This window comes from Ammospiza caudacuta, chromosome 5, assembly GCF_027887145.1.
Source record: "Ammospiza caudacuta isolate bAmmCau1 chromosome 5, bAmmCau1.pri, whole genome shotgun sequence".
Taxonomy (NCBI): domain Eukaryota; kingdom Metazoa; phylum Chordata; class Aves; order Passeriformes; family Passerellidae; genus Ammospiza; species Ammospiza caudacuta.
Window position 1 is genome coordinate 12,423,683 of NC_080597.1, and position 71,445 is coordinate 12,495,127.

The following is a 71,445-nucleotide window of genomic DNA, read 5'->3' on the forward strand; positions in this document are numbered from 1 at the left end:
ATAGCATCAAAGCTTTAAAGTACAGAACTCTGTGTACCCATTGTAATTTTCACTCTCTACCCCAAAGCCTTTAATTTTTGTTATATCTGAGTGGCTCCCAAGTTCAGGAGTTCTCACTGGATCAGTAAAGACACATTTACAGAGTACCACACACCAAACAGTTGCATCCTTTGCCAAAGTTTGGTGGTGACAGAGTTCTTCCACAATGCATTCCTGAAACAGAGGAAAGTATTCCTCATGCAAAGATTCTCCTCCTTAAGCAATATAAATATGTATAAGGAATATTTCACCTGTAATTTTAAATCCTTCCTTTCACCTCTGCCCTGAAATGTGTAGCTGACATGAAAGCTTTCAGTCTTTGCAGAGAATTACTTGGGAAGTTTAAACGCCAACTCAAGTCAGACAATCTTAGTAGTGATGCAACCAATTTTCTCCACAGGAAACACTCCAAGAAACTCTGACAGGGAGAAATGGTTGTACCACCTGAACCCAGCTATCAGAAGCCCTGTGGTAGCAGCATGTGTGGAAGATACCCAGAGAGATTTCCATTACCTTCAGACCTGACTGAAGGAATTTTCTTCCATGCCCAAAAGTGTTTCCCTAGAGTGATAGTGCTGCACAGCTGTTTTGATGTTTTCATGAACATGATGAACTTAAGTTTGCCCCAACTTCCTCTCCCTCCCCTCCCTTTCCTATTCTTGAGCATTGAAAAATACTGTCTCTAACCCATTCATTTTTCTTTGCTTGTCATGTAAAATTATATTAGTGTTTAAAATTGGATTATTTCTTTGCTCAAACATATCTTACATTCTTCCCTTTCTTTACATGAGGATGAGAAGTGAGATGGTGTTCAAAATCTCTGTGTTTATTGCCAAACAGGCTAGTTACTCTAAAAGTGTTTTTGGAGCTGACTCTTCAGCTAAGCATTCCAAGCAGATGTTAGAATTCTTTTTTTTTCCTATCATATTAGGAAGTGAAAAGCTGCAGCTGTAATGCTGTAGAAAAAATATGTGCTCATTAATATTAAAGACGAGATTTTTGAGGTGTTTCACACTATTGGCAACACTTTCCATTTTAGCTCAAGCTGGGTTTTTTCCTCCCACATAGTACACTGTAAATCTGGATAACTTAACACAGCTGATGTGGACTTTGCGAATTCTGTATAACACATTTTACCTAGCCTGAGGTTGTCCTAGGTGATACTAAAATTTCACCTTACCTTTCAGAGGGTGAGCACAGATAATGAGTGCTTGATGCAGGACTTGCATCTGGTGGCTCAGAATGCTTTGGATGCACTGGTGTCATAGCAGGGCACAGAAGATGGATGCTCCATGAAGTTACTTATGAGCAAGTTTCCCATTTAACATGGACTCTGTGAATGTCCATTTCAAATGCCTATGTGGATAGCTAAAGTTGCCAGCTAATATATACAGGCTTCCTTCCTTTCCTGGAAACAGTTTTGTTCATGTATTGATTCTTTTGAGACATATTCTGGAGCTGAAGGTTCAAGGCAAAATGGGAGGAAAGGAATATATGAGCTACTGACAGACTTGTAAAACATTTACTATGGGTTGAGAGTGTTATCCTGTGTTGAAAAATGCTGCCCTAAGGCCCTTCTGCCATTAAACAGTCAAGGGTTAAAAACCAAAATAAACAAAAAGCCAGACAGCAAAGCTACTTATTAGCTTATTGGGTGCCAGAACCAAATAAAGTTGGTGGATGCACCTCAGAGAAGTTCACTAATGTGAATGTTAATTGGTTTTACATCCCAAAACCACAGCCCACTGCCTCGTGCACCTACCTGGTGGGCATGGCAGTGACAAGTGCCAGCAGCGGTGAATGTGGAAGTGTGCCAAGAGCACCAAAACAGGAGAAACAGTCTGTTGGGGAAAGTCCTTGCCTGAGTCCACTCCAAATGCCTCTGTACCAATCTTGTGAGACACAAGCTATGCCAGAGCCTCCTGGAAATGTTTCTGAAGAAATATTGTTTGAGATGTGCAAGAGCTATTTCATTTGCCTCCTGCTATTGCTGTTCTTACTGAAGAGCATTGCTGGGCACCCTGTTTGATTTGTGAGTAATCCCAGGTCTCCCTAAGGCTGGCTGGAATGCCAGCTGCTGGTCTCTCACAAATGAGAATATCCCATGTTTGTATCCCCTGGGAAATCTCTGGGATAGCAAGGTGTGGTGGGAGCTGAGCAGAGCTGAGAAATCAGCATTAGGAGGGCAGAGAGTGATTTGTTGCTGAGCAGCAAAGCAATTGGAAGATGCTGGTGGATGAAGCATGAAGTGAAAAGGATTAGAAGAGGAGTGCAAGTGAAAGGTGCAGAGCAGCTAAAGCCCTGGAAAGAAATCAAACCAGAAAATTTATTGGCAGGGGGAGAATGATCAAAAGTAACTTTAGGCACTGTGAACAAAGAGAGGTTCTGCTTGCTGTGTGTAGGGACAACACTGTTGGCATTGCCGACATGCCCACCCACTGTAGTGCTTGTCCTGGAGGAAGTTGCCTCCAGGTGCCAAATGTTGATGAACAGACATTGCATTTCCTCTCCTGCTCCTGGGGCTTCAGGATGGAGCTCCTGTCAGGGGAGCCCAGAGTGCCTCTGCTTTGAGAACCATTTTGGGGTCTGTGTTCAGAGCAGCCTCCTGCTGGGGAGCAGGGAGACACCCAGAGCAGGGAGGGGAGCAGGGAGACACCCAGAGCAGGGAGGGGAGCAGGGAGACACCCAGAGCAGGGAGGGGAGCAGGGAGACACCCAGAGCAAGGAGGGGAGCAGGGAAACACCCAGAGCAGGGAGGGGAGCAGGGAGACACCCAGAGCAGGGAGGGGAGCAGGGAGACACCCAGAGCAGGGAGGGGAGCAGGGAGACACCCAGAGCAGGGAGGGGAGCAGGGAGACACCCAGAGCAAGGAGGGGAGCAGGGAAACACCCAGAGCAGGGAGGGGAGCAGAAAGGATGAGGGGGCTCTGCATGGCAGAGGCTGCCCTGAGCTTTGTGTGCTGGAGTGCAGCAGAGCAGCAGGATCAGGGTGAGGGGAACACAGGAACAGGTGAGCTGGGAGAAGAGTTGGAAAAGTGAGGCCAAGGTCTTGTTTTATGCATCGGGGATGGTTTAAGTGACTGATGCACAGAAACACTTTGCTATTCAAAACGAAATTTACAGAAACTACCAGGAATAGCAATTGTTTTGCTAAAGGATGCAGCTTCCTGCTTTTGGAACCAGGGTTAAGACATGCTTTTTGTTTTTTTTCCCGTATTTCTTTCTCACTTCTGCCAGCCTATGACCTTTTATTGTACCTGTTTATTTTCAATATGAGTCTGTGGGATCCCTCTGTTTTGACAGAAGCAGTAAACCAAAACCTCCTTCTGTCTCAACCCTGCTTCTCTAAAGTTTTGGTGGGTTATGGGTGAAATATATCCAATTTGTATGCTCATGGAGCACCAGGATGTGCAGTAGTGAATAATTTATTTTATTGACATTTTATTTTTACAGAATACATTCACTTTTAGAGAGCCTAGATTAAAAATGGAAAGCATAAAAATTCATTAAAGTGTATGTGTGATTACATGAGATTCAATCATTCTAATATACAGCTTAAATGTATTGACATTAAAGAAATTATTAAAAACTGGACATAATACATGAGAAGACTTAATGAGTGTCACAGAGATCCAGTGAGGAAAGCAGGGCATTCACTTTATTGATAAGAGATAAAGAGATTGGCCTTTTGGCTTGGTGGTTATTTCCTTCATGCCACAGTTTCCTACATTTGAAGTTCCTGCTCTCTGGGCTGCTAGAGAGCAGGGTGTGTGAGATTCAAGTGAATGCACAGGAAGGGGAGATACACCAGAACCACTCCACTTCAGCCCTCTCCCTTCTTACTCATGGAGCAGCACTGAGTGCCATCAGGAGTGGGACTTGCTCAGTCAGGGGAATCATAAGTGCATAATTAAACAGCAGCTGAAGAGACAGGAGAGTGATAGGGGCTGTTGGCCTGATATGGTTTTGCTGGTCACAGCTTCCCCTGCTGAAAGAGCTCCCACTGCAGTAATGATGAAGAAGGTCTTGAACAAAACTTTCTGTTCCTGAAACTCTTCCTTCCAAAGCTGAGACTGCAAGTACTGCAATATTAGAAATTTATACTAGTGCTGTGTGGGAAAAAACCCCATATTCTCCTTCCAAGGAGATTTCTCCTTCTTCTCTGGAGGTTTCTGTTATCCCTTTGAAGCGCTGTAGCTGGTAGTAGGTAGCTGGATTTCTCTCCAGGTCATATGAATTAGGTGGAAAAATGGCTTTTGCAAAAAAGTGATAAGTCATTGCAAAAAAACAAGAATAATTTGCCTTCAAAAGAAGTAGGCTTATAAAACTCCTCTGGATTTGGGAATAAGGCTCAGCCTACATTCAGTGTAGGAGTCAATAGCAGGACTGAATGTGCTGCTGCTGAGTACAGCAGTGTCTGTGTACTTGTCTTCTGCCACTGGAGTCCTGCATACAAGTCCTATGTAACTGCTCTAAGGCATGAAAAAGCTATAGGGAAATAACTTGGAGGAGTGGATTTTTTCTGACTTATGGTGTCCCAGAGAAAGCAACAAGAGAGCAAAGCTAATCTCTCCTTTTAACTCACACTGATTTTCAGAACTGAAAAGCTGTTGCAAAAGACCTCCCAGTGGATTTTCTTCATAGTTTTACAATGGATCCTGCTTCAAGCTTCCTTCTTTCTTTCATATGTGAGATGTAGGTTCAATATTTTGTCCCAACTTGCTTTGGTCTTGCACTTTTGCTCTTTTTTTCATTGGAGATTACGTTTGACTTGTGATGTTGCTGACTGCTGCCCATTCTGGAAAGGTGTTCAGCTGGAAGAGCCTAATTCCCCACGTGTTGATGGCCACCATGACAACAGCCAAGCCAATCAGATTTACACCCAGGCCAGCTTTCACCTGCAAAAGCAAAAAGAAAAACAGAGCAACTGAATGAAAAAAAATGGTTTATTTTAACATAGGGAAAAAAAAAGGCAGTTTGTACAATTTATACTGACTCATATATAGTGTGATAATTTATGTGTAGTAATTTCTAGAGCAAAAAGAAAAAGCATAAATGAGAGCATATGTGTCAGGGTATATGTTGCAGTATTCAGGAATGAATATTCAGGTTAGATACTGATGCGTTCATTGTGAACTGCTGAGTTTGTCACTTGGACTTCTCAATCAGATAATCAGAATGGGGAGTTAAACCACACATAACAGAGTGATACACGACTTGCTGTGGAGCTATGTGATAAATCTAATTTCTTATGCTCTCTTGTGCTTGTCTTAGTAGGCCAGTGCAAAAAAGATTCCATACTCCTAAAGCTCTTTAGACCATTACATTCATAAAAAAAAATACAAATAAGAAATGTATGCATCCTACAGATCTGTGTTCTTAACCTGACAGCTCTACTGTGTAAGAGCAGTTCAGATATCACTACTTAATATTAGCAGCAATATTATTTTTATTATTATTGTTGGTCTTGGTTTTTTACTACTACTACTACTACTACTACTATTATTATTATTATTGTTGTTATTATTATTATTACTATCTGCTTGATGTGGGAGGATACAGCCAGTGGCAAGACTCACCATATCTTTGATCTGGCAGTGCCCGTAGCTGAAGACAATGGCATTTGGAGGGTTACCCACGGGCAGCATCACCGCAAATGAGATGCACATGGTGACAGGAATCAGGGTGTATAAAGGGTTGATAAGCAGGGTTTCTGACTGGAAGAACAGAGGGAGAGAAGTGTTTCACCTGATCAATAAAAGTCACAGCTGATAATGGCTATGAAAGGACCCTCTCTGCTGTGAATCACATCTGCCTAATTTCTAAACTTAAGCGTGAAAGTATTTTTTGGTTGGTTGGGTTTTTTAGAGCAATGCCATAATTTTGAGCTGGTCATGCTCCAGGGATCTCTCTTGAGACATTTCACACTGAGGGAGGGTGGAGTTTGCTACTATTAGGACACTTTTGCTCTTTCTCCCACTTGTTCTCTGTGACATTCTGTTTAACACTGACTGCAGCTTCAGTCTTCATCCACTAGAAGTCACAACAGGTTAACACAAAGAACTTGTTTCTTCTAGTTGCTGAATATGCTGAGACCATTATGTGATGTCCTCCTGAATACTGGTTAGGAGAACCAGGTGTTCATGATCTAAATTTTCATGGTGAGAAGGCAGAGATGATGGAATATATTTTACAGTGGGCCAAAGAATGAAGTTTTCAGTGGTGGTAAAATTTTCCATTTTAATTTGCATTGCTTTGGCCCAGTTTTATATGAGAGGGAAAGGGAAGGATAAACAAGGCTACAATCATTTGGGGGAGGGAAGTGTCTCCAGGTTACTTTTGCAATCTGAAAAGAGAGTCTGCCTTAAGATGGCAGTTCACACTACAAGTAGATTACTGCTCTAAATATTTTTCAGGAGAATCTCTTTCTGCAAGGAGCAGAAGCAAATTTGAACTCCTAAGCCACAGAAACACCATTACATATTGTGATTTGACCCTACTTAATATTAACTCAGAACTGTTCACATAATATGCTTTGGGACAATCCCATAAAATAGTTATAATAGGGAAAGATGATTAATGACCTCCATTCTTAGACAGAAAAGTTTCACATTATATTAAAAAGAAAAGGAAATTTTCTGTAACTGCTATTCCAATATAAAATTAATTTACTCTCTCTTTCTTCTACCTTTGTCAATAGCATCCTGATTTTTTTCTGCCCTTACAAACATCTCTGCTTTCCACAGTAGAAGACAGTATGCTTTACCAGATCAACCCCTTGAACACTTCTAAATCTGAAATAAAATTCAGCACTCCGTTCTTTTCTCACAAGTAGGGAGCAGGTGACTTCTAAGTAATGAACAACACATTTAAAATAACATTAACAAAAGCATCTTGAGTTTCATGTGAAATTCACCTAACTTGTTAATTCCATAATCACCTTTTCTTGTACCTGGCATATGAATTCCTTAGTGCACTTTGTCTGAGAAGTATTATAAATTCCATGATTCTAAAACATTCTTTTGGCTGCTCAATTATGTTTTTTTCCTAGCTTCAAGACTACAGAACAGTAGCTTGGGAACTGAGGCTGGGTTGCATGTGGACAGAGTGCCAAGACCCTGACATCCTGAAAATTCCCACAAGCCTGTAAGGAAACAACAGACTAAAAATGTCACTGTTTTGACTCACCATGCTGCATAAAATAGGCAGAAAGATGGTTATGGTTGCTGGATTACTAACAAATTCTGTTACTATGGACACCAAAATGCAAGCCAGCAGAGTTACAGCCCAGGAGGGAAGGCTGCTCAGGGAGAGCATCTGACGTCCAATCCATGTGGAGAGGCCAGAGGTCTGGGGAAAGGACAGAAGTGCAAGAATTACTAAATATTTGGTATGTTTGTCAAACAGATTCTTCTTTCTGTGGCAGTTTACATCAGAGAATCCCACCAGCAAATAAACAAAGTTCAGGTCAATGCTTTCTGCATTTCCTTTTGCTCAGTAAACTAGATTTCACTGCAGTGAAAGACATATATTGAGCGCAGGGAGTGCTGCCTACTGCATTATGTACAAACTTTAAAGTATCCACATCATAAATCCAAATTGGGAAGCATTCAAAGGAATAAAAGAGCAAGTTGATAATATGTTTAGGAAGGAGGATTTAAAAAAATCTACACCATTACCTTGCATCCAGCTGCTAATGCATAACCTCCACCAACCAACACTACAATCTCCCAGGGCATGGTCTTCTGAAAGTCCTTCCAGGTAATGATTGGCTCCAGTGGGTTAATTTCTGCTGACTTTTCACCATCTCCTATATCAAATAAAGTGTGTGACCAGTATTATACTGCCCTTTTAGCAAAGACCTTCACATTTTTCACAAGAATAGAATGACTGAAGATGCATGGGACTACCTGAGAGAGAGGCAAACAGGCAGTGCAAGCCTGTTTCTCTGGATAATCTGGCCTCACAAAATACAGCATATCAATTCCAAACATTTTGACTTTCTCTTGGCTGCTCTGTTAATGTAAACAGTTGTAAATCCCTGTGTCCTCATGTTACAGCTTTTTGAGGGACTGTGTGCTGTGTTGTGATATGCATGTGCATATATCTGTAGACCACAGAGATGGTGTTACAATGGGATTATATTATCAAAGAAGGGCTATGAAGTAGGCCATGATGCTTGATAAAGTGCATTTAGGCCCCTAGATTTTATCTGAGGACATTGGAGTTTTTTCAGTGCTTCAGTATTTTCTTAAAGGAGGAGTTATAGAGTGTCATATTTTCCTAAAACCTGTACAATATATGACAGCATAAAAATATGTGTTTCTATACATTTATAATCTTTACATAAGACTGTGCAGGCAATTCTGCTTTCATACAGCCCTGCTGAAAGACTGGTGCAGCAAACTGATCAAACCACTGAGTGCTACCCAAACAGAAATGTGAAATAATCTCATTATCAAGAAGACTGTGAGAGAAGCATTGCACAAAATTGAAATGTTGTCTGGCACTCTATGACCTGTTTTATGTTTATCTTAAGACATTACAGTGATTTCCACTGTATAAGTGATGAGTAATTTTTTTGCTGGGGTTTATCTTGAGCTGATTTTGCATTCAAAAATAGAGAACTCCATCTAAACCTTTCCCAAAGCTCAGTCCCGAAGTCTAATAACTGCTAGCCCAGAAGAGATGTCAGTCTCAGATTGAAGTTTGTCATCTTCTGGAGGAGGCAATTTGAATTACAGCAAAGGAAAAGGGGGTCTGATGTAGGTAGGGCTGGTATCCTTGACTTACCAGCATAAAAGTATCTTCTTGGGACTTTTTACAGACAAAAAATAACAAAAAATAATTAGACATTGAAAAATGCACCCATTCTCTTTCTTAGTGCATTCTCCTCACCTTTTTTCCTTTTTCCAAAACATGGCTTTTTTGCTGGAATCAGGAAAAGGAGAAACCCAAGAAATACAGAGACAGTAGCATCAGTCCGGTAACCTTTCCTAAGGAAAAAATAGCAACTTTTTCATTAAAAAAAAACCATTTCCAAACATTAACAGAAACATTTCCAAACCAGGTACATAGCTCCAAGCACATTTCTGCAGGTACAGTTGTATTCCCACATCTGAAGTCACACTAACAGCATACTAGAAAAATATGCCTGCATATCAAGGGTACAAATTGGATTTTTTCCCATTTATTAAACTGAATCTGGTACGCAACTTCAATCACAGGTCAACAATTTTCAATATTCTGGTTGAAAAACAAATAATCCCTTTTGGTTTACAAATCTATTAACTTGGAGGTACAAAAAAATACTGTGTTTACTGTAGTGTAAGAAACAGTAAACACATTCTGGGGAAAAGCCAAACCCAGGTGATCCTTTAGAAATGAACTGTAGATTGATTTTAAATTAAATGTTTAAAAGGCTTTCTGTAAAAGTATTCTGAGGAGCACCAAACTCCAGTGATCATCAGAAAATCACAGTATTAGAAATGGTTTTTCTGTCAAAATTGGAATGAAAAATTAAAGTAATTTTATACAGTAGCAATATAAAGAAAACTTACATTCAAATCACTTATTCTTTGATGTGCAAAGTGTGTTTTAGTAAGCTTTAATATAATGTGTTTCAAATTATTTAAAATAAAAGAAAAATTATTTTATTTAGTCACCATTCTCAGCAATATTTAATTGAACGGACATTTTCTTGATAAAACACTTTTTGTCAAAAATTTAATTTCAATTATAGTTGCAATATATTATAGTGAAAACTTCTTTATGAATGCACTAAAATGTTTTAACCTCAAAATCTGACCCTCCTATTCTTTTACATTTGAAATGGTTTAATTTACTTTCTCTACTTAACTCACTTTGAATACTGAGAAAGAATGGAATTTTTCACTATAAAAAAATATATAATTTAAGAAAAAAAATCCTAATTTTTGAATAAAGACTCAATTTTTCATTGCTTCATTAAATGTGTCTGATGATGTCTTAGGGGGAAAAAAATTGTAGAAAGTCATAAGAAGCAAAGTTGTATTCCTGTGCAGTAGTTATGGGGATTTTACTCACTTCTCAAAAAAAGATGACCATCCTGGCACAAAGCCAGGCTCACGAGTGAACCAGAGCAAGGTCATCAGGATGAAGAAGAATCCGGTCACCATCTCGGGGTAGCTAGAAATAAAAACCAGAGAAAGAAAGCAAGGAAGTAATTCCAAGGTCTGTCTGAAAACTCAAGAGCAACTTCCAGAAGTAAGAAAGTAGAAACTGGCTTTAAAAAAGGATAAAAAAATATATGAAAAATAGCAAGGGAGATTATTTTGAATTAAAGAATTCTAGATTTGGGTCCCAGCTGGGAACCATCTAAACCCTGTAAGAAATAGGCTAAAAATATCCATCTGTATTTGCAATGCTATCATTCATGGGCAAGACCTGAAGGAAAATATTTCTAAATGCTCGTTGTGTATTTGCATTATTATCTGATTAAATGTGTTAACAAGGTGAAGTTCATATTAGCATTCCACTGTAAACACATTCTCCTGCATTTTTTAGAAGGATAGAAAGCCTAAGAGCAAATGACAATGTAAATTAGCACAGATGGTGCACACAAGGTGACTTGAGGATACCTGAGGTGGCTTGAGGATTTTTAATTTAGCATAGATTTAAATTAAGAGTGATTTCATATTTAGGCACAGCCTGAACAACAGTTTAGTTTCAGAGTTTATCATATTCAGGCAGTTGATCTGTCAATATTTCAGTTAAAAAACACAAAAATATTTTGTGAAGAAGGAATTCTGTGCCATATCAGCCCTTTTGGAAAAGAAAATGTTGCCAAATAATCTTTTCAAGAGACATTTCTTGCCATTGTGCATAAATATTATAGGCAACTGGGAAAGCTGGACGACCCATGGCATGGGAAAAAGCCTTTTTTGAACTTATATCCACTAAAATAAGTATGTGCATGAATTAGGAGAAGGGGTCCTTCAGGGTTCAAAGACAAACCTGGACTCAGATGACCTTTGAACCCTGGAATAAACTCAAATCTTTCCTTTCTTTTCCCTTTTTCCTCACAAATAAATGAGTTGCATGTTAGCACGCATGCTTGTAACAAAGCCTTTGATTTTAGCTCATTTTTGCGTTTAGTTCTATTTCTATACTGGAGGGGAGAAAAAAGAGCTGAGAATTTTAGAATAAGCTACATGAGCCCAAGGCAACATGGAGGGCAGTAGGAGACAATGAGAGACAAATTCCCAAGGAAGGCAGGTCTGGTTTACCTAACATTTCCCAGTTTCTTGTATTCCTGTTGAATTCTTCTCTCTGACATTTCTTCCCGTTTGGTCTTCTTCTTCTTGCTCACGGAACAAGTCTCTTTAAAACTGAGATAGCATGATAAAATTAGGCAAGAGCATAAAGAGGGAGGGTAAAAGTAATTTAAAAAATCTCCAGCAATGGGGTAGACTGAAAATTCTGGTATCAGGGACTGTTGGGAGAAGATGTGACTGAGGCAAGGCCTCATGGCAATGCAAAAGGAAATTACTGTGCATGCTATTTGATTAATCTGATTTCAAGTTCTTTTAAGATTCAACTCTAGATATAGTTGGAAGGTTCCCAGGGTGCTCTGACTAGTGCTGATTGGTATCACTGAGCCATCTTGAGCCATGGCTGGGCTCCCTCTGCGTAGGCTTCCTCAAGGAGCTGCCAGAAACCTCCCAAAGCTACAGCTAGTGTCTATCATCACGTGGAGAGATTGTGACAGAGGTCAGCTATCAATAGAAATTTTTCATGGGCTAGCTATGCTTTCCTGGGTTATCCAACATATTTGGGGTCTGCTCTGGCTTTTGAGACCATATTTGCCTTGAGTATTCAGGATTCATAATGAGGGAAAGCTGTGCTTGGGATCCCATTAGCTGCCACGACCTGTCTGCTTCTGCTTATACTGTCATAGTAACATTTGTTTATAAATCAGGCACAGCCAGAAAAGCACCACAGAGGCCAGCAGAGTCACCCTGGTGTTTTGCCCAGGTGAAAAATGCCTGTACTTCTGCCAGGGACATGAAAACACATTTCCTAGCTGGATATATTGAGCCTCCTATACACTTGTGTGGATGTTAAGTGAATCCCTTAGTTTATTCAGTTTTCCTTCATTCTGTAAGAAAGCATGGACATTCTTAATTGAAATTAAGATGCTTTCAAGCTCACTTTAACCCTCTCCTTTTCTTCTTTCCAGAAGTGTTACCTAGCTGTGCTTTGAGCCACAGATCCCCCCTTTTTCCCTCCAGCTGTACCCTCTGTCACACAGAGGTGTAACAGGATCTAAGCCAGTCTAAAAGAGGCAGCAGCAGTGACTCAGGTACCATGGAAGCACAACTTTTATGGCTCTTTAAGGTGATAATAGATGCTTTTATGGTCCTTGCTATTTTAATATCTCATTGGGTACCTCATTAGGCACCAAGCTGTAGCCCTGGCCAAACCATAGACTGCAATCTCCCTCAATGTATCTGCTTAAGGCCAGATCCTCAAATTCCTTTGCATTGCTCAAGATCCAGACAGGCCCTGTCTGGTCAAGAGAAGGGCTTACCCAGGGGTTGCATTTCACATGTAATGTGAAATATGGAACACAATTTTTTAGCTCACTTAGCATTGCTCTTCATCTATAATAATTTCAAATTTCCTTGCAAATCTTGCTGTTAGACTTTAGTAAAATCTATCAGCAGGGAGAGATGAGTCTGGAAGAGCCCTCCAGGCTGGAAGAGAAGAGCTCTATGGTTTATAAAGGACAGCTCTGTGGTAACTTCCACCCTTAGCTCTTCTCTGCTGGCAATGATCCTTTGATGAGTCCATTCTCTTTCACCCTTGACCTGCTCTAGGGCCTTAAAGTCTGGAATGCTGTTCCAGCTAAGCCAGGCAATAACAGATTAATAGCACAGGGCTTCCTAGGAAAATAACATTATGGGGATTCATTAAACATTTATGCAAAAGCATTAGGCAGCTGTTTCAACAGGTTCCAAGTGTTTCCAGGCTCAGGAGGATGTGAAGGCAGAGAATTGAAGCCCAGCTCCCAACATAATATATTCTTTAATGAAGTGCAGTGAATAAAGTCAGAGATTAAGGAGCCTTGGAATCAACTACTTCTCAAGAAGTCAATAATGCTTCAGTCTCTGGTATTATTTAGAAAAACATTAATCAGCATGAAGTCTTGGATGCAATGTGGAATTTCAATTTTTGTTTTAAAACCAAATTAATTGAGGGTCATGTTAGGACCTGTTTCTCCTCAAGATTAAAAGAAAAAAGTGGCAGAGGGAATTTATATTAGCCTTTTAATTTGGAGCTATAAGACTCAGAGACTGACTAGGAGAGGCATGGAGCCATTCACCTCTAAATTACTTCTTCAAATCTAGTCAAGGTCAGCAGCAGGCAGAACTCATTATCAATTTATTCATTGTCCTGGGTGAAATAGTGATGTCAATTCAGTTTACTTTTAAGAGTGAACTAAATCAAATTAAGGCAAATTTAATTCAGAGCAAATGTGTCTGCATCACATTTCAATGCAGATTAACAAATCCATTCTAAATGCACACATTTGGCAGTTTTCATTAACTTTGTAAAGACAATATGTGGTACAAATGACCTAGAAGACTGAAACTTTTTCTTATTTTGGGGCTTAGGGACTAGTATTAAATGTATTTGTCTCTTAGGCTGTGAGTCCCTTCCACTTTAAAGAGAAATATATATGGAGTCTATTTACCTTTAATTTTAATTGGTTTTATGTTAATTTCATTGAGCTGGAGGCAGATCTGAAAAGTAACTTTTTCACTTGCAGGTTTTTTCTATTAATCTTTTAAACTGTGCTTTTCCAAAAAGACTTATAACAATATATTTGAGCCATGAGGGAATCGTGGCTCAAAATTGTCATAAGAGTGAAAAAAATCCCAAATCAGTTGAATGCTTAGTATGGATTTCTGTCAGCAATACCTGGGCACTTCAATCTCAAGTAGCAACACTCTGCACTGCTGTCTGTGCAGGGCAGTTAAGTGAGATTTCCTCTGGAAATTTTTCTGGCAACAAGAAGGAAATTGTGCCTTAAATTCTGTCATTTGCCAGTCAAAACTTCTTTATGAGACAGATTTGAGAGGAGATGCAGATGCCCTGCTTTTGTAATTTGTGTATCTTGAACAACTTTCACTCACTTGCAGCCCAAGAACAGCCAGTGCAGCCAGAACCAAGTCAGCACCAACATGATGAGGGAGATGGGGAAACTGAACAAAAACCAGGTTCCAAAATTCACCACTTCAGCTTTTGGGTACTGGCTGTAAATTAAAAAAGAGGATGCATGAGAAGTTAGAACAGTACAGGGAGAGGAACCTCCAACAGACATAGCTGCAAACACATCTATGGGCATGTTTTTCTGTCATGGGGTGAGAGAAAAGTTCCATCAGTTTGCTTTTGCAAACAGCTGCATTACCTGTGCAGAGTGAAACCAACAGAAAAATAGTGCAGCTCTCCAAACTTTTAATACCAGATGGTCTGGATTGTTTGGTCAGCTTCAAAAACACTTGGAGATACCTGAAGTGAAACTCCATCCCTGCTTGTGGTTTATATTAAAGCTTCTTTTAGGTTGGCAGTCTTCAGAATTATTTCACCCAGAACCTCTTTCTATGTTTTCTCATGGGCCACACAAATGTTGACTGCATTCTGCTGTGCTCTGATAAAGATGTTGGATGTGTGCATTTGATGCAACTCTCATAAAACCAAAATCTTGGAAAATTCTGTAAAGTCCAAATCTTTGGATTAAGCATGACTTTTGAACTCAGTCTTCTGTGCTACCACCATTTAAGAGAGAGAAATGAGAGATATCAAGGCACTAGTGGTAGCAGTAGATAGTCAGAATCAGATTTGAGCTTGGATGTGTTTCTGTGCATGATAAGTGCCACCATGTCCTGACAGAAAAACATTCCTGTTTCTGACATTGAAACATTCATGTCTTTGGGAGCCCTGGGCCTATGATAAAGGAGATATTTAGGTGATCACAGAGCTGCTTCTCATCTTCTCTGAAGCAAATGCATAAGGCCACATATCTAAGTTGGTTGTTTGGGTTTTTTTGCACTACATGTTGAGCAGCTGTTTTTATGACATCTCTTCTTTTGTATTTCTTTGTATTTGCTCTATCTTCACAGCTTTAGTGTTTACTTTTCTAGAGTGCCTGCTGCCTTTCATGATAACCACTCTGTCAAATCAAAAGAAGTTCCTGGAGAAACTTCAATGTTACCACACTGAGAAGTTTTTAATTTGCGTGAAGGAAAGACACGGGTATGCAGTAACCTTCAAACATTAACCATTGGTAATAACATTACAGGAAGAAGCAAATTTTCCTTCAAGGACAGTGTTCTTTCTAGGGTTCCTTGAGGTAGGAAATGACCCACAAGGATGATGATGATGATCTCACCCTGAGTAGTTTTTTGCATGAGAGAAAGACATGGGTATGTAGCAACCTTCAAACATTAACCATTGGTAATAAGATTAGAGTAGAGGAAGAAACAAATTTTCCTTCAGGGAGAGTGTTCTTCCTAGGGTTCCTTGAGGTAGGAAATGACTCACAAGGATGATAATGACCTCACCAAACCCAATGCCACTTACTTGTTGAAGTGCTCGAGGAAGATGAGGCTGGTGGAGGTGCCGATGATGGTGGTCAGCCCGCCGATGGTGGCTGCGTAGGAGATGCTCAGCGAGAGGCATTTGCACACCATGTGGTCGTGCCTGCTCTGGTACCTGCTGCTCAGCTCCGAGGGCTCGGGGGGCAGCACCAGGATTTGAGCCTGTGGGGGGACACAGTCACAGGCAGAGCAGGTGATCAGAACAGCAGCCCAGCTTGCTCTAATGCCAGAGTGATACGGTGTCGCCACATTTCACAGAGAAAAGCGAGGCACAATTTTTCCCAAGGATCTCTGAGATTCACATTACCTGAACCTCAGAGAATGAAAACACAATTCTTAGCACTTGCTGTGCCTGTGTTGTGCCAAAGTAGAACGCAACATGGAGATTGTTTAGCCAAAGTGAGGATGTTTTGTTTCCTTGTGTGTCGGGACTGTTGGGTGACAGTCACGAGATTCTGGGCAGTGTGAGCAGTTGTGTGCAGAGTTGAGTGATTGGCAGATTCAGTTTAGATGAAATATATATAGTATAGTATAATAAAGTAATTAATTAGCCTTCTGATATCCATGGAGTCAGATACATTCTCTCTCCCCTTTGTTGGAGGCGTCTTTGATTTGCTATAATACAGGGCCCAGAGAAGCAACAGGTTTGTGTAAGAGAGGCCAGGTTTTTCTTCACAGGGATTAACTGGGATCAGTCCTGGAAACTTGTCCCAGGGCCTAAAATGGCCTGGTCTGTGACAAAAATGTAGGACAAGCAGTAATCAGGCTTCTGGCTAAGGTTTGGGCCAGCTCCAGGTCTGACTGGAATATCAGTGGGATACCAAAATCCTTTGAGGGCTGCAGGGACGGGATTCCAACACTGAGCAGAAGGAATCCATAATCCTTGAGGCTTAGGAGCAGCCACCACACAAAGGCTTGGTGAACTTTTCACACTTAAACAAGCTCAGGGCCTCTAATTATGGATGGAGTGCTGGGGATCTCAAAACGGAATGGAAAAGGCTGAGCGATGGGAATAAGGAAGGAAAAGATGCCAGAAAATTTTGCTCCAAAAGAAGCTTTCATATCAGTGACAGGAAAGTGTCTATGTTGGTAGATCAAGTCCTTATACTGGGAAAAAAGGTAGAACGAGGAAAAAGATAGCAAGTGGCTCAGAAAAGCTTGTTACATTTACTAATTTTTGTTTTGATTTAGTTTTGAACTGTGAACGCAAATTCATGTGTTGATTTTAGCCTATTTTTTCATGCCCACAAACTTATGCCATTAAGGCATTACAAAATTGTCATCCTAACAGCAATCTCTTCTTGCATCCACTCAAGAGAAGTAGAAATACTGCAATGAATTGATTTAAAGGAGGATTTTGAGGCTGGATATTTTGGAAGACAAAAAGGAAGTGGATACTAAGAGTACCCAACAAAGTGGCTGAACAGATTAATGGTCTGCTTTTTTCATTCTGAGTAGGGTTTTTTTGTGCCAGGGGTTGTTATTTTTGAGTTGGGCTATTTTCCAAGGAGGATTTGCAGAAACAAAGTGGCTATTACATTACAGTCAAATAATAAAGGAAACTTGTGATCACATCACTGGACGTAAAGCTAAATGAATTGTCCCAGCCATTGGGGAAGGGTCTTGTGAAGAAACCTGTGATGGGTGCACCTAAATGGGAGCAAGAACTGGCAAAGGGCCAAGCTGGGGCTGTGCTGAGGTGATGGAGAATGATTCCTTTCAAGGAAACAGTAGGGAGCAGGTGATGTTCACACCTGATTTTTGCCTCACCCCCAGGTCTAACATTTCCTTACCTGAGGCAGGTGCTGCCCATTGCTGGTAGAATTCATTGTTCCAATAGGGTTGGCTATCATGTGCACACCATTCATACCCTGCAAGGCGGAAAATGCCTTTGGATTAGCCTTTCTTGTGTTCCATGGGGCACTTGTGAATTTGTGATGCTTTGTAAAGGTGACTGGGTAGCAGGCTTTTGGGGCAAAAAAGGAAAAAGAAAAAAACGTTCCAAAACTACAAGAAAATCCAATGCACTAAAATCAACTGTTAATTTTAAATTGGAGGAAAAAAATTAAACTCCCTGTTTTGTTTTTTTTTTTTCTTTTTATTTTTAAGTGATTTTAAAGTCAAATTATAATGAGATTAGGTTTTCCTCTGGCCTGTCTGAGACTCTAACAGGTCCCTTGAGCCTGTGACTTTGTGATGTGTACAGGCTGCAGCAGCTTCAGAGTTCTCAGCTTCAGAATCCGGCAATACTGGAACAACAAAAGATCATATCTGGATTTGCTGGAAACCATATGGAATTGTTGGTTCTCTGACTGGATCTCAGGATCTCCAGCAAGGAGTACAACAGGCTTATATTGTTTTGTAATTCTCTTTTTGCTGCTTTGGAGCTAATGTTCCCCAATTGATTTGTGCTACCAGGCTGACAGGTTAAATACAAAGCAGGACATTCTGCAATACCTAATTTCTGCCCACAACCACCACACATTTGAAATAAAGGCACCAGCAGTTTTTTTTCAGAGCAGTGTGCATTTTGCTCTGCTGGTTCCTGCACTAGAAGACAGGGTAGCATAGAAGATACCACCTATGACAATACCTTTGAGTGCACCAAGGAGCTCAAGTCAGTAGTAGAAGCACTAAAAACAAAGAAAGGAAAATATGCTTTAAAAATGCCTGTTCATCCAGCTTCTGCAAGAGAGACATATCATGGGGAGGAGGGGAGAACTAGTGCCTACTGAAATGCTGAATAACACTTATTAGAACCTCTTATGTGGGCTCTTGGCCAAAAAGTAAGTCATTATTATATTTCACAGCTCAATCTCTAGCTGTGTAACAGTGGAATTCCACCTCCATGCAACAAAAAAATTGTTTCTTGGTAGTATTTACCCCATTCTAGGAGAGGACCCCATTCTCTGTGGAGTGGAGGGGATCACCAGGAAATCCAGCATCACTACTGCCTGTTCAAGTTCTTCCTCTGCCAATTTTTCCAAGGCTGTTTCTGACTCCCCACCTGTACCACATTAAAGCCTTTCCTAAAACCTGCCCTGTGTGGCATGTGGGTCATGCAAAAAATCCACTGAACTTACTTCCAGATTATGTGCTACTTTTCCTGGCAATTTCAAAGCTCTTTTTCAAGTAATCCCATTTTAATAATAGTTCTGTTTGAAATATCGCACATACACTCTTCAGTAGGGGTTAAAGGGATTAATGGCACAATGCCAATCTGAAGATTTGATTCTATATAGAAAGTATGGCTGGATAAAAAGAGATAAGAGAGGGAATATTGGAGAACCCAAATAGTCTCTAGACTAATGAGAAAACTATTTAGATCTTTTCAGTTAACTTAAAGCCATCAACCTGTACTATTTGAATTATAATATTTGTTTTAAAGCATATTAAAATTTAAAGTAAAAGAAACTTGTTTCTCTTTTGTTTTGAGCAGTTGCAAATACAGAAGGAGCTCAAAAAGAGACTGTGCAATTTTGTTCCCACACTTCATAAGATGCTCCTCAGAATTGGCCTATAATAAATTTTTAGAACATTAGCTTTGTATACTGTCTTGTATATCTTGAACTGATGCTTAATTAGATCGTTTGACAAAGAAATTATTCCTGTACTTGATTTACCCTTTCCCCTTACTAGATTCTTCCCCAAACAGAAACTGCTGGTGTTTCAAAACTGTGAAGAAATTAGTCTATATTTAAAGAGATCTTCTACAAATTTTGTAAGGGAGGAGGGGTGGTTTTTTGTGGGTTCTCCCTCGTCCATATCCCCCTGCCCTCCACTCTCATCTCTCTTTAGGCAGGCAGTTCAGATTTTCTCCAGGAATGCTCTGTAAGTGATGTCCCTCTGGATATGTCCTGTGGGCAGTCTGCGCTGTACTTGGATCCTCTTCATCTCTGTTCCTTCAGGGGAACAGAATAAAAACCTGTGGACAGCCCTTTCTTACACAGCACAAACTCAGATTTCAAAAGAACTTTTAAACCCCTAGAAATATTTTCCTTCTCCCTAAAATATCCACAGTGTTAAAAAATAAATGAATGCTGCAGATTTTAGTGAGATGCAGAGCAGTGCATTAATCCCATTTGTCATGTAAGCCTTCCTTGTCAGTCACATGTGACACATTCACTTGAAAGATTCTGCTTGCCCTTCCTGCCTCTACTCCTGGGTTCATCTCATTGCAACCTGTGCAGGGCTCAAATGTCCAGTCCTGGTGTACAGGGGTCATTCTTACTCCTCATTGATGAAGATAAGCTCCAGGGAAGGCTGGCCGTGCTTTTCACCGAGACCTGCAACAGAGGAGCAGAGAGAGCCCTTGGGGGAACAACTGAGCTCAGCCCCTGGCTCACACCGCTGCACCTGGAGGGGCTGCTGTAAAAACAAAAGCTTTGTCCAAACACTCTCAGGTGCTCCCTTGTTGTGGCATTTTATTATTTTGTATTGTACTGATCATGTGCATCTGGCAATTAAAAGACTGTGATACCTACATGTGATAGACAAGGTTGGACGAAATAATTTTCAGCCTGGAAACTGTAAAGTGAGAGAAAAGAGAGATTCTTTTCTTCCTAAGCCTTCTTCTTCTGGGAAGGAATGAATAAAGTGAACCTTACAGTTCTTATCAATTTTTTATTATGGGATTGTCAAGAGAAAACTTCTGAGCCTCTTCTAAATTTCCTTGACTTTATTCCCAAAGGTTTCCTTCCAACCCTGTAAAATGCTATGACCAAGAGTTTATGACACACAGCTACAGCAGATGCCCTGATTCAGTATAAATAATTTCCCAACTCCAAATTTTCCATCACTTATAAAATTTACTTTGAAAGGAATATCATAGCACAAAAAGGAATATCAGAACACAAAAAGGAATATCAGAGTACAAGGAGTACATATCAGTGGTTTTGGCAGTATAAGCCAGAGAGATCTGACCTGCATAGAATTTCAGTAAAATGTATCAACAAGTGAGGTCACTGACAAACAAATGAGCAGAGAGTGAATGCCAATACTGACAAATACCTATGGGCTTGTTTTCCTCAGCAGTGGTGCTGCCTGCAGCCGTGATGGCCTCGCACTCCTCCTCAGCATTCACCAGCTCCTGGAGCACCGCCTCCACGATGGGCATCACCATGGCTGTGCTGGAGGTGTTGGAGAGCCACATGGAGAGCACCGTGGTGCAGCACATAAAGCAGAGCAGCAGCCTGGGGTGCAGGGCAGGGAAACACGGGGAGTCGGAGGCGGCAGAAAAAGGAGTGAAAATGTGTAAGCTGTCAAACTCTGAAAGGAAAGACGAGTACGAAAAATGCCCCAAACCAAGGCAGATTTAAACCAAGGTAGATTTTGGCCATGGATGGGAAGATCAGAGTGGATTCAAGCTGCTGCTCCCAGCCTCAGCCTGCCCCAAAGCCAAGGGTTCACTCACATGCCTGGCTTGGCTCCAGCCATCATCACCATGCGCAGGGCGATTCGCTTGTGGAGATTCCACTTTTCTACAGAAGCTGCCACACAAATCACACCCATGAGGAGCAGGGTTGTGTTCTTGAAATATTCAGCAGCCACCTGCATTAAGGGCCAGGGGGGAAGCAGACAGTTAAAAAAGCAGTAAATACATAGAAATCATCCTGAATGAGAAGAAATATAGCATAGTGCATTTTTGCTCCCTCAAGTAAGAATGACAGGGAAGCTGAAGAAAATGAAGAATTCATAAATCAAAATATTCTCTTTAATATTTTTCTTGTTGTGTTTACAAATAAGGCTCTGTCCCCTGTTGTTTATAGGCCTCTGAGTTTTGGAGAGATCAAGAGAAATGTTATATTTGCAAGCAGGATGTTCAGTGCCTGCAGTGAGTCAGTCATACTCAGCTAGGCTCAGATGGAAACAAGCACAGACAAAAGTGCACTGAAGGCAGCTTATTCATGTGCTTCCTCTGCTTTTTTTCCTTCTGGAGGTGTTGTTTATCTTGCCTATCTTTATTCTGTCTTGTTCAGCTTTTGGGGAAAAATGTGGCATCCCTACAACTTACTGCATCAGAGTAAAAGTCCTTTGGGACTTGCTCTTTGAATGCAATAAAAAAGGGTTGGTATGTTTCTGCAGTGATCCACAAATCCTGTGTCAAAACTTGTCACATTGGAAATCCATTTCCATTTTATCAGGAAAAGAGGGAAAAGTTTCAAGACTAAGAACTTTTATTTAAAGACAATGAGCAAAACCCATCACTGCCTCAGGAAAATATTCAAAAATATTTAAAATATCCAAAGCAGGAATTGTGGATGTAGGTCTTACTATAATATGAGAAGATATTCTGTGAAGCAACTGCAAAAATGACAAATTAAGCAAACCATAAAATTCTTACTGAAACATACACACATAATTCTGTAAAAACAAACAAAATGGGAGAAAATAAGAGTTACAAAGATATGCTTGGGGTCTAGCAAAATTTTTCATTTCATTTTTATGAAAACATTCCTAAGCTGTTGCTGGAATATTTTTCAAAAAATGTAATTTCTTCAGTGTAAAACTAGTTCTCTGATGAAATGTAGATGCTAGCATTTTAAAACAATTAAAATCAGAGGAAGCAATAATTTTTTTCCATTGTCCTCAGTTATACTGATGCTCCTCCATAAAATTCAAGAATGACAAAAATGTTATTTTATGAAATTTGTTACAAGTTATGTATTCAATGACACTTATTCAATAAGTCCCTATGGTGACTAAATAGACTTGGCCATCATAATTGTGTGCCAGAACTTTTAAATATCACCTTTTTGACTTTCTTCCACTGGTTTCTTTCTCATCAACTTTCTTTATTTTCCTGCTACCTTTTCGAAAAATAATGAGGTGAAGGAAGGAAATCCATCAATCCAGCAGCATGAAGAATCTGGGTTTTTTTCTCCTTTATTCCTTTCACAGCCATTTTGGAGAAATAAGTGAATGCTAACAGTCTCATTAATACCAGCATACATATATGGTTCATGCTCCTAAGCCCCTGTGAGTAATTTGTAGCTTAAATAGTAGTAATTTTCTAGGCAAGAGTCAATCCAGAACAGCAGATTGGAAATAATGCTCCAGAGTTGTTTACTTTTGCATGCAGGGATTTATTTCAACTCCTAAAACAAATAATACATTCTTTGCAGTAGTCTTACTGTCGCTTTATTTGCTATTGCGTTGAATGTCTCTCAGGCTGACATTAAATTTCCTTCTCCAATGTGCTGCCAAATTTTTAATGAAAATGCCCAACTACTTTACCTTTATGTTAGGAAAAAAAGATTGTGAAAATACCGAATTGTGTTGGTATGAAAATGCATCTCATTTTATTACAAAACTTGGGGGAATAAGCAGTCATTAAACTCCCAGCTCACGCTTGTTTCTATCCATTTATGGGTATTCCCAGTGCTAGATTGTGAGAGAAATCCAACAATTTTATGTTTGCTACATATTCCTCTGCATTCTTATCTGTATTACTCATCCTTAAATCAAATGTGCTGTCCCCTCACTCCCCCAAAAAGAGATAGAAAAAGGCAGGGGGAAAAAAAAGTTGCAGAGAAAATAAAATAAATTGTTGGCATATAATGAAAGAAATTAACATTCAAAAAAACCTCAAGTAAGCAAATTCAGGACTGATCATAGAAACTTTTCTGTACAGCTACTCCTTTGCCTAAAAACTTTTGGCTACAGTGCAGCAGTAGGTTACAGCTTTGAAAAAAGGCTAGGCATTCATCTGGATAACGAAATTATCCAGCCTTTTCCAATAAATGGTAACTTGTTTTAGCATATATAGCCTCTTGCCTTTTATGGCATCCACAATAAATAAAATTGCAAGGAAACTTGACAGTGAATCCTTTGGCTGCTGCTCACATGGATTTGAGGAGGGCAGATGTGACCGTGTTCACAGGGCTCTGAGGATGAGGGACGAGATGAGAATGTGACTCCATGTTTCAGCAGGCTTGATTTATTATTTTATTATATATATTATATTAAAACTATACTAAAAGAATAGAAGAAAGGATTTCATCAGAAGGCTAGCTAAGAATAGAAAAGGAATGAATAACAAAGGCTTGTGTCTCGGACAAAGAGTCTGAGCCAGCTTACAGTGATTGGCCATTAATTAGAAACAACCACATGAGACCAATCCCAGATGCACCTGTTGCATTCCACAGCAGCAGATAATCAATGTTTACATTTTGTTCCTGAGGCCTCTCAGCTTCTCAGGAGAAAAAATCCTAAGGAAAGGATTTTTCATAAAAAACGTGTCTGTGACAGGCAGAGGTGGGATCCTGTGGTGCAATAGGTGTTGGTCATTGTTGGTGATGCAGGAGCTGAAAGGATGGACGCCTCTCCTGGCTCTTGTAGCCTGTCTCATATCCTACATCTATCATCAGATGAAGAAAGGGCTGGTGGGACCCATTTGCACCTTACAGGATGAACACTTCTGCCTCCCATGCCTCCAAGCCTTGCTGCTGCACTAAGATCAGCCTCATTCACATAATTAGCTGAGGGCAAGAACATAACATGATAAAAACACACAATGGTCTGACCTCGCTGGACTTCATGACCCCAAAGAGAGGATACAGGAAGGCAGGAACCAAGGCTGCTGCCCCAAGGGGCACTGCTTCAGAGACCCAGTACACAGCTGTCACCACGAGCACGTAGGCACACGAGGCTTCCTGCAGGGACAAGCACAGAGGATGAGTGTTACTGCCCCACCCCATGCTGTGGAGAGCACTGGGAACTCACCCTTAGGATTCTTCAGACTGTGGGTGCCCTGGTTTAAAAAAAAAAACAAAAAGGAGTGCATTGGGACCTCCAAAGGTGCAGCTGTTTGGGTGTGAAATCTTGGCTACCTTCTGAAAGGAGAGAGTCAGAAGATGAGGTGAATGAAAGTTTTCACATATAATCCAAAGCAAAGCATTGGGATAAGCCCATTTATCAGCAAAACAATGGCATAAAGTGCATTTGCAAATTTGTTTGTTTTCCATAATCCAATATTTACCAGGCACTTAATCACGACTCCTCAAATTAGACCTGTTGACCTGTTATCTCAGCATATTTGTCTCTCCAGTCCTGGACAAACACAGGAACTGGTAGTTTTCAGGACTGTGACGGTGTTCACAGGGGTTCTTGGATGAGGGAAGAGATGAGGATCTGACTCCATGTTTCAGAAGGTTTGGTTTATTATTTTATGATATATATTACATTAAAACTATACTAAAAGAAAAGAAGAAAGGATTTCATCAGAAGGCTAGCTAAGAATAGAATAGGAAAGAAGAATGATAACAAAGGCTTGTGGCTCGGGCTCTCTGTCTGAGCCAGCTGACTGTGATTGGCCATTAATTAGAAACAACCACATGAGACCAATCACAGATGCACCTGTTGCATTCCACAGCAGCAGATAACCATTGTTTACATTTTGTTCCTGAGGCCTCTCAGCTTCTCAGGAGGAAAAATCCTAAAGAAAAGATTTTCCATAAAGGATGTCTGCGACACAGGACCAGATGAGAGCATTCATATTTGCCATAAAACTGCTTTCTAGTTATTTTGGGAAATACTCTGGAAACTTAGGCTTGGGGGTTTTTCGTTGTTTTTTTAGTTTGTTGGGTTTTTTTTAAGCAATGTGCAAACACTTTTTTCAGCTGATCTTATTTGCTCAGATAATTCCTACAGACCTTTGGAAGAAGACCACAGGACTGAGGGGTTGGAGGCAATGGAGTTAATCAAACAAATTTGCTGCTGTCCAAGGTTCTGGTTGAAAAAGGCATGAGAGCATCATGGTGAGCAGTCATGGGGAGCTGGGGTATGACAGAGAAAAGTGCTATCTGCTGAATATTCTTACAGGAAAACACAGCTAGTGAATGGAAGTCTTCTGGTCCATTTCTTTAGAAACGTCTTTATTTATGGCTCTCATTGGAGCTCTCCTTAAGCTCAGTTTCTTATACTTAGCAGTAGTTTCTGTACTTGGAGACCTGGGGATGTCTGCTGGTAATAACTACAGAAACTATCCTCAAGAAAAGGTTTTTCCTTTTCTTTCCCTTTTCTCAAATTTGAAGCCAAGTCCTGCACTTGCCTTAACCTGCTGTTCTATGGCAGTTAATAGGTCTGCACTGATTTATTCCACCTATAAATTTATCTGTTCCTCATTTTGCACCAGATGCTCCATGTGAACCTATCAAGCCGTATGGAGTCACAGCTCACAAATGGCTATTGTTTAGAAAATTCACTGTTCACATATGCTATTTGAGTCTCTTAAAATATAATTTTATATATTATACATCCATCCTGGCTGGATGACTTCTAAATAAAGCACTTTTCAAGAGGCCTCACAAGCAATTCTCACAGATCTTGTGCAAATCAAAGAGGATGTTTTACATTTCACTGTTTTCAATCAGTTTTGTGAACAAGGTGGTAAAGCCTAGTGAAATTATACAGGGATGTGGGTTCAATGGAATTAATCAATAGCTTGTATTTAAATTCATCTTTAGAGATGTAATTTTTTCATTACCTCTAAAAAAGAGCCACAATCAGATGTTCATCTTTGTTTTTGAAGTACAGCTTATAGTAACAACAGGCATAACACAGCCCAGAGAGGAAGTTAGGATAGGTTGATATGTACAATTTCCTTTACTTGTGCAAGAATTGTAGCCAAAGTTACTCAGAAGCTTGGATTCAAATTAGCTGCCAGATCTTGCTTTGATCCTGCTTCAGAAAAGTGTAACCTTAAGCAATTATAATTCAACAAAGCTAGGGTGGGTTTATATTGGATATTGGGGAAAATGTCTTCAGTTGTAGGGTGAAACTTAGCTCTGAATTAGCCAACTTGCTGCTCAGTCACGTTTAACTAAATTATACCTCAAGGTTAATATTCCACAGAGAGCAGAGCATGGGGCCTTTTTTGTGACCTTGTGACTCCAACACATTTTTAATTTTTAACTCATTAGCTTCTGTTAATGTTTTCATGGGTTCTGCATCAGATTCAGCAGTTGCCTGAGGAGAAAAATAACTTCTAATTAAAGAAGAATCAATGATTTTTTAATTTTAGAGCAGTCCAGATGTAAGATCCAAGGGGTATCCAAACCATTTTCTCACTCCAAAAATATACTTCTCTCTAATTTCTTTGAGCAATTATGTCATTTTCTATTACTCCTCTGTGTGTGGCAAAAAAAGTGGGCTGGTAGTGAAAATGGGACAGGACAGAGGGAATTTGCATCTCTACCAAAACCTTACTGGGATGGGCACTAAGTCTTTGTGTTTCCTATACACAAGGCTGTACCCATTTTTCAAAAGAAAAAACCCAAATAAATTACATTTTTAAATGGTACAAAACTGTAACCAAGTACTGGGAAAGCCAAGCTTGCTAATCTCCACTAAAAACTTAATCGGCTTGTCTGGCAACTTTATTTATTTTCTCTGCTGGTTTCCAAGAGAAACCATATTAATCTCTTCTATTTAATTAAACTGAGTTTATATATTTAATTAATGGTTACCAGAGCTACTAAGTATTGCACTGAAGCTGTGGCAGTGTAATTTTAACTGTTTCAGCCTCTTCACTTGTTGTTTCACAGCTGAAAAATTCTGTTAAACCCACCTCAGAGCTTGAAGCAGGAAAAGAGAAACATGTGATGGTTGGAGGGACTATCATCTAATTATCTCTTCAGTCAGCCCCTTGGGTTAAAAGAGTTGAAAGGAATCCATGGCTAAAAACTCCACACTAAGGGTCATGCATAAAACTTCTGTAACTAAAATATCCAAGGATCTCAGAATGATTAAGAGGAAGAATAAATTCTATATGTTGGAAATTTGCCCACTTATTTGCCCATTTTATATCTTTCATGCAGACATGTGGTTAAGCTCTGCAAAGAGGTAGTCCAGCCTTTGGGATAACATCTTTGATTTTATGGGATCATGCTGAAATTCCATCCTTCAGCTTGTGTAAATAAAACCAAAGGTGAAAGAAAACGAGTCAACTGTGGCTCTCCAGAGCATGTTCTGTGCTTTAGGGTCCATTCTGCTGATTTGGCACATCAAGGTGCCACCATGCCCTGATAATACATTCTCACAGCTCTGCCAGCAGGTGGCTTTCAGGAGTCATCCAAATGTCCTTGACCGGATGCAGGGTGGCCACAACAACATTGGTTACAGAAAGCCTGTCCCCAACTGACTGAAATCATGTGGCATGCCTTGTGGTATCTCTGGTGGCTTCATGGCCAAAAAAAAAGAAAAAAAAAAAAGTGGATAAAGTTTACAAAAAAGAAGAAAAAATGCTCACATGTCATTATAAACAATGAAGGAAATAAGGACAGAATGAAAAAGACCCTCAGGCTGTAAAGCACACACTTTTTTTTACCTTAAAGGCATTCATATATGTCCAAACATGTGGGACAAGTTCAGTCATAACTCCAGAAGGGGAAAAAGAATTTGAGCAAATTTTCTCAAATTTATTCTTCACCCAACCATTTCTTTTCACAAATTAATATGAAAGAAGCTGTGGACTTTATTCCCATTAGCAGCATCTACCAACAATTCCTACTCCTTGTGCTCTCTCTGATCTCTCTGTACATGCCACTACACATGTAATGCTCCTTTAACATTTTCAGAGAGGTGCTGGTATCATCAAAGAAACTGCAAGCTGATTCCCTGCTGAAATGCAGCTATAAATGACCTGGTAATTTCAATCTCTATAAAAAAGACAAAAACCCTAATATAATTGCAAAAACACAAGCATCCGGGCAGGCATCAAATTAAATCTTCATATTTAAAAAATAATCATAGTCAGTGGGTTGTAACAAAATAAAATCTACACAAAAGCACTTGGATAGTGTACTGTTGGCTGAGTTTAGATGGTGTAGATGTTTTCTTAATAGCACTATAAATATTTGTCCAGCTCTTGGTAAGGTTGCCAGCTGTGCTTTACCCTCTGTGGTCACTCACATATCTACAAAGTGGATGTAAATCTCCCCTGGATGGATTATCACATCACTTTGCAGCAAAGCAGGACGACGAGGTGCAGAGTAACAGTGCAGACCGGCTTGTACTGTACAACAGCAACTCCTGCAGCAATGCTGCCAGTGAACTCCTGCTTCAGCAGCCACAAGGTGCTTTAAATCCCCTGGCTGAGCATGCCAGGGAGCATCTCTTCCCATGTCACCCTTCCAGTGGCATCAGGGGAGATTAAACCCCTCTGCAGAACAAGCCTGTGTGACAGGCTGAGCCTTTCTGTTCCCTGAAGAGCACAATTGTCTGTTATTCATCCCCTCTCTCGAGATAAAAGAGATGAAAAAGCACTCTAAGAGAACAGCCAAGACACGTGGAAGTTCAAAGCAGGAAAACTCAAAGTGCAACACACACAGTTCAGTGGTGCAGGAATGTTTCCTTGTTATGAATTCTGGTTTATTTTCCAAATGAAATGTTACTGTTTTGTTTTTGAAATCAGCTATGCAATTTCCAATCCTTTGCATTTCTATTGGGTAAAGTACCAGCATTCATAAATCCCCTGATACTTTAAGGAAGAATGAATCTTTAGCAGGGTAGAGGGTGGAATTGGATATTGCTGCACTTTTTGGACAGATTTATGTCTAGGTCTATGGGGAAGGACAAGCTGCAGATTTTTAATACATTGCAGATTTTGATAAATTAAACATCACCACCTCTCTAAGACAGAAAATGTTGCTATGGGACACAAAATAAAACAATATGGACACTGGAACTTCCAAGGTAAAAAGAAGGGAAGTTTAATATCTGACTCCAACATTTATAGATTTTCAAAAGTGACAGTGGATTGGAGGATGGCAGTGTCACCTCTCCAATGACACTGGACAATCCAAGAGTCCATCAAATTTCTCCTCCTCCAGAAAAGAATGTAAAGCAATAATTATTTACATAAAACTGTGTGAGAAAGTTCGTTAAAAGAATGTAAACATCAGAAGGCTTAGAAGGACTGAGAAGAACAGGGCAACCGAAAAACATTGCTATTTTATGAGTTAGAAAGAGATCCAGCATTTCTGCTTCAAAGCAATGCTTTTCTAGCTTCACCTGGCTCTGCTTGTGACACAACTCAAGGCAGCTCTAGCTCTTAGTGATGGTTTCTCAGTGACCCTCACAGTCCTTCAAAGATGAGTCTTTGATTTTTCTAAGATCTGTGCTTCTTGACATCTTTGTCTTTCCTTCTGCACTCCGCAAACTTAATCAGCAGGACTGCCTGCTGCACTCAGAGGCTTTGTTAAAAAGAAAATGAAAATGTACTTACACTGCTGGGGTATATGAGTGGCAGAGGAAGCAGCAGTAGTGGAATGAGAACAACGAGCAGGAGATTTCTGGATCGGAGGATCTCCTTCATCACTGCCATGCTCCTTCTGGTGCCTTTCTTCTCCTTCATGTTCTTCTCTGGTTCCTCAGATATTCCAATTTTCATGCCACATTTTTCTTCACCTGTGCCTGGATTTCCCTCAAAAAACTCTCACAACCTCATCTCCTATCCCCACAGCCACCTAAAATATCTTTCTTGCTTTATTTATTCTTCAATCTGTTGTTTTGAAAAGGTTTTTCAATTAAAAATACATTCAGTTTAGGTAGGGCTCACCAGCCCATCTGAACTATTATCACACCATAACATGCAGAGGTTTGCAAGTTGGAGCATAGTGATCTTTTGACAAATTTTCTTTTCAATTCAGACTCACAGTTGTAGATATGTTGTATCCTTATTCCCATGTCTTATAAAGACTTTTTCTTCCATCATCTAGTGGTGTTATTTCCTTTTTCATAAACCAGGCAAGATATGTTTTGAGCTGCTGCTTTTCCTCTTGTTTGATAGTCTGAAAATCTCAAACACAGTTTCTTTCCTTCTGGACGATTACTGAACCAAACAATTTATTTTCCAATGCATAGAAGTAAATTTTCAGGTACTTCTTCTTTAAAGAAAAGACCAAACCCCGCCTCCATTTGTAGGTCCTTCAGATTTTATTTCCTTGCTTCTATTTTGTATCTACCTTTACCCTACTTTTGCCCTGAGCTTGGAATTCACAGGGCAGTAATTCCAACATGGATTATACTTGATCTCAAGACAAACATTTGTTAAAAAGCTACAGGCAACTCTAATTCACCAATGAGGACTGCAGAAGGTAGAAGTTGCTCCACCCATTGTCCCAAACCCAGTCAGAACATTTGAGAAAATCAACAGCCTTCTGACATTCTTACAAATATATAAAAAGACCTTTTTTTAGGCTGCAGAACAGTTTGTTATTGTTGCAAGGTCCCTTTACTGATGATAAAGAAATAGTTGTTGTTTTCTGAACAGTATCTTTTGTCTTTGTGTTTGTTCCATCACAACCCTTGAATGTCACTAATTCAGAAGGCAGGGGCTGATCTCTGTACTGACTCCAGTGCCTTGAGTAACCACAGGATTCCAAATCAAAATGACAATTTTTAGACTTTCTACTCTTGTCTTCTAGGGGGAAAAAACCATTTCTCCAACTCATATGTTATTAATGCTTTTTTTGTGGGGCAGAAAGCACTGGAGATTTAGGTTACATGCACCATCTGTATATTCACCATACAGATTTAGGTTACATGCACCAAATGTATATTTGCCCTGTACCTCATAGGAAGAACACATCTAGGATTTTCCATGCCCCCCAAACTTGCTTGCCTGTCTTCTGCCAGAAGTCTAAGATACAACTATTAATTTCAGGAAGAATTCACCGTGCACATGAGAGATGAATTGAGAGAGCTCTTAGGTAAATTTAACAACTAGATCTGGAAAAAAAGGTATAGTTAATGTGAAGATTTTGGGTTGGCCGATACAGCTCAGGATCTCCTTTTTCAACAGTTTCAGAGAAACTAAGTAAACAACCAAAAAGGGCTCTAAAATGTTAATGAAATGAAAATTTGTTTTATTTTAAATGGAAAAAATATAATCTTACTTCATATTTTTATGATCCATAAGGTCAAAGGGTGGATAAAAGGTGCTATTTAGGGGCAATGATTTTCTAACCTGTGAGATAAGAACTGCCCATAAAGAAGATTCAGTCCAATGTGATAAGACAAAAACTGAGATAGGAGAATACAACCTACATCTCAAGCAATACTGAGAAGTGCCTTAAGCCCAGGGAACTTTCCTGAAGGCCGAGTGCTCCATCTCACCTGAAGCCTGGAAAAAGGAGGGACCCTCATTTCTGTTTGTTATCTCCTTCAGAGGGAAGGGCTGTTCCCTCTTCTCTCCAGTAGCACTGTCCTCATGCAGAGTTTCACAGTCTGAGAGAAGCAATTACTCAAGCTGAAGTTGCAAAATAGTAAATCTACTGCTGGAATCAATACGATGCAAAGGCAAGGACTTATGTGGAATGTTTTTATTATTACATTGAGAGTTCTCTGTTAAATTAACCTGGGCAGTCCAAGCACTTTCCCAAGGAATAAATCTTTTTCTTACATTACACACAGTAAAAGAAGGAGGGAAACAAACTCATAATACCTTTATTTTCTGTTGAGGACATAAATGTTTCAGTTACCAATTTGTAAGTACGGTAAGGGATGTATGCCATAGGGAATTATAAAATATTTAAAAATATCTGTAATTCTTTTTTATGGGATATTTTTTGATTAGCAAACTGTGCTGAGCAGTCCTGTTGTGGGGTGAGGAGCATGGCTGGGAGGTATTTCTCTGATTGGGGAGACAGCAATTAATATTTGCTCTAGTTGTCTGATAGCAATTACTATTTGCTCTAGTTCTGTTTCTTGTGATTTTTGCAGATGGGGAGTAGCTGGCTATGAGGCATTTCTGAATTGCCCTGGTTCTACTTATGAATTGCCCTGGTTCCACCACTGCTCTTCCAGCAAGTGGTGTTTCAGGGAGCCCAGAAGCAGAAAGCTGGAAAGGCAATGTTGCACTCGGTGGCATTTTCCCTTCATGTGTTTACAAAGCATGGAAGGGGGGAATAAATCACAAGCAGATCATCAGGGTTAAAGCTGAGGGCTCAGAGGGCACGTGGGCAGGAAAGCAAGGCTGCTCTGGGGCTGCTGAGCTCTGTGTGTGCAAGCAGAGGAGACACAAAGGTTTGTGGCACACAGCTTTGTGCCTGAGGTTTGCGGTTTCCTTTGCCGTCTGCCAGACAGGCTTTGGAGATGGCCAACAAAATTCTTCAGGTACAAAAGTGCACTTACACATTTTTGTGTCTAAATGAACGTGCAATCTCATATACACAAATCCAGAAACTCCTGGGGGAAACAAGACTGAGACTGTCTTTTATAAGCCCTTTGTCCAGCTGCTAATGCCATGGCCAGACTGCCCCAAGGCTGCTGTGCCTCCCCAAACCCACAAACTGGGTTTGCTTGCCAAACCCAGGGCTCTGACTGCTTGCACTGTGCTCTGGGTGGATTTTTCCAGCTCAAATCCTTGAAAAACCCCTGTCAAGGGACACAGAAAAATTAATTCCTTTTGCTCAAGTGATGGAAAAGCAGTTAAACATGATTCAGAACTTGGGCTGGAATCCTTAGGTATGTTTTAGTCTCAGGGATTTGTGATTTGGACCTGCATCCTTAATATATTATGCACTAGAAAAACAGAGAATGATGATATGAAAGGATGAAATAAATGTTCAGCTATTTTCCCATGGTTTGGAAGCAGAAGCACCTCTAATATCAATAGAAAAACAGAGTTTGTATCTCCTGTGCACAAACATTCAGAGGTTTGATTTAGAAGAGTTTGGATTCTTGATAGCTAGTCACTCTTCTGACAAAATAGATCTCCTTTTTCTGTGCATTTTCCTTTCATGACGTTTTGGGAGTTCATTATAATTGGTTGCAGTATTGCTACAGTTTTTCCTTTGCTGGTCCCAAACTCATAATTTGCACCACTGAATTGGTAAATAGCCTTTTCTGCCAAGTGGTCAGATGCAATTGTTCACTGACTGAACAATTTGGGATTTTTCTATGCACTGAGCACTCATGTGCACACACATGCATGAACACAGACACACACACACACACAAACACAAGGATACTGAAATGAATATACATTTTACTGTTATAAAAAGAGAGCCACAGCGCCAAATTCAGCACCAGGTATGTTTTAATGCACCTTCCTCCCTTGCCTCAGTGAGATTCTGGAGCACAGGTTTAGATGACCTATGTTCAAGTGATAGAACCAGGAAAAATGTGTCATTATTAAATTAAATAGGGCTTTTGTCTTGCCTTGGATTCCAATGAGGACAAATACATGTTCCTTTCAAAAAAAACCAAAAAAACAAAACAAAACAAAACAAAAACAAAAAAAACCCCCCCAAAAAAAAAAAAAAAAAAACAAAAACAAAAAACAAGCAGCAGAAGCAAAGTCATTTGCAAATAATGAAAGAATCATTGCAGACTGTTTGGGAGGACAGCTCCAGGAAGCAGGGAATACGTTCACTGGCATTGTTTGCTGCTGGTCCTCACAATGCCCTTTGTCTTCTGAAAATGTTATTGCAATTAAACACTGGCTCAGCCAAATAAAATGAATCAGAGTGTGCTTATTTATGAGAACATTTGGAATGGATAATATGTGGCATAATTTCTGAAGGCTGAAGGTTATGAAACCTCTTCCTTTTACAGCAGGCCTTCATCTCTGTGTCATATTCTTTTACTGACCAGCCAAAACATGAACTTGTTTCTCCAGCTAGGAAAGCAGCACTCTCCAGCATTTACACACCAGCATGAGAGCACAAGAACAGTATATTTATGTATTGCTTATAGGAAACCCAAAGGATGAATCAAGGCTTTGCCTGATCTGTCTGGGTGTGCACCAAACTGCCTCCTTTTCCTGTCACAGAAGGCGCCTCCAAGCCAGCACAAAAATCGAATTCTCAGGGCTGAAGACGTTTTTCACCGTTTAGCATGGAACTAGAAAGAGGACTCCACAAGAGGGAGCCAGAAAACGAACAATCTTTCACGAAGCAGGCTATGAAACTCTTTAGAGAATAAAGTGGTGGGCGTGCTACGAGGTGTCCTTCACCAGCCAGGGCACTGGCTGAGCTGCCGCTCCCCTTCCACTACGAGGGCTGCTTGCTGTAGGACAGCATCAAGTCGTTCTTCAGGGCTTTGTAGAGGTTGACAAAGGACTCAGCCCAGGTGTCCTTCTGGTGCCCCTGAGACTGGGCAGCTCTGTAGGCCGTGTAGACCATGGTCAGCACTGTCCTCTCAAAGTCCTCCTTCTTGAGGACCCTGGGGTAGGAGGACAGCCTGCTGCTCAGCCTGCGGATCTCCGGGATGCTCTTGGGGATGATCTCGTTGCAGATGGTGTCAAACTCAGCAGCCTTCCTCAGGGAGGCCAGCTCCTCATCCTTGATGGAGATCCTCTGACCTTTGTCGATGTCGAGCTCAGCTAAAAGAAACTGGTACAAAATCAGAACACAGAAAGCTATTTATTTTCTCCAAGAGACTCTAGACAGAGTACATGTCAATTAACAACATGTCCTTGGGTATTTAATTTTTGTCAAATGAGGACAGCTGCACTGTCTGGAGGTGGGGGAGATCAGAAAGTTGCTGTGTGCTCCCATCCTTCTGGTGAACTATCACACAGCCTTGGGTTTACTGCTGGGATGAATAAAAGTGACACAAAGCCAGATAATGGATAACTCAATTATGGGCAGTACCCCCAGTCCTGGTTAAGGTTTAAGGAACCATATACTGAACCTCATAAAGCAGGACCACATCCTCCAGGGAGTTCTGTAACACTGGGTTCAGGAAGGCAGCTGAGGACCTCTTGAATCTCTGAGAAGCTGGGAAAAGCACAGCTGGAAAACAGCAATGGGAAAAGAGAGTTTGCATAAGGTGTGCCAGACACTGACAAAAAGCAGCACTTTTCAACAGCAGAATCAAATAAAAAAAAATGCCTCTTGCAAAATCTTGCTGTACAGAACGGCCTTTGGCTGTAAATGAAATGTCTGGCAAGGATTGCTTTGGCCTTGACTGACCAAGGATGGAGGTTAGCTGGATCCACAAGGTGCCTGACACAGGGTGCTTTGTTATCCAAGCCTGGGACTCTGAGCTGCACCATCAGAGGGGAAAGGAGTAATGATAATGGCAGCATTAACATTGTCTAAAATACAGGCCCTTTTCCTGGATTCTGAAAAGGGAAATCAGTACTGATACTCAACAAAAATTACTTTATTTGGTCCATTCTTGTGACGGTGTTCACAGGGGTCTTAGGATGAGGGAAGAGACATAGATCTGACTCCATGTTTCAGAAGGCTTGATTTATGATTTTATTATATATATTACATTAAAACTATACTAAAAGAATAGAAGAAAAGGTTTCATCAGAAGGTTAGCTAAGCTAAGAATAGAAAGGAATGATAACAAAGGCAGCTGTCTTGGACTCTTTGTCTGGGCTGTGATTGGCCATTAATTAGAAACATTCAACATGGGCCAATCACAGATGCACCTGTTGCATTCCACAGCAGCAGATAATCAACGTTTACATTTTGTTCCTGAGGCCTCTCAGCTTCTCAGGAGGAGAAATCCTAAGGAAAGGATTTTTCATGAAAAGAAGTCTGCGACACATTCTTCTACTGCCATTCTTCTGAGAGTCTACATTTCTCCTGGTTTCAATTGCCTAAAAGTTGATCTCTCCTTATTTATTAGATCTCCCAGAGAGTAACCAGCTCATCTGTCCTGGGCATTTGCACTTGGAAGGAGTGACTCACCCAGATGTCTGTGTCACTTCACTGAGCCTGTTACCAGCTTAGACACAGCAGCTACATCCAGTGAGGTAATCCCAGCTTAGTGTGGCTCTAATACTCTGCAGTGTAATAACTGGAAAAAACCAGAGCCTGCTACCATCAGGTATCTGTTCAGCACTGTGAAGTGCACTGCACTGTCACAGGGAAATGAGACAGGAAACAGATGGACAGTCCCTGAACTCAGCACCCCAGTGAAATACAGCATGTGTGGAAGCAGTGACCTGGACAGTCCAGGGTACAGAAAATATCTGATGCTGCTTTAGAGAAGACCTAAATGCTTTGAGTTATTAACTAGGTTACAAACCATCCATGTACTGTTAAAAAGTCTAAATTACTTTCAGAGCAGAAGGGAAAAAACTCTGTTTAATATTTTATTTGTATATTATTTAGATTTTGATGTTTGGGTAATCATAATTTGAATTTGTTGGATTTTTTTCTAATATTCAGGAATAGGAAGGGTTTGGTTTTTTAACTTGCGCTTATGTGACTGTTGGTATGTTTCCCATAAACTTCACTTCTCAGCTTTAACTCTGTTTGCCAATAGATAAATTTGGAAACCAGTCTAAGAAAAAAAAAGGAAACAAATTCCCCAAATTCTGATAGGCATTATTCCCCTGTCAAAATTCAGATTTTTTAGAGTTATGAGTAACACGTAATATAACATGCAGCTTACTTTGAATTTTTGGAAGGTTTTAACCTACCCTTCCTCTACCAGATTTTTTTCCATGAAACATTTTTACTGAATCAATTTTGCCTGGTTTTGCCAAAGTTCTTGTGATGGATTTTGCACGTTGACTGTAAAACAACCTGAACATCATTTAAAGCTCTCTCTTCTATGCATGAAAAGAAAGGAAAGGAAAAGGAAAAGGAAAAGGAAAAGGAAAAGGAAAAGGAAAAGGAAAAGGAAAAGGAAAAGGAAAAGGAAAAGGAAAAGGAAAGGAAAAGGGAAAAGAAAAAAAGGCTGGAGCAAATGTAATTATTTTATGGAAAAGCTGTCCCAACTCTCTGACTACATGGTTCATCAGACATTTTGCCTCTTTAGGGTTACCCAAGAAGATCATATATATGAATTTGAATTCCTCTTAATGCAGCCCTGCTTCCTGCACCATTGGCAACTGCTGACTTTGTTATAGTTTGGCTTGTTAATGATATTTAAATTCTAGTAGAGCAAGAAGAGAGAAACCAGAGCCTCAGGACCTTTATTATCCTGCATATGGAAAATGAATCATGATAATGCTAGGTATGAAGCAATTCCTACTTGATGATACAAAGGGTATTTTGGCCTTAAATTAGCTAGGGAAAAAGTATTTTGTTGAATTTCAATGAACATTCTGTAGTTAGATAGAGTAGTTAGGATGGGTTTCAGGCATAGTTGCTCCATCCCTGGTGTTTCCCTCTCTTGCTCAGACCTTTGCTCAGGCACACAGGAGCTGCTCCATTTTTTACTCTTGACAATTCAAGGATGCAGCTGAGTGCATGTGAAGCACTTGAAACTTCAAGCACTAATTGCTGAGTAATTAAAAACTTTTATTACTGGGCAATTAAAACTCTAATTACTTAGCAGCTGGCAGAAATCCAGTCCATAATGATGACTATTCATTTTTATCCCTTTTAGCTTTTAGATGCCCTTTTGGTGAAAAACAGCCTCAGAGCATGGAGTACCTCTACATCTACAGATGGTTTACACCTCAAATATCCCCTGAGCCATGGGAGAAGTGTCTGTGGCATCTTGCTTTCAGTGCTGCCATGCTTCTTGTCATCACACTGATTGCTTTTAAGCTCCAATCCAAGCAGAGATTCCCACTGTGGAGCTGAGCTGGGGGACACCATCTTCAGCCCATCACCACTCACCCTGAAAACCTCAGCAAAGGAACTCTCACAAAAATGAATGCCAGGCTATTGACTTGCTGAGTCACAAGTAACACCTCAGGAAGAAGAAGGGTTTGTTAGGAGATTCAAAGGGACAAGGGCTTGGGGTACTCTGTGATGAGAAGGGATTTTAATGTGTATCAGAAGCATGCCAGCCTCTGTAGCACTGACTCCCTCGTCTCATTATCTCATTCCCAAAACACATTAAAGTATGTTACAGTTCTTAGAGACTCTACTCAGAAAGTCTTTCAGAGCTCGTTTCTATTTGTCATGGTTATCTGATTTTCCTGATCTGCATTTTATTCAGTCCTTCCCTCTCTCTTCCTACCTGCTCAGTAGTCAAATCCTTCCACCATCACTCCCTCCACAGTCCTCTCCATGAATTCAGGAGTTCCTCCAAGTCTGTATGAACACTTGGAGCAAGCAGTCTGATTTTCATTGTACTGACTTGACATGTGTCAGCTAAGTACAAAAGCTGAGATACAGAAAGATTTTTCAGTCAGTTTCTGCATTTAATGATTGCAAATTCCACTTGAAGCTTTTTTACTGACTTTTACTTCTTCCTGCATTTACTTCCATCTCTGACATGAGTTGTCTGGGGACATCAAAAAACAGCAGCAGAGTTTATAACCCTTTACTAATTTCTTTTTCAAGGCCCTTCTCTATAAAGCTCTTAAGCAACTGGAGATGCAGAATTTATGTTGTTGCATGATTTTATGTTGCTATTGCAGCCAATTCATTTCAATGGAATGAACATCTAAGGAGCAGAGATTCCCAATTAGTATTGACAGAGAAAGCCAGTGAAGTCAGTGGAGAGTCTCCAATTGATTTATTGTTTTTATTTCTCTTACAAATGTGTTAAGACATCTCCAATGTAGATATGGGCGCTTCTGTCTCAAGGGCTGATCTGTCATGTAACAAAAAACTTACGATTTACAGAGACAAGTTAGGAAAAATAAGCTTTTCATTGTCCTTACTGAAAACATTTCTATTGTATATCTATATATAACTGCTCATCCTCTTCCAAATCCCTTCTGCAGAGGGGCCCTGGGAGTTCTGCCTTGCTGTCTGCTCAGGGCTCAGGGCTGGATCAGAGAGAGCAGCATATCTGAGCACAGGCACCCCTTCCAGGCCCCCTGGCTGGCCCTGCTTGGCCTGGAGTGCATCACCACTGCCTCTCCTGGGGACTGCAGGCAGCCCACACCTCTCCTGATAAGGATGGTTAAAAGTGCCCTTCAAAACTGGCACAGAAATCTCCATTTTCTCCTGGCTGCAGGAGCCCATCCAGCCTCCTACTGCTCTGTTGACTCAATTCCACAATTCCACTCTCTGACTCAATTCCACTCTCCTTCCAGACTACCCAAGCTCTTAAAAAAATAAAAAAAAAAAGCCATGTTTGCCAACTCATTGACCTGCTTCTAACCACATAGCTAAAGCATCTTCATGGCTTAAACAAAACATCGCATTTGAGGCTGACAATAGCCTCATTTTAAAGATGTTTTCATCTCTCTTAAGAGATTCTGCCAGAATCTCCTGCACTTCATTAGCTGTGTGGTAAATATTTGTGATCCTCTCCCAGGTTTTCCCTGCAGTTTGATTGGTGAGGGTACAGATGTTTAGTTTTGCTTCCCAGTCCGTGCATCTGTTCATTATTTCCCAGTTGCTTCCTGTGCTGTGTTTGCTCAATAAGCACAGAGCATAGCTGCAGGAGTTCTCAGTTATTTGTGCATCATCAATGCCCTTTCCTTCCCCTATGAAAAGGTGTGAAACACAATTTGGGACCGGTACAGACCATTGCTCCAAAGCAAGTACAACTCCCCAGGGCTCTATGGCCTGAACAGTTTAATTGGGGTTAAGACTCAGAAGGAATGATTCTGATTGCTTTATCTCATTGCTTTAGAAGGACACCTTTCATGAAGGACAGGAGGAGCACAGGAGCAAGAAGGACTTCATTCTTCAAGATGGATTCAAGTTTTTGCCAAAGAAAAAAAACAAAACTCAGCATTGTCCATGAAGTGATGGTATAGGCAGATACATCAGCCATTATAATTAATGCCATGCAAAAAATGATGAGTGGTCCAGGCTGCCTGAATCCATTTTATTGCAGAGACTGCTGGGCAGTTCCTAGAAGCTGTTGTTTTGGATTTCAGGGCAAATGCCTGAAATGCTCACAAGAGGATTCTTGTGTGGGTGACTGCACACTGGAGCAGATTGTCCAGAGGGGTTGTGGAATCTCCTGCACTGGAGATATTTAAAATTGTCTGAACACAACCCTGTGCCATGTGCCAGAGAGGTGGCACCAGGTGACCCACTGGCCCTCCCAACCTGGCCCTGGATCTTTCTGGAATCATCTTTCTGGATGATTCCATAACTGTGTGGAAGCAAAGGTTTGAATGCTCCTTGACCAGGCTGTGCAGAAGCGAAGAGGACATGAGTGTCAAAGTTTGCATGCACTTGAAAAAAGATTTTGTTTCATGTTTCTCTTTGATAACCTTGCTTCTGAGGGCTTGCACACAGACCAGAAGTATCTTTTATACATAAAGAACTTTATTTCTGTCTAATGACACTTTGGTGAGTCCATGCTGAGTTACTTAATTTGAATTGTTACTCCAGAGGGAATAACAACTCACTATTCCCTATTTGCTGCCTCAGGCTAACAGGGAAATACCCTTGAAAATACCTTGAAAATGGTACCTTTGCCATTCTGCAGTGGTGTCAAAAGCTGCACTTACACCAGGCTGAGGGGATGTTAACCTGTGACAGGTGTGTCAGGCAGTGAAAGTGGTAATGTAAATCACAAAAAGGGCAGGATTATTAAAGGATTAATGTGGTTTATGCATTTTATTCCTTGTCCTGTGCTTGGCTCATCCCCAGAACATAAGCTTTGGCTACACTCCCTCTCTTGTTTTGCCTTTCTGTATCAAAACTGCTATATCAGAAATCATTGAACACTTTGTCCCAGTCCAGGAGAAATTGGCAGACTGGGGATTTGGAGGAAGAATAAGGGGAATAAAATAGGAGGAATCACATACAAAATCCTAGAAAGACAAGGAACAAAAATGCTGCAGTGCTACAGTTTAGCATCTGAAATTTGTGTCTGGATTTGCAGTTATTGACATAAGTAGCTTCTATGACAACAAGTGCAATGCAAGGACTTTTATCCAACTTTGATACATTTAAATCTCCATCATTGGGGGATTAATTCCTAATGCCCCTTCGGAGAACAGAGCAGTGGGATGGAGAAAACATTTTAATTACAAAACAACATGAATTAGCACATGTTTAAAAGCAGCTACCAAGAGAATATCCTCTTTTTTGCCCTCAGTTCACATCCTTGCTATCTTAGTTCCTACGGCTAAACTTAATTCATTGCTGTTGACTAAAAGTGGGAATAGACAGCATCATATTTAGTTATTAAGAAAAAAGATATGGTTAAATGAAAGGCTTTGGCTTGAAGAGTTTTGTTAATAAGGATGTAGGAAGTAGATCTCCCTACAAAAGTTGGCAACAGACAATACTGTTCTTAGGAAAAAAGAAAACCAAACCAAACTTTAAAACACTTAAAATTAATAGCAGATTGTATTTAATTCCATAGTGCAACATATTATCAGTTTTTTTCAAAGTAAGTTAGATTTTACTAGTTTATCTCCTTTTAAAAAAACAAACACATTCTGAAAGGGTGTCTCAGTTGCATAAAACAGAACCCATTCCTACCTAAAATTTCTGCCCTTCATAAATGACCTGAGATGTGTGAGATTAGATTAATGTGCAACAGAATTCCCATTAAAAAAAATAGAGTGGTAATAGCCTGTCTAGCTATTTGGCACAAGTAAGAAATGCAAAAGTGCATTAGAAAGACAAAAAAACCCATTATGCTTGCAGAAATGGATATTGCTAGAGAAGAAAATGGTTTGCCTGAGCCTGTGTTTGTGAGAGGTGGAGGATATTTACATTCATGGCTTAAGTGAAATGGTTTCAAAGATATCACGAGCACCAACCAACTAAAATGGTCTGAGAATTTATTCCCTCATATGGAATTTCCATTATGCAGCATTTTCACCTGTTCCCAGGCTGAAACAATGTATGCTGTGTTATTTATTCTTCCCTTGGTGTGATAAGGAGGGGTGCCCACCTGGAATTATTTATGCTCATAGGAAAACACTCCAGTCAGCCAGGAGAGGCCTTTAATATGTTGGAGCAAAGTCACTGCAGAAGGTGTGAAGAGAAAAAATGCACCCAGAGAAACTGAAGGAAAGAAGAAGTGAAATAGATCATTTTCTTGTCCTCCAGTTTGCTGCTATATTAGCACAAACTGGGACTAGACAATGGCAAAAACTGTGTGAGTGAAGGGCAGCAATAAAGGAAAGAAATATCAACCCTGCTCCACAGGTTTAACCCACAGGCAATAAATAATTGTGGTTACACAGTTAATTTCAGGCAGAGTTGGGAAATGGGCAAATACTTTTTCTTCCTGTCTTCATTGCAGAGCCACTTCTCCTTCCTGTACGTGTTGCTCACAGTGGTTCACATCCAAAGGAAAGACACCAAGCAGTCTTAATTAAACCCATTTGAAAAAGTTTCCTATTTCACATTTCCTAGTTTCCTACAAATCAACAGGCAAAGGGATACAAAGCTGCTCCAATCTGCTCCTATTTCTCCCAGGAGGCAGCAGGGAAGGGAGTGAGTGAGGGAAGGAAGGAAGAAATACAAGAAATACAGCAGGGTGTTTGTGCTTGGTGCTGAGCTGTGGGGAAACACCCCAGGAGCAGAATGAAGCAATGGAGAGAGAACAAAGGAAACCAGAGCTCTGCTTCATGGGAAAAGACAGAACTGCAGCAGCTCCAAGAGATGGATAATGAGATGATTGGCTCTCACAATTAAGGGATAACTATTGTGTGAACATTAAGAAAAGCTTTAGTGCTGTACAGTTATGTTATTGTAGTTTAGATGCCCTCTGCTCTCCCCACAGTTCCCTTTCCCCCCTGTGTTGCTGCCATCACACAGCCTGGGCTGTCCAGGACAGGTACAAAGAAGCTGCACAGGTGTCCCTGGCATGGGGCAGGGGGGAATGGAAAAGCTTGGTGCTTAAGAAAGCATCTCCACTGATAAATGGCCAAGAAGAGCTGACTGACAGACTTTGGGAGGGGCCAGGGCTGGCTGATGCAACCCCCAGGGGTATAAAAGACTGAGCATCCATCTTGAAGATGAACCGGCCATGTGGTATCTACGAGGGCAGTTCTCAACACTGCAACTTATTCCTTATGTACTCCTTTTGTTGTATTTTTGTCAAGGTTTAATAAACCTATTTAAATTTTCAAAGTGAGCAGTTGTTTCTCACAGCACCAAATCACTCTCACCAGTTCTCTGCCCTTTTTATATCAACATCTCAGAGCCCAAAGGGGTGGGCTCAAACCTTGCACCACCTCCCAGGTGCGTATTTCCTCAGAGCTGAGTCACTAGGCAGGCAGGAAAGGTATTCACTCAGGAGTTAAGAATGGCTGGGTTTCCTTTGTGTCTTGGCAGGCAGAGGTGACAGCTTGGCAAGGGTTTTTCTGAGCCTGACCTAATGGAGCTGTGGCTGCAAGGGGCAGCTCCTTCCCTTGGTGCTGACACTGCTTTGTGTGGCCACACAGGCACCTAAGCCAGGAATCTGCCTGGTTGTGAATGAAGGGAAAAAGCAAACAACAACAACAAAAAAAAAAACAGTGCTAGTTTTCAGCTGTCTCACTTCACAACACATCTGCTACGCCAGCAGCGTTTCCACGTGTGAGAAACTCCCGGTGAGTGCAGTTGTGCTGTGTGCTTGCTGTAGCTGGTGATGATTCAAGTCCTCAGATGACCTAAGAATGGAAATCAGCCCTGCGAGGAAAAGCAGAAGCCCTTCCTCATGCCTGCACACCCTTGATCTAACCACCAGATGGATGAGATCCTTTTTTTTGTTGTTGATGGCCACCTCAACCTGCTAGAGGAGAGGGCTGGCTGCAGGACCATCAGCTGCCAAACACTTCATCCCCTTCTATGCTTACACCCCACTGAGATTTTAACAGAGGAAATTCAGCTGGCAGAATGAATATGTAAAGTTTTTTTCCCAGACTGGATGAAGAGAAAAGAATCAAAGGTCCAGTTTGAACCACAGACATAGCAGGGAGTAATATGAAATTTTTTTTCATGATCACATGACAGCTCAGAAATGCCAGGGACCCTGGAATTATTCACTTAAGCCATCTGTGAATGGTTTCACTAGCAAATAAATTCAAGTGTCTGACAGTGGGTCTAGGAGCAGTCTCTCTATTTTTATTTAATTAATGTATGAACTGCTTACACATATGAAACAACAAGGTACTCCTCATCCTCACTAATTATGAGTATGACAGCTCAGAACTGAGGAGAAATAACCATTAGATTGACCATATCTTCTCACTCCAATTGGAAACAACCAGAAATGTCTTCCCTTTTTCTTCAGATTCCCATCCAAATTGAAATAAATGGTTAGGAAGTGAGTACATAAATACCAGTTTTCTGCTTCCTCAGCTCTGGGATTTCACTTGCTCTTCAAAAGCAGGGAAACCCCAGCTGCCTTTCCAGCTGTTCATTGAGCTCCAAATGTCAGTGCACCTGCTGGGGTTTTCTTAATGACATGAATATGTGCTGGATGAGAGAGAGAATAGATCAGCCTTGCCAAGAAAACAACAAAAAAAGGGGTACTGGTTCCTTTTTGTACAAAAATGTATTATTTTTTGGAGGCAATGCCCTTTCAAATCATTGTATGATTTCTAGTAGTGTCAATAAAGGTAAGAAGTCTGAGAAAGGGACTCAAGACCTGAAGATGGATTCAGGTTTGTCTCTGAACTGGACTGCTACAGCTGCTTTGTTACATAAGCAGAGCATGAAGGATGGAAAGCTGGGCTGTATCCCTGCTGAGAGTCAGGGCAAACACATGTTTCTCCTGGAGAGGTGAGTGAGGATCAGCATGGGAAGACATCTATTCTGTCAAGTGCACACCTGTGTGCATGTCTGGGCCCCTTATGTTCATGTCTGCATCTCTGTGGGAATAATACTGAAATATTAGTGAAGCTCAAATATAATCCTCCACTAAATCTGATCAGGGCATTTCAATGTGTGCAGATGTGATGTTGTGCCAAGACAGTCTTTGTGATATTGCCATAAACATAGCATGGAAATGTAAAGGATGAATGTAAAACATGTTGGGTTTAGTGCTGCATCCCCCATTGCACAAATACACACATGGGATTTCCATTTTACAAAGCTGACATTTTTCCAATCTTGTTACTCCAGACTCTCCTAAAACCTGTCTATTTTGAGATCTTTCAGGTTTCAAGATCTGCTGAAATAAAGCTGAGACTGACAGAAAACTGGATTCACCATTTAATACAGAAAGCCTTGCTAAAACCTGGAATGTTGCAAATTGTTTAAGGCTGCTGGACACTGGGTGAGATCCTCAGGTGACCTGAGCTGGCACCAGCAGCCTGTGATGCTGCTCTGCTGGCAGCCAGGCCACAGAGAGCCCTGTGCTGTGAGAGACACAGAGGGATGTGGGATCACAGAGGAGACAAGAACGGTAGAGTCAGGGTTACAGAAATCTTACAGCCAACAGAATAACCCAAATATCCTGTTTCCTCAGGAGAGAGACCTCAAAGGCACAAAATGCTGACAGCTGTGCCTGAAGTTGATGGAAATTCAAAACCTTTCTCAGTCCCTGCCCCTACAGGTGCCATCTCCCAGTGGCTCCCTGCCAATTTTTATTTGTGTTTGATGTATTTGATTCAGTGCTCTTCTTCCTTAATGTACACCCTCCTCTGGAGCCATTTGATCTGAACTTGTAAAATAGATTTTGGCTTATGGGAAAATAATGTAAGTAAATGTTTAAGGAAAAAATGACCTCATCTTCTAAATTTAGGATGAATAAATTTAGAGAAAGGGAGGAAGGCCTGATTTCCACAAAACTCTTTAGCATGCTGCTGACTGGAACCAGCTGGGAGTCAGTTCCTTGGTTTAACTCCTCTGTGTGTGAGGATTGTGTGTGAAGGCATTGTTATTGTGGAGAAGCACTTTAATTAAGATGCTGTGATACTCATTGTAAATCTCATCCTGTTGTTTTCTGCATTTGGGCTTTCCCCTTGCTAGCTCAGAGACTCTGAGGCTTGCATAATGAAATGAGCTTGCTTAGCAAGGTTTTGTTGGTGTGTGGGTTACATCCTGCTGGGGTAAAGTCTTCTGGTCCATCTTGCTTTGGCCTACAGAATCACTCCTTGCCAAAGCTGGACTTCAGCATGTGATCTATCTGCATGACAGATCTTCCTCAGCTTTTTAGTGATGGTGACCTCCCACCTAAGCTTACAGACACCACCTGGTTATGAATATGTGATTGTTAGCCATCTTACATCATCTTTATATGGTTTCCTTTTGTCAAGTTAGGGTAATCATTGTCAGAGATGCTGGAGGTCATTTGTAGGGGTAGACTGACATTTAGTATGGCCACAAAATAAGGCAGGGACTACTTGTCTCCTTATTTATAATTCCAAATGCTAGCCCCATTAATCTTCAAGTTCTGCTTTGACCTCTGAGTGCCAAGGATTAAGGATGGATGAAGGAGAACGAAAACTAACTTGTCATGGCTGAGCTCCCTGGATTAGTAGCTGTTAACCACTTTGGTGGGTCACAGAGACAGGCTGCCATGAGCCACTGGTTTGTTGTGAAAGGAACGCTCAGAAGGTGATTTATAACTTTGCCTGAATAATACATGTGTTAATTTGTCAGCAAAAGCACCCAGAGGGAAATGCACTGGGCTCAGTAAGGCACAGTTTGCTCCCAGCTGGAACTGCAGTGGGAAGGACTGGCACCCTTTTCCACCTCAGCAGGCAGACATCCAGGGGCTGATGAGCTCCAGCCTCAGGTCCAGCAGAGGATTTATCATATATATCCTCTGGTAGCACGAATTCAGCCAGGAGGGAAAAGCTCCTGCGGGAACATCACAAGAGGGTGTGAAAAGCCAGCTGGGCATGTGTTCCAGATTGCAAGATGTATTCCACTACCATCTGTATGTCAGATTATCTTCTGTCAAGTGGGCATTTTGCCTTATCTCTCTCTCTGAGTGACCACAATTTCTCCTCCCTTGGGAGGGGACATCTGCTGATAACAGACTATTGAATGTCACTGCATGGCTGATAAGAACTATAACATCCCACTGTGAGATGCTCCGCCCAGAGGGAGGAGCCAAGCATTGCTACCCAGATATAATCCAGAGGTTTTTGAGACACCAGCACAGCTTTCTCCACTGGATTCCCCAGAGGAACAGCTGCCTCTCCTTCCACTGGATCTTCAGAGATACATCCTTCTCTACAGATTCCCCTTCCTCCAACAGAACCACACCTGACACTCCAGGAGGACTGCAGCCACAATTCCAACTGGACTGCTACCAACACCCTGACGCACAGGGTGTCAGGTTGCGTTCTGACTCTGTCAGTGTTGTTCTAGTGTACTGCATTGTTTATCCATTTGTTTTTTTCTTCCCTATTAAAGAACTGTTATTTACTGCTCCCATATTTTTTGCCTGAGAGCCCCCTAATTTAAAATCTATAGCAATTTGGAGGAGTGGGGAGGGTTTACATTCTCCATTTCAGGGGAGGCTCCTGCCTTCCTTAGCAGACTCCTGTCTTTCCAAACCAAGACAGCATGACACACATTTCCATCTTTGATCATGAAAACAGAAAGGGACTATTTAAGACACGTGACAAGTTGGTTACACTGCTGAATTTGTGCATGTAGAAACTGAGCTCTTTGCCTTGATGGTGCTATTTTACTTCAGAGTCCCTCTGTGTTCCTTTGGAGGATCTGTGCAGATGTTTTTCGGCTCTGGCATTCCCTTTGGCTGGAGCACGCTGGCTGTGAGCAGCACACGCAGGGAGTGGGGCTGACAGAACTGGGTGGTGATGGATTGATGGGCTATGGCACATGCAGTTAGTCATTCAGGGCTTGAAGAGCATCCAGAAATTCCCAGCAAGTGTCCAGCAGCCTGCTCCCAAAATACAGCTTCTGGCTGGGAAAGGAGCATCTTTCTAGGGAAACACAATTTGTTATGGTATCCCTAACACTTAGGTATTTACCAGGCACATTCTTCAAAACAAGACTTCATCAGCTGAAGCCCACAGCACTTCCCTGCTGTGAACATGGAAAATGCAGCACCATGGCAGCTCTACTGCCCAGCCTGTGTCACTGCCCCATCTCTCTCAGTCCCTCTGCTAAACATCTCCATCCTGCTCTCTGCCTTCCTGCAGGATTCCCTCCATCCCCACAATGCAGCAGTGCCCAGGCCTCAGCCAAATGGCTGCTGGCTTCCCTCAGAACAGCAGGATGGTTTTAGGGAGAGATCAGATGCTGTGATGCCCATCCATTTAACCCTGGCTTTTCCCAGACGTTCTGTGTGTCAACAGAGCCACATCATCATCACCATCATCATCACCATCACCTTCTCCTGCTGGAGAGCCCAAAGGGCAGGCACACAGTGTCCCCTGCCACTTGGGCCTAACTGGGGCTGGTAGATCTGACTTTTGCTGATTGCATCTGATTCCTGATATGGGATAGCCCAGTGTGGAAAAATCTTTGGATACTTTTCTGTTCTTGTTCCTTTGTGAGGACCCAGCTGAGCTTTATGTTTGCTAAGTACAGGTCAAGGTAGGGCAATCCCTCTGAGTTCTGTTTATTAAAAACCTGGCAGTAGAAAGCAGCAGAACAAGTAGTGTATACATTTTTTATCATTAGACTATTACCTTCCAAAACTTTCTGCCAAATTGGCATGGTAATCTAGGAAAACAGAAGTTGCTGCAACTATGAAAAATACATGGTTTCACTCAACACATGCTGTACTATATTAGGAGGTCCACAAATAGTGTTTAACTGGAAATGGAGTGTGTTCGGTGCCAAGGCATGAATAATTACATAAATAAAAAATGAAGCATGTTTTAAATGTCTTTTATTTAAAAGAGGGCTTTAAACATGAACTCTGAGACATAAAATCTGTGCTTAATAAATAAATTCAATAAACACTTTGTGTTTCTTCAGAGTCAAGCATAAACAAAACAGTAATGTCAATGCTGTGAGCATTATGAAAACCAGGGAGAAAACTGAGGGCTTTCAAAACTTGATCCATCCCTCCAGGGACTGATAGGGAGCTACAAGGACTTGTGCAGTTGTGGTGCTGTTTTTATGACTGATGTTAATGGGAAATGCTGTAAAACTGCAAGATTCCTGCAGCTTCTGTGGAAAAAAACTAGGCTGTTTCTTGGGCAGTGGCAAGAGTCTTTTTGCCTACATAGTGTAGAAGATCAAAGGGAGGGGTTAAAAAAAGTGAAGAAATCCTGCCACACTGATGATTCAGTAGCAGTAACTTTAATTTTCATACTGTGACTAGAGGTCAATTGCCCAGACTGGAAGCTCTCAGTATCCTGGTAGGATGGGAGCCTGTTGGGGACTAGAAGTAAACTTGAGTCCTGCTTACATGAGAAAAAGGCAGAGTCCCAAAGGAAAGTAGCCATTCCAAGAGGCTGAGAGGCAGATGGGTAAGATGGAGACCAGCTGTGGCACATGGGCATCTGCTGAAGTGTGGGTTCAAGTGAGGATGCATGCCATGCTGACAAAGGAGACAATGCTACTCTAATCTTGATGTGGTGCACTTTAGTATTTCCCATCCATATTCATACATTTTCTCTCTCTTTGCACCTTTCCTTTACCTTCATTTTTCCTCTCCTTTCCACCATTTTCATTTTTACCTCCATCCTTTTCTTTCTCAGCATATCTGTCCTTTGCCTTTGCCTCTGTTTCCCTCTCTGTGGCTCAAACAATCTCTGCCAGATTGGAAAGCCCCTGCTCTTCCCAAGACAGAGATCAGAAGCATCAAGGTCATTTTTGTGGCACACCACCACCTGCCAAATGGATGGAGATGATTAAATCCCAATGTTCTGGCTTGCAGCAGATATCCACATCCATTTCTTGCTCTCTTTACAATTAGGCAGAACCACTCTGAAGTGTTTTGCTTCCCCTGTGTCAGGCAGGTGCCACAGAAGCTCCCATGAGTTTGGGTCACCAAGGTGAGACTGAATCACAGCATTGTCCTTCCACTGTCCCATTTCCTCCCAAATAACCTCCGAGCACTCAACAACTTATTTTTCCCTTTCTCAGCATCTTTTTTTCAGCTACCCACCTGGCTCCTCCTGAGCAGAGGGACACTCAGTGGTTTGGAGCCTGGCCCCTGGCTGCTGACCTGGATTCCCTGTGGCCAGGGAGGAATTTCCAGAGGCCCAGTGGTATGCAGGCTGCTCTCAGGGGAACTGGGGGGGGCTGCCAAACCCAACCAGCAAACTGGGCCAGGAAAGGCCTCACATATGCTTTCACCAGAGGAAAGGAATGCTTGTGGAAACTGGGAGTAGTGGAGCTTTTTTAACTTTGCTTCTCTCCTCCTCCCACTCTCAGCCTCCAGCCCGGCTCTGAGCCTGTGCTGTAACAAGCCCTGGGACAGGAGAGAAGGGCACACAGGTTATTGCTGCAGCCTGAGCACCTCAGGGAGGGCGAAGGGGGCTACTGGCTGAGGACTGGGCCTGGCAACACCACAGTCTGTGCTGCAGATTGGGGCTGGTTTAATGTATCTGGATGAGCAAGCATGCTGTAGGGGATATATTGTAAAGCTGCCATCGCAACTCTCAAATTAAACAGAATTTGGGTCTAATGAGAGAGAGGCACAACAGAGACATATAGGATCCCTGCACTGACTTTCTTCCCTTCCAGTTAGAGGGAAAACCCCAGGGATAACAGTGCCCTTAGGGCTTTTTGGTTTGTGTTAAATAACAAGTGTCATTTGCTGCTTATTCTCAAGCTGCCTTTTTTTTTTTATTATTTTAATGATGCTCTGTGGCATTCACATTCTCTGAAAAATCCCTTCGCCGAGGATTTTTCTCCTGAGAAGCTGAGAAGCCTCAGAGAAAAATGAAAACAATAATTATCTCATTTGCTTCTCCTGTGTTGTGCTCATGTGGACCGTGTTTGGAAATTGTTTATCCAACAGGTGGTTGTTTCATTGGTTGCTGATGTGGGTTGTTTTCACTCATTGGCTAATCAGTGCCAAGCTGTGTCGGGATTTTGAAGAGAGTCACGAGGTTTCATTATTATTTTTTAGCATTCTCTAAGTATCCTTTCTGTATCCTTTAGTGTACTTTAATATTGTGACCTTTAATATAATATAGTATCACAAAATAATAAATTAGCCTTCAGAGAACATGGAGTCAGATTCATCGTTCCTTCCTTCATCAGGGCACCCCATAAATGCAATAATGCTTTGATACATTTCCCCCTCTGCTTTGCAGCACCTGCTCTCTGTACAGCGGACCCTGCATCACCTTCACCCATGCCAGTGGCATTTTGCTGATAAACCCTTTAAATAACAAATGCCTGCTTTGGGCTGGAAAATTTTTAAAAAGCAAGGAGACAAAATATCAAATAATGAATTGTGACCTCACTCCTGAGAGCAGAAAAACTACTGTTGACTTTGTCATGCTGGTTTGCACGCTGAAGTGCTTTTGAAGTTAACACAAGGGCCAGGTTTGTGCCCTTCAAACCACGACACTCCCGGAGCTCCCTGTTTTGCTGCTGCCAGGTCCATGTACCCAGCTGGCTTCTCTGCATCCTGGATGGACTCAGTTTCCCTCAGCAGAGCCCTGGGCTGCAGGACATTCACAGAGCCCTGTGCCTGTGGGCAATCACCAGTTCCTCCTCCTGGGCTTGCCCCGTGGGTCCTGCCCTGCCTTGAACCCGGGCACAGGCACTGCTGCAGAGTTAATTGCTGCCCCACTCACTTCTTTAGCTCAGCAATTTACATCTTGCCTGTCACCAGCTGAATAATCAGAGCCTCTGCAGCCTGGTGATGTTCATTAAGGCCTGCTGGCTTCCCTTTCAATTAGATTGTACCATTCAGTGCTTCTGACAGGATTCCTTTCTGTCTGAGAAGTCATTGCACTCCTGCTGAATTTGGCACGATCCACCCCAGGAAAACAAGTAAAAGCACTTTGTGCTTCAGAAACAGAATTAAAAAATAAAATAACCACAGCTATTAACAATACACAGGACTAAACACACACGCAGCCATCCTGAAGAGATCTGGGGCAAGGCATTTAATGACTCTGTGCCTCACAACAAAAAAGGATGCTAATATTTCCTCTCTTTAATTACACTGAAAGTTCTCTGGAGAAGGACTCAGGTTGTTTACTCAGATTCTTTTTATTCTGTGTGTTTGCATAATGCCAGGTGTAGGAGTGTGTTTTTTGCTGATGGAGTGACAAAACTATTCTTTGTCCCCCTAAAAGGAAAGAAGCCTAAAAGTTTCTTTCCTTGATTAAACGAAAACACTTTATAAGACTCAGAAGATTTCACCCCAAACTTAAGGATAGCTAATTAGACAAAAGCCCAAAAGCCTCACCTAGGCAATTTAATAGAAAAAGAAGAGAACAAAGAAATAAATTGCTTTTGTAAAGTGTTTTACGAGAAACCTCTTACACCTAACTCAGTTTTTCTGCGTGTTATTTTGCCTTTTATTAAACCTTTTTGTTTCCAGCACTGCAACAGAAGTCATCCTGCTGATTTTTATGCCCCCAAAAGTAGCTAAGCTATCTTAGGTGTGTTATAGACCTCCAAAAGCTTATGAAGCTCAAAGAATTTACTAAAACAGCCAGGTACCATTGAGGAGTGTGAGCCCAGCATTTAAGGTAACCAGGAGAGGTCTCACAGTATTTTACACTCTTTTTATGAGCTCTTTCATTCACCACAGAGCTGCCTCTCCTCTGGAAGAGAACACTGGCTGGCCCAGAGGCACTAAGGGCAGTGAGATGGTTGTTAGGGGTGAGGTGGAGGGAGATATTTCCAGGTGAAAGTGGAAGGATGAGCTTAAAGGGCAGGAGGTGTTTCCCAGATGGGCTTTGCTGGGGCAGGAGGAATTCGTGCAGACTCAGATCCCAGGACAGCTCCACCCCTGGAAATGGGGCATACAGATGTGACACTACAGCATGCAGGAATTCTGAGAAAGATGACCAAAGTGGCAGCAAATGTATGATTTACCAGCCCTCAGTCCTGGGATGGAACTGGGATCACCAAGAAGATTCTACAGGTGCCACTTTCAGCAAACTGATCTCATTAGGTCTAGGACATATCAAAGAGAAAACAGCTTTACTTCTTGTGTCTTCCTCTTGTTGTTTACTCAGGTTTCCTCAAAATTGTCTAGTTCCTGTCTCTTTTTAACTTTTACTGTGTGAGCAGTAAGCTTTAGCCATTTTTGGCTGCTTCCTGTGGTGAATAAAGTCTCAGAATCACTTAGATCCTTCCTTCCTAACAGCATGACTGCTTTTAAAGAGTACAAAATCCTTCTGTGATCTAAACTAAAATGTGAAAACTTCCATAATCTATCTTCCCTCTGGTCTCATCAGAGCATCTTTCCCCCAGAAGAGCTTGGAAACTTTAATTTTTTTTTTTTTTAAGCATCCTTTACATGTCTTTCAGGTTGCCACTGTGAATTCTGATTCAGGGATGATCCTCCATGCAGCCTAAATTAATTAAGTCTGGCCCTAAAGGAGCATTTGGGGAATCAGGGCATGCTAGAATGGATTTTGATTACAGTCACAGCCCTGCCTAACTGGATATTTATCCTACCACGGTTAAAATCCATTCAGAGACTGTGATAGTCCAGCTACCTTTGCAACACCTAGCAGCTTTACTAACAACTAGTGCAAAAAAACTGAAAAACTTAAAACTAGTAAAAAAAAGTAAAAACTAAAGCAAAAAGTAAAACCTGAAAGTAAAAACTAGTAAAAATCCTCCCCAGACCTTCTTTAGGAGATGACTTCGTTTCCTCACAGACAGAGTTGCAATATTTGGTGCAGAAATAATTTTCATCAGGGGACTCCAGCCCACAAACATGCATTCCCAGGAACTGATCAGACTCATGGAATGGGCTCAGGGTAGGTGGGGAAAACCCCTGCAGGAGATCAATCACCTTTTGCAGCTCCAATGAGGTTGTTGGCATGGACCCAACAAGCAGGGAAACTGGGGCAATTGAGGCAGTTTTCCAAGTGATCACGAGAGCCAAAGGAAAGGGAAATATTGCATTTTCTTCATAAGAAATAACATACTTTTCACAGCTAGGCTTAGACAGAGTTGGTGCTGTTCCTTAGCATTTCATCTCTTTCATTTGCACTGCATATTTTAAGAATTGGATAACAAAGTCTTTATAGAAATTTATAGAAATTAAAAGAAGTTGGATAGACATTACAATCTAAAAATTTCTGGTCGCTGGACTGGCTGATGTAACCTTGTCACATATCCAATAACACTGACCATAACTTGGTTTACTGAAGGACCACTGGGTACCTAAATGTGTATGTGTTTGACCATTTTTGTTGCAATTACAGGCTGTGTTTGGGCCACATTCCCCTTGCTCATGCTCTCCAAGCCAAAAAAGTCACCCAAGAGTTGCTGTCAGTGGTGGCATCCCAGAAGCTGCTCAAGCAGGGAGTGCCTGGCTGTAGGGATGCAATATGAGATGCAGCAGGGAAGAGAGGGAAATAGGAAGAAAAGGAGTGGGGATAAAGGGCATGCTCTAATTTCTGAGGCACTCAATCTTTGCACACACAGCAGAGATCAGCAGCAACCAAATCAGCACAGAGATTAGAACATATCAAGCAGTGCTTCCTTACAAAAGTATTGGCTGGATTTCTAGCAACTGTGGCATTCACATTGTCTGGAAGAATCCCTTCATCCAGGATTTTTCTCCTGGGAAGCTAAAAAGCCTCAGAGAAAAAGGAAAAAAATAATTATCTCATTTGTTTCTCCTCTGTTTTGCTTGTCTGGAATGTGTTTGGAGATTGTTTACCCACAGGTGATTGTTTCATTGGATTCTGGTGTGAGTTGTTTTCACTTAATGGCCAATTGGGGCCAAGCTGTGTCAGGACTCTGGAAGAGGTGACAAGTTTTCATTATTATCTTGTTAGCCTTCTCTAAGTATCCTTTCTGTATTCTCTAGTATAGTTTAGTATAGTATTCTTTTATATAATATAGTACCATAAAATAATAAATTATCCTTCTGAGAACGTGGAGTCAGATTCATCATTCCTTCCTTCGTCTGGGGGGAACACAAATACAATAAGCATCAGCCAGTCTCTCTTCTACACAGTCTCCCCTCTCCTGGCCCTGCAGAGCTGCCAGCCTGCTCAGGCTAAGCCCATGAGCAGAAGTGCCAGGCCAAAGTTGCTCAGGCAGCAGCTGCTCCATCACCAAACCCAAAAACAGCTCCCACCACACCAAATATTGAGAGCCTGCAATGTTGCGGGGAAATTAAAGAGGATGGACTTTCTGCTCTTTCAAGCAATTCCTTCTGCAAAAAAGCTTTAAGGAGAGCAGACTGTTCCCCTGGTGCTCTCCAACAGCCATTTCACTCTCACCAGCCACTAGAGACTGGGTAGAAAATAATGCACATGGACCAGAGAGATCTGATGGGACTGTAGTGATGCTTTTGAGGTCTGGAAGGAACAGCACAAAAACTCCCCAAAAGCATGAGACCTCTGTGGTGCTGATATATCCTTTTGACAGTGATGGGTGAAAAGCATTCTACCTTCTTATTTTATGTTTTATTTTAACATTTCCTTTTCCAGCCTCCACTGAGGGGTGAACTCACCCTTGCTGCTGCTCCTGCACTGTCCAAAAGCCACAACCATAGTAAATCTGCATCTTCCCACCCTGAGCAAACACACAGCAAGGATGCTACTGTTTGTGTGTTCCATTTATTAGAATCAGGCAGCCTTTACAGCAAATAAACTCCTGCCAGCTGAGATGTGCCAGTAAGGATTGCCTTAGGGTTTCTCCTCAGGGAACAGACAACTCTTGTAAGGCTCATAAGGCTGGCTTCTGCTCTCCAGTGGATTGGTACTTCTCAAAGTTTGATGGAAGCAACCAGCAAGCAGTGACACAGGTTGCCATGGCTTCATGGAAGGGGTTTTTTGCTTATTTTTGTTGTTAAAACCCAGGATTTGTTCCTTGGTTTCTTCAGAAGAAACATCTCTTTAAATCTGGAATTCTTATTTGGAAGCTGAAGAATTTATATAATCTCACCTCTGCCATTGCATAGGGAATAATACTTAGTCAGTAGAGACTTGTAATTACCTTTTTTCTTTACCTTTTTTCCCTAGACAGAAGGTCCACAAAATCTGAGAGGATACTTCCATGCAGCTGAGCCTACAAAAGGCTCAAGGAAACTTGAGGTGATGACAAGAAAATTATTTCATCATCATTCAGTATCTTTTCTTTGTTATTTTAAACACACCCATCCTAGGGAGTAAGTTTTGCCTGTGACTTCTGGACCTGTACCCACAGCTCAGTTGAGGCAGGCTCAATTGAGAAGTGTGTGTGAGATTTTCAATGCAAAAGGCTGAGGCAGTTTAAAAAGAAAAAGGAATGAATAAAGCCCTATGTTTTCCTGCCAGAAATGTTTTTCTTTTTTTTCTTTTTTTTTTATTTTTTTCCCCACTCATTGATGCTTCCAATCAAAGGGAAAAAGGAGTTCGCAGTCAGCACAAGTGTGTTCATCTTTTCTCATGCCTGAGCTCTTCTTGAGCCAAAGCTTGAATGATTGGTTACAAGGGCTGGGGATCCCAGGCTGCCCCAGTGCTTCCCATGGAAAAATGGCCAGAGCCAGACATTGCTGTGTACAATATTGACTGCTCATTTCTGCTGCAGACCACAACTGCTGGCAATTAAAGCAAGGCCTTTGCCCCGCTGTTTGTAAACAATCTGGATGACAAGTCAACATGGAGATGACACACAGATCTGTCTTTCATTTCCCTCACACCAGATGCTGATCTGTCTTTGGGTGTTCACTGCAAAACTCAAACCAGGACTCGGATAAGGCTTAAATGACTGAAGTTTAACCTAAACAAGGCTCAGTTGTCATTTGCGGAGGGAGGGAAGAGCTCTGAGTAGGCAGAAGAATGTGTCATTGCTCAGTACTCAAATTTTATCCTAGGTTTCTAAGCAATTCAAAAATTAAGACAGTGCTTGGACCCTCTCAAGGTACTGCAGATTTGGTTGGGTTGACACACAGGTCAAGGGAGTGAAGGTTCAGTTACTGCTGAAGGAGTTGTGCCTCTAATACAACTTTAGAGCAGAATTGTCCCAGCAGATGTGGAAAAGAAACCTGGTTTCCTCCTCAGAAAATGCTTGCATACACTATTTGTGACAACTGAACTCCTTATCACAACAGGGAATGAATCTTCTCTTCCCTCTGAAGCCTCCAAAAATAAGTGCTAGAGCTTCCAGCTTGAAAAAAAAAAATCTGCTTTCTCAAAAGGCACAATATAGAGTTCTGATGTTTTTCTTTAAATATTCATGGTGATTAAAACTGAACTTTAATAGTTGCATGAATTCCTTTTAGGGTTGTGATGTTGTTTAATTAAAATGAGTGTGTAAGCAAAAGTGAAGGATATAAAACTGAATAGTGATTATTACATGAAATTGAACTCCTTTTTCTTAATTTTTTTTCCATTTTTTAGGCAATGTGACATCATTCTTCCAAAGGGTGGGGCTGTGGGTTTTTTTTATTAGTATATACAGATCTAGTTCTGATTTTCTCATATTTTTGTGTCACCCCTGGAACAACAAATTCTTACCTACAGAATTACAGGATCTTATGACAAATATTGGTGCTATTTCCAGTCTTATACCAGAAGAGAAAAGTGAGGTACATGCAGGTACAATGACTCATGCAATATCAGCCAAGAGTCTAATGAAAAAGTTGTGCAAAGAACTTTTACCATGGCGAGCCCCAGGCCAAAGCCCTGCCAGTGAGCTCCCACTAACAGGGATTTTTGAAAGGAATAATTAAGCACTGTAAGGAAAAATTAAGCAGCCTGAGCTGGATTGTTTAGCTCTTCATTAATTCCCTCAACCATTCCCTCTACTACAAAATCAAAACCAAACCCAAATGTCAGACTGGACTGGTACCAGCTATAATGAGGAGACTGGAATAGGGAGGAAGGCATTTAAATGCTCTATTTTTTTAGCAGGCTCCGGTTCCTTTAAATGTCTGTGAATCTCAATATCAGAACCAAAGAAATCTTTTGGGAGGTGTTTCCTTTCTCCACTTCCAGCAGCTCCTGAACCATTGCCAAATACCAGAGGAGAGAATAAAACCAAAAAAGGGAAAGGACATCATCACCAGCAGGATGCTTTGAAGCAAGCATCTCCTGTGCCATCCAGCAGTCCCCAAACATTCCATAGGCTGCTGCCACACTTTAAAAACATTACAAATATGTCACAGCTGTGTATTGTCAGATTGGCAGCTGAAGCCTGATAAGACACCAGGTCACCTCCTCTGTGTCACCTGTGCTCCCCTGCCAGGGTAGGGCAGCAGCATTCCCAGGCACCTTGCACAATCCAGGCATTCTTTGCTTTACTATTGCCAGGTATCTTCCTGCCAGAGCAGATTATGCCACCTGGGACTGCACAGGCTTTCACTTTAAGGTTTCATAAGCTATATTTTTTTTTGTTAATGCAGAAGAAAAATGAGAAAGAAGAAGGGAAAAAGTGCAAGAATGTAACTCTGGTTCTTGGGCTATTTTATATAATTTTTTTAATAACAGAATACATATATCATTTTACCTTTTTGCACTTTTCATGTGTATTTTTTATTTATCTATATATTTTTAGCTGACCTGTTTAGCGGAGAAAAAAAAATCCAGAGTTGGAGGGAAAAATTATGATTGTATATATATACATATATATATATATATATATATATATAATATATATCTATCTACATAGATGTATAATGCAACATAATTTGAGACCAAATCTACAACTGAAATTTTTCCCTTAAATAGTTTTTCAGGTTGAAATCTTACCTCTGCTCCATCTGTGGGTCACAGTGGCATAAGCACTGCAATAGAACAGCAGCAGCACCAGAGTCTTCCAAGGCATCCTTCTCTTTAAAATACGTATGTCTAGCTGTACAGTAGCTTTTTTTTTATTTTCCCAGCTCCTTTCTTTTCAGGAATAAGTGATGGCTTTTCCTCTCCCCCTCCCCCTTTGCAGAAGAACCTGCCTGTTCTTCTGAGTGGAGCTGAAGTCAGCGCACAGCTCCTCTCCCAAACCAAGTCTCCTCGGGATCAGGAAACTTACTTTCACAGACAGACTTTGTTTTTATCCACATCTGGAATGACTCATAGTGCATGTGAGTTTGCTGGCAGCTGGGTGAATAAATATCATTACATTTTTGCAGTTGAGTTTCATTTGTTATATGGGCCAGTTGGAATTTATTTTCGTCCAATAAACAGCCACAAGAAGCTTCATTAAAAGGGACTCTGGAATTGTAGCTACTCCTCTGTGACACAGGGGGCTGCACACTCACTAACCCCTGTCCCAGGCCAATCCCTCCCCTGGAATGATGGACAGCTGCCCTCAGACACTGCAGTCAGGGAGTGGGGCATGAGCTCTGCAAGAACATTTTGCTACTGTGATTCATATAATCACTCCTTTATTAAGAACATACCATGCTGCCTTTAGATTTCAGTTCTAGGCAAGACAGCTCCTGGCATTTTCCTCCATTTGGCCACTATGGATGACAGGAAGGTCCAAATCTTTAACTGGCTCTCCTCAATGGAACTTTGAGGAACACTGAACAACCCTAAGGACAGGCTACATCAGCCAGGCTGAATGCCTCCACATTCAGCTGAGAAAAATAAAGGCTGAAGCTGAGAAAAATAAAAGGCTACTGATAGACATCTCCTGGCTGATGTTGGTGCCAAGGAACTCAACTCTGGGAGGGTCTATCCCAGGCTGAGTCAGCATGGAGGAAGCTGCAGGTATTTGCTGTCCCTGACACAGCTTCGGAATCATGGGGTGCATTTTGGGAATACGGCACCAAAATAACAGCAGGCTGATATGTTGGAACATACTGATAAAAAATAGGAATACAAGGAGTATTTACAAAACCAAGGGGTAGGGGATACTCCATTTAGTACCTAGAAGTGATGGGTCTAATTCTCTGCTTTTTATGGGTGAGAGTAAGCCAGTAACAAATCCACAGGCATCCATGAATTACGCTGGCACGTAAGAAAGGAGACTGCAGCTCAGAAGGTATAAATAGAAGGATTAAGGCAAAGGATCAAGAGCTGGAATGACAGAGGGCACTGTGGCTCAGGGTTAATGTGCACTGGCAGGAAGGCATGGAGAAAACCTGTTAAACTCCTGTGTGCCTGATGCCAACATCTGGCCTTAGCCTCAGTCCCCTCATTCCTGCCTGTGCCAGCTGAAACACCAACTGTAAAGGAAGAAGGAGGGTCAAATGAGGTTGTCTTGCTCAAGGCAGTTCCACTTCTTTTCCTACATGCACAGATTTTCCTATGCTCAGACTGCCCCAGGTTACTCCCACATGAACAGCACATGAATGCAGGACAGTATTTTACATGCCAGGGGGATGACAAAAGGGGCAATTCAAGTGGAGGGTGGCTCAGCAGCTCTCTCTATGAACACTGCTGTTACCATGGCATATGAGGGGTGGGTCTGAATGCAGGCTTAAATTTAGGTGTGGGCTCACTCCTGTGACTGTCCAGAAATTACAGAGCTGGAGGAAACTGAGCTCTGTCTTCCCTAGAGAGGGGGAGAGAGAAAGAGAAAGGCTTATTTGTTCTTTATTCAGGTCATTTAAGATAGGATTTGTTCTTTAAGGAGGTAGATTCAGCCACCAGCTTCCCCAGCTCTGAGGTGATGTGTATCATCTTTTCATAAAAGATGTCACAGACATCTTTTATGAAAAATCCTTTCCTTAGGATTTTTTCTCCTGAGAATCTGAGAGGCCTCAGGAAAAAAAATCTAAGCAATGATTATCTGCTGCTGTGGAATGCAACAGGTGCATCTGTGATTGGTCTCATGTTGGTTGTTTCTAATTAATGGCCAATCACAGTCAGCTGGCTTAGACTCTCTATCGGAGCCACAAGCTTTTGTTATCATTCTTTCTTTTGCTATTCTTAGCTAGCCTTCTGATGAAATCCTCTCTTCTATTCTTTTAGTATAGTTTTAATATATATCAGAAAATAATAAATCAAGCCTTCTGAAACATGGAGTCAGATCCTCGTCTCTTCCCTCATCCTCGGACCCCTGGAATATTTGGTCACAGGATGATCTTAATGTCAGCATGGTCTGGGAACAAGGTGTTTCAAAGTCAGGTAACCAAGGGAGGCACACTACAGGCTTGAGAAAAGAAAGAAAATTGTGCCAGAACCTAAAATCCTGTGGGGTGACAAAGGAACATCTTTACAGTGTTATTTGGAGTGTGGATGGAAACTTCTGAGGTGCTGTATAATGTAATTTCTTACATTTAAGGTAACAACAGCTGATAAGAGAGGATTAAGGAGGTCAGACAGGCTGCATCCCCCCTAAACCAGAATCAGAGCCATGTTCTAGAGAGACCCCTTTGGAATGGCTCTCTCTTCTGGCTGGCAGCAATGGGACACTTCCTCTGTTTTTTAATTGTCACTGATTTATGTATGCAGCTTAGAAAGGCTGAGGAGAAGAGTCCCAGGAATTCCCTTGCCTGATTTCCCCCTACTTCCAGCCCTGGAGCAAGGACCCTGGGAGCAATGGAGGAGTTGCAGCTGAGACAGAAGAGGTGTGTGGTAAAACAGACATATAGATCAAAGGGACATGAGAGTATGAAATTATTACTGAGCTCTCCTTTTCCAGGCCCTGGAGAAGTTGCTCTGAAGTTACATAATATATTTTTTTAATTGTTATTTATTTCTCCCTAATCTGAGTCTGGCTACAGAATCCTCCTCTCCAGCAGCCTCTTCCTCATCTGAGCTCAAACAATCTCTACCCACATCCCACACAGCAGTGCAGTCTTCAGGCACTACAGCTTTGAGTGCCTCCCTCCATGTACCCCAAATTTCCCTGTAAGACTGTGAATGATGCACTCACATCTGTTTTATTACAGGAAATTCAGCAGCTGTAAATACAGGAGGCCCACAGAAAATAAAGAATGCTTTCTCTGTAGCACCTCCTCAAGAACTGAAAATGTCCCTTCCTCCCCTCCTTAAAACTTTAAAATATTTTTCTCTCTTATATGGATATATATACACACACACACAGAGTCCAAGCCTCCCTACTAAAAAACCCTCCAGAGGAAGCCAGGAAATAAATCTTTCAAGCATCCTCAAGGCACTTCAACTGTATAACTCCTATTCATCTCATGACTATATTTTATTAGATACTTGCTCAATTTCAGCTCAAGGCAGTTCCTGTCTATGCTGGAGGTTTGAATCACTGCAACTATAATGAATGCTGAAGTAGGGTAGAAATCCTTGCTATTTATAAATATTAACCATGGCTACATTGCTTTGGAAGTATGAACAGGGGAGGTTTAGAGTGCAGAATTCATCCTGAAGATGCACCCAGAAGGAGAGGGTGCCATGCTGCTGCAGCCAGGAGGCTCAGGGCTGGTGCCTGGGCAATATTTGGGTTTTAAATCAGTGTAGTGCTAGACTTCAGTGTCACAGTTATGTAAGGTGAATATTTGTGTTTTACCAAGTCTCACAAATTCAGGTGTTGGGGCTGCAGGTCCTCTGGTGCTCCCAGTACCTGTGAGACCTCTCAGGCCCAGGGAAGGTGTGACTGCTGCCCCTGGCAGGCTTTTTGAGGTGAAAATGGACATTTCTGTAACTGCAATGACCAGATACTAACTAGCAAATATTCCATTTGAGTCCTGCATCCTGATGCTGTCAGTGACTGCTGTTCCCACACAGTCCTTTGGAAAAACCTTGAAATAGGGCAGGGTGGAAAGGAGTGCGTGAGGAGCCAACAGGGAGCTGTCAGCTGCACTTTGCAGCACAGGAAGGGTGAGAGCAGGGCTTGTAGTGGTACTCCAAAGCTTTCTTCCCATCACAGATGCCATCATGGTGGAAAAACAATTTCAGCCAGCTGGATACATAGAAATCCTGAATTTCTCAGGAGATGCTCTGGAGTGACCAGTGTATCAAGTGGGGTGTCCCTTGTGTTCTTTTTAGTATCTCGTGGTGTGAAATAACATAATCTAAAAAGTGACTGGAAGGGGAAGCAAGGCAATGGGTGATCAGGAGCCTGTGGGTCTCCCAAGGAAAATAATCTCTGTTTCACTGGAGAATACCAGCTCATGCTACCAGCTCTAGCTCTGGTGGGAAGGCAGGATTCCAGTCTGCCCTGACTCCCCAGTCACTGTGAGTGTCCCTTGCAAATCTTCTGTCAAACAGACAGATTATTTTTTTAAAGATGTTTCAATAGGAAAACAGAGTGCACATGGAAAGTTCCTCTGAGCAAGAGTCTCTGCTCTGCAGCCAGAGCCCTGCCCTGTGCCATGGGCACTGCAGATCTGCCTGCCAACAGTGTGGAACAACGTGCCTGACACAGACACTGCTGTCCTGCCCACCACGGGGATGGAGAAATGGAGACATGCACCCAGAGTGACTCACACCCTGAAGGAACTGATGGTGGAGCTGGGGCAGACACTGAGAACAGATCCATTCCTCTGCCCAAATTGTAAAGGGCTGCTCTGACAGTGCAGGAGCTCACACAGCACCACTGCCATCTGCCAAAGAGAGAAAGAGGAAAAGAAATACCCTCTTAACAAGGAGAACAAAGAGAGGGGAAACAACAGCTGTGCACAAGCTCCTAGGAAAAGAAAATATCTTTTTAAACTAGGCTACTGGCATTTGAGCCCCATAGTCCATAATGACTACTGCTGGCCTTTCAGCTGAGCTTGCAGCTTCCTGCAGCAACAATTTGGATGTCAGAATCCCACCAAGCCTCAGAGAAGCCAGGATGGACCTTGTATGACAACACAGTGCCATGAGTTGGAACTGGAAGGAACTTTAGGGCACCTTTCAGTTGTCCTTGTGGCCCAGAGCTCCCTTGTTGCCTTCATCCATCTGCCTGAGCTCCCATTCACAGGAGCACTTGGATGCTGAGCGGATCCTTCACAGATTTACATTTAACTGGCTGAAATTTAAATTCTGCACATGCAGCTTTGCAGATATCTGAATTCCTTGTGTGCCTGAGCTTCCCCTGTGAGGCTTCTTAAATGCTTGTATCACTGTATCTACCTTAAAAAACAGAGCTTCTTACTTCCTAGTTCATATTTCAAACAAAATGTTGAGGCTTGTCTTACTACTCACAAAACCATATGAGTGCAAAGGCCCCTCTCAAGCCCCATGTTGCACATTTCAGTTTTTTCCATATATTCAGGAAGCAGATGGGGAACATATTTTGCTCTGTGACTTGTGTGTTTGAGAAGCTGTCTGCTTTATAAGGTGTCCTGGCTCAGCACATTCTCTGCCTGAGGAGATGTGGATACACACCACAAAAAACTCCCCTAAGACCCAAATTACAGGATCTTCTGGGCTGGAGCTTTTCAGCTCTGCTGCTGAATCTCTTACTATCTGTGGGAGGTAATGAAATATTTATTGTGGCGGGGAGAAGGAAAAGGAGGGTGGTGCTTTTTGCCATGATCACAGCACTCACAAGGAAGATGCAGGTTTTACTGCCCAACCATCTTTTGTATTTGGAAGCAGGATACATTCCATCAGTACTGCATTACTCACCAAGCTCATATAAAAGATGAAAGTTTAAGTTGCTTCAAGTAGAAGAGATATTTGAATCCAGGTTCTTGGTTCTTACTTGAATATGTTAAGTATCTAAGAAAAGCTCTCCTGCTTTAGACAAAAATTAGGGAGAGGACTCATGTTTGCAATGAACACTTGAGCAGAGAAATAACTCCACTAGCTTTAAGCTCCAAAGAGACACAAAATTTAATACTCCCCTCTCTTCTTGGTATTTCCTCTTGACTAGCTTAGAGAGTCTCTGTGTTTCAGTGTTTCAGCCTGGATTATGTGAAACATTCTCAGAAATCAGGCTTTCTCCCCAGGCACTGTGCAGATAGCCCAGATACTGAAACTGGAGCTGTGAATACAGCTCAGAGTGATGTTCAGAGTTTCAGCTCAGAGTTTCACCCCAGCAACAGTGAGCCAGAGTCTTCCCTAAACCAAAACTTCATAAAAAATGGTGTTTCAGCAAAGCAGCTCTGGTCAAATGTGTGTTAGACTACGTAGAAATTAATGATGCCACCTCATGGTGCAGATGCTTTTTGTGTTCAGTGCCTCAAGCATCAGTCAGGGTGCTGCTGCTGGCAGCAATCTGCAGTGGCAGGAGCATGGAGACAGGAGAATGAGTCAGCAATCAGCAGGATCCAGCACAGAAATCAAATGGGATGCTGATTTCCTTCTCTTGCTGCACCTTATAAAGTGCAGACTGCTATCTTTCCTTGTGGCTGCTTGGGCATTGCTGCTGTAAATCACTACAGCTACACCTCAGAGGTACAGCTATGCCTCTCTGAGGATTAATACCAGCTTATAAGCATGCAAGCCTTGCTGGCTAAAGCAGAATGAGCCTTTTGGGTTGTTTAACTTTCCACAGATCCCATCAGCTCTGCTTTGTTGCAACCTGTTGGCTGCCAGTGTAAGCTCCAGTGGCACGAAGCCAATGGAAACTCCAGGGCCATGACTTACAGAAAGTGCTGTTAGCAGTGCTACTGTAAAACAGGGTCTGAAATGCAGCAGACAAGAAATATCTGCCACAAATCACTGCTAATATCATAAAGGAAGGTCAGCTATGCAGAGCATTTCCTGCTTTTCAGCCTGCAAAGCCAGTAATGACAGCAGTGAACGTTCATGATTAAATCCTCAGAACTGCAGGGGAAGAAAGTCTCCTCAGTAAATGTTATGAAATGTTAAATCCAAAGCAAAATAAAAAAAGAGCTTTACAATGCAAACTCAGAAATAACTGGTGCTATCTCAGGAGCAGAGTGAAACACCAAATGCTGAACACAATCTCATTTCCACTCATTATCAAGAATAGCCAGACCAGAGCATTCTAGAGATTTTACATTTTAGTTCAGAGTCTATGATTCAGCAGCTTATCGAAACTGCGGATAAAATTGTTCTGGGGTAAGGAGAGAAACAAAGACTCTGGCTAATATTAGAGACACAAAAAGAATGGATTAGGTGGTGATAGTATTAGAGGTGGGTAGCAATGAAGTAGCATTGCATGCAGGCTCAGACTGGGGTGGGATGAGATTGGATCATGCAAAGGGGATGACAGAAGAGGGGAAGGGTGAGGAGTGGGTGCCAGATGCAGGTGAGGTTATGGCACCAGCAAACAGACACAGGAGCTGGACAGAGTCAAAAGGGAAGTGCAGTGTGAAAGTTTGGTTCATGATCTGAAAACTTTTATCTGCTTCTTCTGCCTTTCAACACACTGATATTGCCACTTGTTTACTCCAGGGCAGCACTGGTGGGGTATTGTATTTGTGTTTCCCCCAGACCAAGGAAGGAATGATGAATCTGACTCCATGTCCGCAGAAGGCTAATTTATTATTTTATGATACTATAATATATTAAAGAATACTAAACTGAGCTATACTAAAGAATACAGAAAGGATACTTACAGAAGGCTAAAAAGATAATAATGAAAACTTGTGACTCTCTCTAGAGTCCCAACACAACTTGGCCCCAATTGGCCAATGATTTAAACAACCTGCAGCAGAATCCAATGAAACAATCACCTGTTGGATTTACAATTGCCAAACACATTCCAGAAGAGCGAAACACAGGAGAAGCAAATGAGATTATTATTGTTTTCATTTTTTTTTTTTCTGAAGCTCCTCAGCTTCCCAGAAGAAAAATCCTGGGTGAAGGGATTTTTCAGAGAATGTGAATGCAACACTGGGGCTCTTCAGGGAAGGATGGGGGACTAAATACAGGAGAGATGAGAGAACAACTCAAACTATTTCCTTCAGGCTGAAGCAGAAGTGGGGTTCAGCTCTTCCCTTCTTCCTGTGAACAAAGCAAGGAGAGATGCACCAGGTGATCTGCAAAGCAATGCCTGACCCTCCAGACACCAAACACTGGAAAATGGCATTCCCTACCACACCAAGCCTTTTTACACTGAGAAATCACAAACCAATTGCATTTTCCCTACAGAACGAAAACTGACAGCTTCTAGTCTCCCAAATAAGACCCTTAAACCAGTTTGCAGTTAGGTGGGATGCAGGAAGTCAAAACATCCTCAAAAAATGGGAGGCCTGAGGTGTATGTGGCACTTCAGATCCACTGAGAATGTGCAGAACTTTAGAGAGGCAAGAGTTACTTTTCTTTGCTACCAGTAGACCTGGCTGTCACACCTCCAGGGAAACAATCCATCATTTCCAGAAACGGCAAAGTTTTCAAATATGAGAACAACTTTGTGGCAAAGGTCTTCAAGAGTAATTCAGGGATACTTCCATTTCTTTCTTTGTGTGATGGAGGCGAACATTTGCTTCAGGTAAAAGGCAAACTTTGAGTAAAACACTGACATTTTTTCTGCCCTGTTTACCTGTGAGCAGTAAAGGAAGGACAACAGTGTCCTTGTTCCTTGTCTGTTTATCTCTTTAGACTCTAAAATCCCTCAGCCACAGCCTGTCTGTGCCATCCTAAGCACAGAAATCACCTCTGCTGATGCCCTGGGGTGCTTTAGATGTCTGATCAATTCCCCATTCTGTGCCTATGACTGCAATGAGCCACCAAGAGGAAGGAAGGGAGAGAGGAATTTTCACTTAATTTTATTCAAACAGGTCCCACCATGAAGCATTCCAAGCTGACATGACCAACAACAATATTGAGCACACAGATTTGTTGAGAAGCCTTAGGAGATGAAAAAAGTGACCAGATTCTTCAGGTTAAAAATCAAGACACCTGTTTCACATGTAGAGAGGACACATAAGAGAGACTGCAGATCTACTCACCTCTCCAGGACTTTCTTTGGCTGCCTTTAGTGAAACAGCAACTACATCATAGTGATAAGAGCTGAGACACAGCTTTACTGACAGCACAGAAAATAACATGCAGGTTGGAGAGGAAAAGGAGGTCAGAACCCATTAAGTTTCCTAGGTTGCACAGACTCAAGTAAAAATCAATAACTTGAACCCATTAAGTGCTGGATTTTTGTTCAAAACACATTTTTTTCGGACCTGTGAACCACAATTTTTCTTGATAAACAACTGTAAAGTGAATAGCATCTTAAAGCCCTAGACTGTATCTCGGGCTTCAAGAGAGGACTGAACTCATTGATCTAACAACTCAGGCTTATAGCTAAAATCTGTCCAGGATGCAAGATTTGATCAAGGATGAAGAAGCAAAGGTGAGTAAGCACCGGTAAAGTGAGGTGAGAAAGCACAGGTAATGCCCTGGCTTTAAAAGGGCCCCCATAACTTTGTACTTTAAATCACTACAACTTTCAAGAGACTCTTCCCAGCTCTTCCCTGGCTCTCTGCTGGGGCTCACAGGGCATCCCCTCAGCCTGTGTGCACACAGGTGGTGGGGCAGGGGTGGATTCAACATTCCAGCCATCCTCCCAGGCTCCTGGAGCTGCCTCTGCCTGTCCTGGGGCACCTCCCCATCCCCAGCAGCTGCAGGCACCCAGTGCCACGTTGCATGACAGCATAAAACACTGCACTGTGGTGACACAACTGCCTCAGGGCCTTCATAAAACTGTTTCTCACAGTGCCAGCTTCCCAAAAAAAATCCCAGAATAAACCAAAACAAACAGATTGTGGGAGTGAATAACAGGCACGAAACAGAGTTCTTTCTCTTCCAGAAAAATAATGGATGCATACAGCGGGCAATTCCCTTGCTGGAGAGGTCTGAAACCTCTGAAGTTAATGTATATTCCAGCTAATGGGAGTTGTAATCATTGGCACCAGGCCCACGTTTAGCTCAGTACCAGCCCTAGCACAAGGGAGGCATTCAGAGGCAGCTCACATCCCAGGGCAGGAGAAATGAGCTGCCAATTGTGTCAGACTGCTGCCTCAGGAGGGGGGGAAACTGAGCTTCTGCTGCTGCTGCCTGCCTCGTTTCTCTGATCCCTCCCAGAACAGGCTGCCCCTGCTGTGCTAGCACCCACAAACCACTCAAATTTATAGCACAGCATTCTTATTATCTTCAAGGATTCCTCGGTCGTGTCACAGTGTAGGGGTGACAACACAACCAAATACCTCTCTTGCTGCTGAGGAGGGTGTGGGCTGGTTCCTCTCTGAGGTGCTCTCACTTTCTTCTTCAGCTTGGCACAAAAGCTTGAGGGCAAATGAATGGAAAAAGCAGGAAATTCTCACCTCCTCAGTTTTTCTTGAGGAGCTATAGGTGGAGGCATGTACACATGTCTGTCTGTGATCATACTGCAGGACACTGCTGACAGCAGCTTCCTCAGCCAGGGGACAAGCTGTCTTCCATGCCTATGAATCCCAGCAGTGCAGAATCTACTGCAACCTTCCCTCTCTGATGGGGGTCACTCACCAGAGGCTGTATCAGCTACTCCTTTGCACCCTGGGCTGTTTCGGACTGTCTGGTCAGTCACAAGATTTTGTTATCGTTCCTTTCCATTCCTTTCAAGCCTTCTGATGAAACACTTTCTTCTATTCTTTTAGTATAGTTTTAATATATCATTATCTTTTAGTATAATGTTGATCATAAAATAATAGATCAGCCTTCTGACACATGGAGTCAAGATTCTCATCTCTTCCCTCAGGACCCTTGTGAACACCACCACACAGAGGTCTGGGTTGAACTGCAGAGCATGGCTGGAGATGAGGAAAAAAGTGCAGAAAATCCATTTTAGCACAATGCTCTGAGGATTTAGCCACAACATGACTCTGGAGCTTTACAGCCTCAGGATGCTGGTCATTTCCAGCTTGCTGTTTCCACAAAAGCTCATTCACCAAGGTTCTTACTGCACCATGAATACCCCCACTCCTCCCTCCTGGACACCAGGACAAGCCTGTGCTTCACGTTGGGGGATGAGGACAGGCTCATTGGCCAGCAGGGCTTCACTCACTCCTGAGCCTCATTACAGCCCTGGGGCCCCTCTTGGCCAATTTGCTGCTCAGGATGGGGCAACTGGGAACTGCTTGGCCTGGAGCTGCTCCTCCAGGTCAGATCTTGTGCCCTGTGCTAGCAAAGGGGTGCCAGGCTGGCTGGGTACAGGAAACACACGTGGCAAATTTTATCTGAGCACAGGCAGGCTCGAGTGCAGTGACAAAACCAGCTCTGTGCACAGAGTGTGCTAGCAGGTTGTAAAGGAACCAGAGAAGGCTTTAAAATAGAGTAGGAAAAGTTGTTCAGATAACAATCCTCTTGGGACCACTCCTACATCCCAGTGACCTCTAATTGTAGATCTATGTCACTATTAAAGTCAGTATCAGATCACCTCCTTCTGTGACCTGTGAAATTTCTCAATTATTAAATTCCAACAAAGTGTCCAGATGAATGGAGAGTTCCAAAAATTATGTACATTTCACTTCCAACAGGTCCCTCGGTGTCCTCACATGATGCTGGCTGTTGGCAGCAGAAATGAGGGGAAGCAAAATTAACCCTGTACTCTTAAGGGCTGGATTGAATGGTTATGCCACGTTTGAGTTAAAATAGGAGAATAAGGCAAGGAGACAGATTGGGCAGAAACAGATTCTGGGGAGTAACAAAAAACAGATTAAATGTAAATGTTAATAAACTGGGGAAGCAGGAAAAAAAATTAACATAATCCTTTATGAAATTATAAAAAGATGGCTGATCCCTTCTTTTTTCCTTCTCTCTTTCAGCCACTGTCTTTTTTATTTTTATTTTGACAGTAAGCCTAATAGAAAACCAACAGCTGAGCTAAGTTGCTGAAACATTGGACAGCAAAGGGAAAAAATGAAGGCAGCTTTGCAGATTTTACAGGTTACTGCCTCTGTGACAATAACCTCTTTTATTCCCTCCACCCCCTCCCTCTGGGGATGTGCATGGCCTGCTGTCTTTAGCTGGAGAGCAGAAAGACACTGAGCAGATAACTGGTTTCAAGCATGTGTCCCAGGGTGATAATAGTGCTGACGTTATTCTAATTTTTCTTAATAAACCAGGGCTTGGTCCTGAAACACCCTCTTGGGCAAGAGGCCCAAACTTATTTCAGGAGCCCTATTTTAATCCCAAAATATTATTTGCAACAGAGCTGTTAGGTCTTCGTGGATAGCTGAATGGGGCAGAACTTTGTGTTTGGTGGTTGCCAAGCAGAA

The 71,445-nt window shown here is 41.8% G+C and overlaps 3 protein-coding genes across 4 annotated transcripts in view; 1 reads left to right on the top strand and 2 right to left on the bottom strand.

Annotated features, from left to right (window-relative positions):
* Positions 1 to 315, top strand: part of STMP1 (short transmembrane mitochondrial protein 1) — a 7,025-nt gene extending 6,710 nt beyond the window's left edge. For both annotated transcript variants that reach the window (XR_009274770.1, XM_058805464.1), the window contains exon 4: positions 1 to 315. This exon is cut by the window's left edge and continues 397 nt beyond it. The gene's annotated coding sequence lies outside the window, so the exon portion shown is untranslated.
* A 4,152-nt stretch (positions 316 to 4,467) lies between these two features.
* On the bottom strand, positions 4,468 to 30,007 carry SLC13A4 (solute carrier family 13 member 4). The gene is made up of 16 exons (XM_058805248.1): positions 29,909 to 30,007; positions 24,207 to 24,335; positions 21,095 to 21,231; positions 20,692 to 20,873; positions 19,913 to 19,967; positions 18,275 to 18,314; positions 17,475 to 17,552; positions 15,665 to 15,843; positions 14,218 to 14,337; positions 11,305 to 11,406; positions 10,103 to 10,204; positions 8,936 to 9,033; positions 7,717 to 7,844; positions 7,226 to 7,387; positions 5,617 to 5,754; positions 4,468 to 4,935 (listed from the first exon to the last, which is right to left on the bottom strand). Exons 1-16 carry the CDS (start codon positions 30,005 to 30,007, stop codon positions 4,798 to 4,800), a joined length of 1,887 nt encoding a protein of 628 aa, XP_058661231.1. The 3' UTR covers positions 4,468 to 4,797.
* A 4,672-nt stretch (positions 30,008 to 34,679) lies between these two features.
* FAM180A (family with sequence similarity 180 member A) lies at positions 34,680 to 59,361 on the bottom strand. Its single transcript, XM_058805922.1, has 3 exons — positions 59,186 to 59,361; positions 35,323 to 35,423; positions 34,680 to 35,021 (listed from the first exon to the last, which is right to left on the bottom strand). The coding sequence occupies exons 1-3, from the start codon at positions 59,259 to 59,261 to the stop codon at positions 34,680 to 34,682; spliced, it is 519 nt and encodes a 172-aa protein (XP_058661905.1). The 5' UTR covers positions 59,262 to 59,361.
* Between the last annotated feature and the right edge of the window lie 12,084 nt (positions 59,362 to 71,445).

Coding starts and splice junctions, on each gene's coding strand:
- SLC13A4 (XM_058805248.1), bottom strand. CDS start 30,007: ATGGCAGTGATGAAGGAGATCCTCCGATCCAGAAATCTCCTGCTCGTT. Junction 17,553..18,274: donor GCTCCTTGGTGCACTCAAAG/GTATTGTCATAG, acceptor TCCGCCTTGCAG/GGTATGAATGGTGTGCACAT. Junction 7,388..7,716: donor CATTAGCAGCTGGATGCAAG/GTAATGGTGTAG, acceptor TCCTTTCCCCAG/ACCTCTGGCCTCTCCACATG.
- FAM180A (XM_058805922.1), bottom strand. CDS start 59,261: ATGCCTTGGAAGACTCTGGTGCTGCTGCTGTTCTATTGCAGTGCTTAT. Junction 35,424..59,185: donor GACCCACAGATGGAGCAGAG/GTAAGATTTCAA, acceptor GCTGTTTTCCAG/CTGTGCTTTTCCCAGCTTCT. Junction 35,022..35,322: donor ATGTGGTCCTGCTTTATGAG/GTTCAGTATATG, acceptor ATTTTGTACCAG/TTTCTTTTAGCTGAGCTCGA.